Genomic DNA, 71,168 nt, shown 5'->3' with positions numbered 1-71,168 from the left:
CCCTTATGAGATAACCTGGGGCAGCTTTCGGCAAACCCTAGATGATTTGGATTACGGTTCCCATCAACTCCAGCTTGCATTGTTGTCCAAAGCCTACGTAGGACACCAGGCTAACAAAGGCTTAGGGTAAGAAAGGGAACACTTTAAGCAATCTCGTGAGGATTTTATTTGCTCTCCCCACCTAGTAATGAGCTACTCAGTAAGACAGAAGTGTGGTGAGGAATGTCAGCAAGCAACAACATCCAGAAACCCTTGTGGAGAAACCCTGAGTTGAATGTATTGCCTCCCAAAACCATAAAATAGACGATCACTCATACACACCATCCAACTTCTAGGCCAAACCCAAAGGTCCTGTCTGTTTTAGTTTTGATGAAGTGGGTTAGGAGGAGCACAGCAGGAGATTTGCCCCTCTTTTGGCAACTTCCACACCCTTCAAGCTAGCTTTGCTTTAGGCACTTGTAAGAGGGCCAGACACACACTTGCGAGAGGGTCAGAACATGTGCACAGAACAACCTGCATTTGAACACTGCATGGGACAGAGACCAGCCAACTGTTGCAAGGTCAGCCTTCACTAAGCACTCATTCATATAAAGCGCCCGATAGCACAGTCGTAGCTCCACGTCCCCAAACACAGCCCTGAAAGGGCCCCAGAGGTGCCTCCCCTTTCCTCCACCCGCCCCCCACAAAAAGAAAGGGCTCAAGAGAAATTTGTTTCGGTTCCGTAAGATGCTTCTATAGTCAGGCCTTTGTTCCACATGTACACGCCCTGAGTTCTACCAGAGGATGCAGGTGTCTGCGGCCCCCCGGGACCCTTCTGCCCCCTTCGTTTTGCTGGAGGCAAACCTAGCCAGGAGCTGCCCCCACAAGAGATCAACCACAGCTCCTCGGTGCATCAGGTGGGAGGGGTGTGCAAGACTCTGAGCTCGGGGCAGGAGGGGGGGATGTTTGCAATTTCCTGCCCCAGTTCGAGGAGAGAGGCCTCTTGTCGTTTCCTGTGGTTTGGGGCAGGGAGGGGAGAGATAGCGAACAGTCATGTGATTATCTCTCTCCACAAGTGGGAGGAGACGCGAGGCGGGCTCAGTGCGGTTAGGCGTCTATAAATGGGCCAAGCACTGGCACTTCCATCTCTTGACTTCAGCTGGCGACTGGTCTCCCCGTCTGGCCCGGTAGATTGCAAGCGACCCAAGAGGTAGACTGCTGTGGGCTGACAGGATCCCTGGGTGGGGAGTTGGGAAGAGCGGGGCTACTTGACTGAAGAGTCCTGGGTTCTAGCTGGGAATGCAGGAGGGCAGGAAAGGGCTGTGCAATGAGAGATAAGGCGGCTGAGGCTCTTGGAGAGAGCACGCTGCATCCATGCGCAGGGTGGATGTTAAGCTCTAGGACTCCTGGAGTTCTATCATGATGTCTAGGAAGGAACAAGAGGAAGAATGAGGCTGGTGTTTGGGAGATGGAAGGATGGGGATCTGGGCCAAAGCTAATCTTGGTCCGTCTTCTTGTTCGAAGAACAAAACCTGTATTTTTAAAGAGGGGCATGAGGAATTAGAAGCATGCGGGGGTGTTCATCGGCATATAAGCTATTAGTCCTAAGTCTCCACCCCCCTCCTAAACAGGCTTAGACTGGGAAGTAAGAATAGGGAAGTTCCGAAAGAAGATGTCACACGGGTGGCTTATGCAAAGGGGAAATATGGCGGCTGTGCACAGTCAGTGGGTGCACACTCATGTTTATTCAGGCCCTTCACTGAAAGGGCGCTGTGAAATTTCAACATGCCTGCCCTCTACTGATAGGAAAGAAGACGAACACCTCTGTTGAAGAAAGCAACAGTTGGTTGACCTTGCAGCCATTTTCCTAACCTGTCCTCCTCTCTCTGGTTTTTAGGGCAGCTCCTTTCTTGCAGAAATGTGTGGAGTTTGGCAGGAATGCCCGTCCCAGCAGCATTTGACCACAAGAGTCTCTTCGATGAAACATGAGCTGGTCTGGGATCATTGCCTGGGGATCTTGGAGGACAGTTCCACTGCCATCGTAAATCTCGTTCCAAGAGTCTATAGACAAAGACAGTTGGTAAGGTACGGGACATGGAGATCCTTTCCCCACTTTTGGAATCTAACAGGGGTAAGGAGGAGGGATAATAAACACCATTTCAGGTTATTTTCCATTTTAGAGCATGTGGATAGTGAAGATAAGGCCTTCATGCTGTGCCCAAGATGTACTTACAAGCAGTGCTCAGAAGGAAAGCCGGGGGGGGGGTTGCATAAAGGTGTTCAGGGTTGTGGGGCAAGTAAGTAATGTATGAAGGATTCAGTCTTAACCCCCAACAGGAACTTGATGAAAGGGCGGGGAGAGAAAGTAAGAGATAGAAAACAGGAAAGGCAAGAGATACAGCGTACAGATCAGCCTTCGCCAACCTAGTGCCCACCATCTAGGCAAATGAAAGCAAACAGACTTCTAATGTCCCCTGAATACCAGTCACTATATTAAAAAACAAAACCTCATTAAGTTTTCTGTTAAACCAAATGGGCTGCATCCAACTAAGCTCTAATCAGAGTAGACCCACTGAAATTAATGAACCTAAATTAGTCATGCTAATTAAATTCAATGTGTCTGCCATGTGTAGGACTAACATTGGATACGACAACCCCAGCTATTGTAGGAGGAAAGTTCCAACTATTTCTCTGTTGCTCTCTTGAAATCAAACGTATAGCCACATGTTATTGCATCAAACTGAACAAACCATTTTGCATCTATAATGGGGAAAGTCTGACAGTGCAGTCCTATGTGTGTCTACTTAGAAGAAAGTCTCATTAAGTTTAATGGGCCTTACTGCCAGATACATGGGAGCAGGATTGCATCCTAAAGATTATGAGCAGTCCAATTCTCTGCCTGTTCAACTCAGAGTAAGTCCCAACTGCATTCAGTGGGGCTTACACCAAAATTACATACACACAGGATTGCCATCAAATAGAACAGAAAGCTAAACATAGACACAACCATTTTATGCTGCTTATTACTGAACTGGCGCTACAATACTATGGAATTTTGCTCAGGAGTAAGTCCCACTGAAATCAGCGAGGCTTACTTCCAAGTAAACCTGCATAGAACTGGGCTCCGAGTAAGTGGTTCTTAAAGCCTGTTTACGCATTAATAGTTTTATATGTTTAATCTTAGTTGATAATCTATTTACCCTGCCAATTTATAGCAGTATTTCCTTAAATTTCCTTAACTTATAAGACAATTCTATGCAGATTTATTAAAATAAACCATTACACTGTATATAAATAGGTAAACTGGTTGGGTTAAAAAAACACACCAATACTCCTGAGTTGCCAAGTTTGCTGCAGTTAAGTTGCCTGGTTCTTTTAGAACCAAAGCATTACAAGACTAAGCCATTTCCACAAAACCTGTAATTTATTCAAGATAAAACCTAGAATAAATTTTCCCACCCCAGCATATTCTCAAGATAGTTTTGCAGAACATGAGCCCTTCTCAGAGTGCCATACATGACTGGGCCGTGTGTTCAATATGGTGCATTACAACCAGACTTCCCCACCTTGTAGCCTACCTGAATCTGCAAATCCTGTATGGGAAAGGAGATCCCAAGAATTTCGCTCAGTGTCAGAGGCCCTTTTTCCCCAACCTTCACCTCTTTGCTATACTAAGATCTACCAGGGTGAAAAGTAGGGTCGTCCTCATTGCACCCCAATTCTGCAGAATTCTCTCAATTAAGAGACCTGCCAAAACTTCACATTGTAACATTTTTTAAAAGGACAGTACTTAAAACATTTTTAAAAAAATAATAATGCTTTGATTAGAAACACAATGGTTGTTTTAACGGGCTTGGGATTGCAGCTTTGTCCCTTTGGAGTTGGGAAGGAGGCAAAATACTTTTTAAAAATACACTTTCATTTTCCTTATGGTAGCCTATATGGGCAGGGATCTAAGGAGTTACTTTGCCTCGTGCAATGCATCTGTACTGACCTAGTTTTACATTTTAACACTTGCCGCTCACACGTGAGCACACACACAAGATCCACCGGCATTACATTTGTCTCGCCCATTAAACTGGCACACAGCCCGCTAATCACTTGCATGTTTCTAGCAAGGAGGCAATTATTAGATGTATTCAAATTATTCAACCATGCAACTAGCTGGCACCAACTAGTTTCATGGGCTATTGGATCCTAGCCTTGAAAACCTTTAAATGTTTATAATTCTGAAACTCAGTGATGTGTGCACTACAAAAAAACAGAACTATAGCTAACCCACATGTAAAATTGAAATTAAATAATCATAATATTTGGTGGACCGGCTTGAAGAAGTAGAAGAGGAAGAAGAATTTGATATATAGTTATAGAAAGCCTCTACCCAGACAATTTTCTCGGTCTTCAAGGCCAATTGCTCATCTCTCTTAAATTTCATTAGAAATAGCAGAGACTTACTCCAGACTTGATCAGCCACACACTCCAGTCTCCACAACATTTCTTTCTTTAACTCTCTCAGGAAAACATAAGATTTTTGGTTAAGGGGTTAAATACTAAAAAAAGCAATGCCAAAAAAATCCCCCCTCAGCTAGTTTCATTAAAATGCTCTACTTAGTTCCCTATTCAGTTTGTCACCACTAGTGGAAAATGGTTGAGCTTTTCTCATAAAGCCACAGGAACAGGCAGTAAGTAACCACTAATACAATGTACTCCAGTAAACTACCCTCTAGATTTAAACATGTGAGACATAAATTCTTAGTAGTTATAGCACAGCAGAACATAGAACCTGGAGTAGTGAGGGAAACCATCTGGAAATCTTTTAGTTGAGTTATGGAGTTTCAAGTAGGATATCTGGGTTATGCCCTCCGCTCATATGTTGGGTGAACCAGAACACGTATATTTTTATTATCAATTCTCGGAGCCAGCGAAATCAGAGGTGGCTGGGAGTCAGATCCTCTGTTCCAAACTTCCCCAGACTTATTTGCCATTCTGATTATGAATAGGTCAGTCACTCTCAATGTGCCCAGCACTTTAAAGAGAAGCAACAAAAACGCCAGTCCCTGCCCCAAGGAGGTTACAATCTGACAAAGGGAAGGGTTGAGAGCGAACAAATGAAAAATATGTATCCGGCTTATTTGTACACACTTAGCTCTAAAATATGGGGATTAAGGGACCGTGCCAAATGCTTCACAAACAATGTGGGTTTTGAGGAGTGATTTGATAGAAGGGGTGGTGGGGACTTCTCATAGTTGTGCTGGGAAGGGAGTTCCAAGCACAAGAGACAGCAAAGGGGAAGGGTAGAAATTGGATTATGGTAGGAAGAGTCCTCTGGGTGGTGGGATAAAAGGGGATGAACACAGAGGCATTTGCTCTGCCAATGCTGTGTTCGCCTTTTACTTTGGGCTCAGAACATCCCCATAGGAGAAAGAGGGCAGGCTGAGGGCATCAGCATGCCATCAATTGCCACATGAAGTGGGTTCTCATTTGCCCTTTCTTCAAAGGCAGCCAGCTCCAATGACCATCTGAAAATCCGAACCACGTGCACTCGTTTTTGCTTCTTTCAGTTTTTATCTGTGCATATGCCTTAAATGAATTTTTACCTTTCTGCAGAGAAAGAGAGGTAGGCCCCTTTTCCAAAGACATTGAAAGGAGCCAGGCATGTAAGGAAGAGAAGGATAAAAGCAAGTAAGTATTTGCAGGTGTAAAGGAGCTTTAAAATATTTACTGCAAGATTTTGCTGAACATGCAAGATTTGAGTCTCCTTCAGTTTTGTTCGCCGCTTCCTAATGCAGAATAAAGCCTTATGTAGTCTGTGAGCCCTATGGGGAAGGAAGGACGTTTTTTAATTCTGTAAAAACTGCTGTCTCACGCAAAACCCACAAGGCAGGGTAAGTCAAACCTCCCCTCCTGCTAGTATCTCTCTGTTATTTCACAACCAGGGAGCTGCCAGCGGGTGGGCGCAGGGGAGATTAAAGGGGGTGGGCAGGGGTGGGGACCAGCTCACAAACAGCCAGCGACAGATGAAGACGCCGCCGAGAGCCAACCCATGACCAGCAGCTGCACTTTATGGACAGTGGACTCATCCATAAAGTAGAAAGCACTACTAAACGCTCGTGTCCAAGTGTAGTGTTTCCTACTTTATGGATGAGTGTACTGTGAGCAACGGAGGCAACAAGGAGAAGCGGAGACTGGCACAAGACCAGGGAAAGGGGGAGGGGAGGGGAAGGCGGAAATGCCACGTGGCCGTAGACAGGAGGGTATCATGGCTGAACACACACACACACACACACACACACACACACACACAGCCAGACTGTCACTCAAATACAGATGCATCGCTTTCCCCAAAATATAGCACATGACACTCCCAACAATAATGCTTGTAACATGTGACTCATAACTGAATCTAAGTAGGAGGTGGGGTGGAGAACAAGACCTGGGGAGAAAGGCCCATTTATTGGCACCAACTTAGAATGCTCAGAAGTTATTCTGCCAATACCCTCTTTCCAACTTTGCTACAATCTGTGCATGATACCTTCTACCCTGCTTGCCACACACCCCTACCTGAATATGCTTTTAGAAAGTGGAAGGGTTTGGGAATTTGCTGGGGGCAGAGTAGGGGGCAAGTAAAATATCACATCATGCTTGGTACATGTGTATGGAAGCTGGCCATACATGTGCAAACACCCCATGACCAACATACCCTTAAAGACCTTCATTGTTTGGGTAACTGTCTGAAGGTCACTAGCTGTGATTATGTGCTTGAAAGGAGAGGGGACAGGTATTACAGGATGTACTGTATGACCGACCACTTGCTTAACGAAAATAAACTTTCAACACAGTTGCATCTTTGTACTTATTCACAAGGGTGGGGGAAGCTGGTCTTGGCTGGCGGGTGTGGGGGGGGTGGAGAGAGAGAAGAAACAGGAGCAGAATTTCACAAGTGTATCTCATTTTTGAATTTTCACTTAAGAATCAGCACTACAAACTTTGCCAACCTATGCCGTAAAATTTTTGGCCTGGCTCCAGAGCAAGTCACTCCAATTCTGATGAAACCAGTGTGGAAAGTCCTACTGGTTTCATTGGGAATGAAGTTCAATCAACTTACTCTGGATTCAAACCGCTACATGCAACCAATCCACTAATCCACGTACAGCTGAAAGCATCCTACTACTAAAGCAAATTCACAGCATCACTGCATGATACAGGCAAACGGGCACAAAAAATGAATCAGGCAACACAGAACCAAACTCTGGGGGTATTCTGCTCATCACTCCAATCTCATGCACTGAGATTCTTACTTTCCATTTAAAACCAGTAGTCTAAGGCAGGGGTTTCCAAACTGGTCAACAAGCTTCATTCCACATTGTGACACTGGATTTGTGGTTTAGGATGGGAGACAACACATTCATCACATTAAATATTAGCAAAGGTTCTTAACTGTATTTTATTATTTCTCGTACTTCTTATTTTACAACCTGAATTTTATGGAATTCAGATTGTAATTCAATATATAAAAAATTAAAGCAACTGTAAATACATTTAAAATACATTTTAATACATTTTAATGTATTTAAAATGTTAAATGTATAAATGTACAGTTAAATGTATTAACTGTAAATACATTTAAAAATAAGCATCTGACACAGTGTATTACAGCTGCTACGGCAGGCAGAAAAATAATTCAGTAGTATGCCACGATCCTAAGCAACTATCAAGTGGTCCACGGGGAAAAACACTTGGGAACCACTGGTCAAAGGCAAAATAATGGAACAGAGTAAAAACAAGGTGGCAGTTGCAAGTAAAGCATAGACAGGGATTCTGCAGCATTTCAGATGTTTCTGGACTAAATTCCCATCAGCCCAGAGCACTACCCATGGTAGCTAAGGTTGATGGGAGTTGGGAGTCTAATGATAACATCTGGTGGGTCACAGGTTTCCGAATTCTGTAACAAAAGGATCAGAAAACAGGAAGGGGTAGTATTTTACCAGAAGGGCTGAGAGGAATATTCTGTTCCACCATTTTGAATCCGTCTTAATATTGCACTCAGCACTCACACACACACACTTTGTAGCTACTTAAAGTCTTGTATGCCCTGAAACCCAGGCCAGGAATTTCCTGCCATCTGCTCCTGAAGGGACCCTCAATTGGCCAGAGCTGGGTTGGGACAGCCACCCCCACCCATCCTTCTGGGGTTAATGAAGACCTGTCTGTCCCATGAGAAGGCAAAAGTGAAGACTAGGCCAGGAAACTTCTGCTGTCAAGCTTTGGAAGGGACCGTCATTTGGCTTCAGAAAACACTTGTAATTTCAGCGTTACAAACCATGACGGGTGTCTTGATTTGTTACCATGCCACTTATTATACACACACTTATTTGGTTTATAGTATAGAATTCCATATGTGCATTCACTTCAGTAAGGAAACTGGTACAGGTTTATCTTCAGTCTCTTGCTATGCCCTTGAACTTCAACCATGTTCCAAGTCCTGCAATTCCAAGTTAAGACGACTTCTCTGAACCCAGAAACAACTCCTTCACAGTGGCAAATATCCCCTTTATAGAGGCAGTGGCCTTGGGTCCATTCCAGTCTGGCTTCAGACCTGATCACTGCCTTGGTTGCCCTGGTTGATTGCATCTGTCACAAGAGAGATATGGAGAGCATTGTGACCTTGCTCATTCTCCTCAATCACCCAGCAGGTTTTGCTACTGTTGACCACAGTATCCTTCTAGAGATGGGGGACACCATGCTTCAGGGGTTCCACTCCTAGTTCCAGGGCCACTTCCAGAAAGTGCTTACGAGAGGCCACTGTTCCAACACCATGCAAGTTGTATTGAGGTATCCTACAGCGTTCCATATAGTCCCCTCCATGCTACTTCACATCTGCATGAAAGCTTTGGGAGCTGTCGTCAGGTAATTTGGAGTGAAGTGCCATAAATATGCAGATGATACCCAGCACTCACTCTCTCTCCCTGTGCGTGTTCCATCTGAATCAGGAGCAGTGCTTGAGGTAGTGGACCTGCGCTTGGAGGCAGTGATGGGCTGGATGTGGACCGATAAACTAAAGCTGAATCCTGGAAAGACCAAGATGCTATGTGTCTCAAGTTCTCATGTTTGGGAGGTAGAGATGGCCTGGCCTAGATAGGGTTGCCCTCCCTTAGGAGCACGTCCACAGATTGGCAGTGTTCCTGAATTCAACCCTATCACTGGAGGCTCAACTGAGTTGGGGGGGCCTAGGAATGCCTTTTTCCAGCTAAAGCTGGTTCACCAGTTATGACCCCTTTCGACTAAAACTTGGGACACTGCACTCCATGCTCTGTTAACTGGCTGCCCTTGGAGACTACCCAAAAACTTGAAGTGGTACCAAATGCAGCAGCCAGATTACTGGCTGAGGTTCTATTTAGATCTCACATAACCCCATTTCAAAACAGCTACACTGGTTGCCAGTTCATTTCCAGGCCCAATTCAAGGTGTTCACAGTAGTGTTTTAAGTGCTAAATATAGGCCCTTAATACCTGAATGGCTTGCTCCTTCCCTACAGGCGCTGTCAGGGGTTAGGATCAGCAAAGTGGGGACATACTGTTTGTTCTACCACCATCAGTAGCTCAGGGTGGTGATTGCCCTGGAAACGGCATTCTCTGTGGCAGCCCCTGAATTGTGGAACTCCCTCCCCAGAGATGAGTCTGGTTACTTCATCATATAGCTTTTAGTGAATGCTGAAAGGACACCTCTTCACCCTGGCACTACAAACACACACACACACACACACACACACACACAAATATATATGCATGTGCGCCATCTTATTTCTGCAATTGTAAGTTATTTTAAAGTATTCCTGCATTCATGCATTATAATAAAATAATAATAATATAATTTATTATTTATACCCCGCCCATCTGGCTGCACTTCCTCAGCCACTCTGGGCGGCTTCCAAAAAAATATTAAAATACTGTAATACATCAAACATTAAAAGCGTCTCTAAACAGGGCTGCCTTCAGATGTCTTCTAAAAGTTTGGTAGTTATTTTTCTCTTTGACATCTGGTGGGAGGGTGTTCCACAGGGCAGGTGCCACTACCGAGAAGGCCCTCTGCCTGGTTCCCTGTAACTTGGCTTCTCGCAGCGAGGGAACCGCCAGAAGGCCCTCAGCGCTGGACCTCAGTGTCCAGGCAGAACGATGGAGGTGGAGACGCTCCTTCAGGTATACTGGACCAAGGCCATTTAGGGCTTTAAAGGTCAGCACCAACACACTGCATTGTGCTTGGAAACGTACTGGGAGCCAATGAAGATCTTTCAGGACCGGTGTTATATGGTCTTGGCGGCCACGCCCAGTCACCAATCTAGCTGCCACATTCTGAATTAATTGCAGTTTCTGAGTCACCTTCAAAGGTAGCCGCACGTAGAGTGCATTGCAGTAGTCCTAGCGGGAGATAACTAGAGCATGCACCACTCTGGTGAGACAGTCTGCGGGCAGGTAGGGTCTCAGCCTGCGTACCAGATGGAGCCGGTAGACAGTTGCCCTGGACACAGAATCGACCTGTACCTCCATGGTCAGCTGTGAGTCCAAAATGACTCCCAGGCTGCACACCTGGTCCTTCAGGGGCACAGTTAACCCATTCAGGACCCAGGGAATCCTCCACACCTGCCCGCCTCCTGTCCCCCAAAAACAGTACTTCTGTCTTGTCAGGATTCAACCTCAATCTGTTAGCCGCCATCCATCCTCCAACCGCCTCCAGATGGTTGGATTGCAGCGGACTTGACGAGATGACCTTTGGGGTCACTTCCAACCCTAGAATTATATGATTCTGTGTTTTTAACATTGTGCTTAATTGAGGTAACCTGCCCTGGGACCTGAGTGTGAAAGGAGGAGGAGGAAGAAGTTGGCAAGACACACTGCTTTCTGTTTCATTCTAAAAAGCACAGCTTGTTTTAAACTTCCCTGGCATGGCGGAGGAGAATGAAAGAGAAACTGAAGTGCACACAGCAGATGAGAAGGGGGGAGGCAACAGGAAGGAAACTAAACATTTTAGATTTGGGTTGGCAGAAGGATCTTCCCTCCCACCCCCACAAGTCATGAGCTGAGGCCACAGCTAGCCTGTGAGGTCAAGGGGGCTTAGGCCTTGTGTCTCCAAGGCAGATAATTTCAAAAGTTTCTTCTGGCATGGAAGATATTTCAAGTGTTACATATTCGTTTGTGATGCGGCATCACAAAGGCTCCCCTTTGTGGAGCAGAAGTGAAGAGCCCTTTGGAGATGACTTGGTTGAGAGCCACAAAAGATGATAAAGGAGGTTAGAAGGCACAAGGACAAAATAAACTGTGCTTGCTTAGTCTAAGAGGGGGAAATCAATGGGAAATAAAATGCTTTTCTTTATCTAGGAAGGAGAGGAGAGGCATTGATTGGCTAGCTGCAAGTTGGCAATTTGAGGCTTGTCACAAGTTGCCCCAGAAGCAGGATTACCATGAAAGAGCAAAACAAACAACCATGTTCAAAGTACAGGGAAGCAAATTTAGGAGAAGTGTTTAGCAACAGCTCTCCCAAGACCAGTGAAGCTCAACAAAGCACAAGATCTCGAGAGGCAGGGGAGAAAGGGAGCATCGTTTGGGGTATGTACCTTTAAAAAAAAAAATTAAAAGCACTTTGAAAAGAAGAATAAAGGGGAAGAGGGTGGTGGTTTTAAGCTTTTTTTTTAGCAAAGTGGCCAGGACAAGAGGGTACACAATCTGAACAGCTGCACTGGCAAGAAATGCATTTTCCTTTGAAAAGCAAGAACAACACACTAGCCTGTGCAACAGCAGACTCTAGCGACTATTATTAGGCATGACAGCAGTGCTATTTCCTCCACCACCACCACCCCATCTCACCCTTCCAACACATTTACACAAAAAATCTTAACACGCTCTCTCTTTTCAGTCAAGGAATGGGTTTAAGGGAATTTAATTTGTGATGTAAGTGACTGAGAGACCTGAACCATGTTGTGGCTGCAAGGAATGAAAACTCACTAGGCAAAAACAGTTCTGGCAACCATCTGGATCCAATACAACCAGTCAGGATACAAATATATGTGGATTCCTATTTCACTGTAATCAACATTATACGCCTATATCAAATTTTGCAACTGAGTCCACAGGAAAGAAAGCAAATCCTAATGTTTCCCATGTCTGCAACACTGGGGTACCTCTTGTTTCTTACACTCATACTAAATTTTCAAGAGTGCCCTATTTTTGTCAGGCACGCTTGAGAACTTGCTCTGAAATGAATTTGTCTTCCATAATGAGATGCAATGCCTTTACTACTTTCCCTTTAGAAATTTTGGGCTCTCACTCTTTCCTCCCCATTAGCAATCATACTTTCCTACCAAAGGGTCCGTCGAACAGAGCCTCATCAGAGTCCCCTTTGCAACCAACATGGCAGAGAACTGAGGTGGTCCTTTCCTGATGTGGTCCTGACATGTATTTTGCCCAGCAAAGGTAACTAAGAGTACATATTTACAGGCTATTACAAAGGAGTATCTTCACTTGATTCTTGTATTTTCTATCTGGTTGCCCAGCTTGGCCTGATTGAGCCAGAGTATTTCTTTTTTTAAAAGAGGATATGCAGAATTACTTATTGTTACTCAATGTTACTCTTGCTATTTATAGCCACTTTGACTGTAAGAAAAGGGCTAAGAACATCGTTTCTAACTAAATTTTAAAATACACTTTAGAAATATGCTGTGGGCTGTCACCATGTTGTAACTGAAGGCTTCAACTCTCAGAACCTGGAGGATAGCTTTATAAAGTGGGAGGGCCAATGTACTAATTAAGCAATCAAATCTCTACATCTGAAAAACTAACGCAGTTAAGACCCAGAACTGCAATGTCAAGACAAAGCAGAATAAAAAAACTTCCACATGTAATAGAGGTCTTGTTTGACAAGACAACACCACAGAAGAGGCAGAGAAAATCCCAGGGATTCAACAACAATTTCTGCATTTCGTAAGTTTTTTATTTGACAGAAAAAATCTCCTTGCTGTACATATCAAAAAAAATTAAATGCTTTTAAGAAATATGAAGAAACTTCTGTTCCCATCCCTCCCTGATTTAGGGTTTCTCGGCTTCTTTCCAGCAGAATTTCTCTCACCTTCCCTTGTAAAATGCCTGTCTGCCCCCTTTCCAGTCCCTATCTTGACCCCTCCTGACCTGGCTCAGCTGATCAATATGAAAGAGTCTGCTTTGAGGGAAGGATAAAAAGGAAAAAGAGCACCGCATATTAAAATCTGTTTGTTTTGGGGGGCAGAAATTATCTAATGCTCAAATTGTGCCACCATCAGAAGTCAACCCCACTGTTGCAGGCTACAAGCAACACCTAATTTCTCCCAAAAAGTTTGCTTGCACTTCTCCTGAAGCAGTGGGTCACAGAAGGAAAGCTTCTGAATATTCAGCAGGAGCCCCCCACCCCGGCCCTGAAAACTAGGGGATCCCCAAAGCCAACCTGCCCTCCTTCCCCTTTTTTTCCTACAACCCTCCACCATTACAGAGAGGGGTGCCTGAGAAACGCTAAATCAACAGATTAGCTCACATATATCTCCCTACTCCCCACCCGCCCACCCTTTTTGTGTTTTCTTTTATTTAAACCTTTTATGTCTAAATCAACAAAAAGGAGACCCCTCTCTCAAAACACAGAAGTAAAGATTTTAGCTGTAAAACGCACAGAAAAAACGCTCACAAGAGAGAGAGAGAAAAAAAATCAAATGAACATCACCAACTGTTGGGAAGAGGAAGAAGAGGAGCGCAGAGACGGCGGATCCTGGTGGGTGCTGAGCAGAGATGTCCAGGGAGGGGAATGTAGCTGCCGACAAATGATGGGCAATAAAGACAGGGACAGTGAAGGAAAAACTAATGAGAATAAAAAGCCAATGGCAAATGAAGAGGGCCCCCCCACACAAACACACTGGCTTCCAGTGGGCTTCAGGAGGCAGGGGGCTCCCACCTGGGACAGCACTGTGGGAGGCTGGGGTGGTGCAGTCTGTGGTTGCAAGGGCAAGGGCTTTCCAGATTCTCCAAGAGGCTTAGGGGGACCTGGAAGGGGGCAAAGAGAGGAGAAATTAGCAAGCTTCGCTCCCAGGATGGGCTACCACCCGAATTTCCCAGCCTAGGGGCAGACCACCTGCCCCAGGCTCTTGAGGTCACTCCAGAGTGAACTGTAACCTTTTCACAATTTTCTACATCACCTTAAGGAATCATGGCCACTTGGACACCAGTAGTACAGAGTGGAAAATGTTGTGAGGGAGAAGGGAAAGCTTCACAATGCCCACTGGAGAAGGTTGGACAGCCTTATGTATCTGCAGGCCATTAGGGAATGAGGCAGGAAAGAGTCCACAACCCCCAAATAGAAAAACCCACAGAAGGCCTGCTTCTGAAGACAAGCGTCTATACAATGAGCCAGCCCGAGCCAACCTTCAGCACGCTTCTTACCCCTCTCCCCCAGGAGAGAAGAACTTGGGACTATGACATCACACACCAGGAAGCAAAAGAGGCTGCAGTAACAACCTCCACATATTTGTAACACTTTCTACCTGTGTGATGGTTTTAACGGATGATTTTAACAGTCAGCTGCTCTGGGGGTCAATCTTGGTTTGAACGTGAGGTGAAGCAAATATTTCCCATAGAGTGATGTCACAAAGGTCTACTCAATGTTCTATCAATTAATTTACAAACATTACTAGAGGGAAACCTCCCATCCAGGAAGTTACAGAGTCTGACCTACTCAACTTCCACAGAATTACAGTGCAGCTGCACCATGTGCTTTCCCAGCCATCCTATGACACGATTCTGTAACTCAACCGCAAAGATCAGCAGGAACATGGAACAGCGTTTTCTGGGACACTACACCCAAGGCCATTCACTTAGAGCAGAGGGGAGGAGCTGCAGCCCCAGGGACCAAGGTGGCCCTCTAGGGCATCTTTATCTGACGCTTGGACCTCCTCCCAGGCCACACCCAGAGCCAAGCTCTGTGATTTTACCTGACTGGAATGTGTGTCCTTAAACTATTACAGTTCATCTCGTTTGCCTGAATGGAGGATAGAGAAACAGGGGAAAGGGGCTCTATGTAGAAACCTGTTCTTACAGGCTGCTTTTTGTCAATAATTCAAATCTGGAGTTGCTGGGGGTTTTGCTGAATTACTGCTCTTTATGAGCTGTCATATTTTATAAGCCACCTTAAATACTGTCAGAAACCAAGCAAATACTACCTTGAAGTTCTGCGGCGGGGGACTCGGGGGCTGGGGGAATTGCGTCGACGTTTCCGGCCTGGAGACCTGCTGATGCTTCGTCTGTTTCTCTGCGAGGACCTGTCCCTGGACCTGTCCCTGGAGAAGCAAAGGAAGGCATGAAGCTGGTCCAAGTTATCTTAACTCCCATTCTCACATATCCTCCCTCCCTATTCCAAACAGATCCCTAGCCGCCGCCTCCCTCCCTCACAATCCCAACATGGTGAGAAGGGAGGCTCAGGTTCCTACCTGCGTCGGTCCCTTGGAGCTGAAGGCAGCTGGACCGGAGGGGATACCCGGCGGCGTTCTGCTGGGGAGTAGCTGAGGGAGCGTGAATCACGCAGGGAGTCAATAGGCTTCCGGGGACTGCGTGACCTGAAGGAAAAGAGAGAAGATGGGCTGCTTAAGAGTGCATTCACCACACTTGGCCCTTCAGCTGTGGGAGAAGAAAAAGAACTCGTGTGATCATTTTCCAGCAAAATGCTGGACAAGAGTAAAGCATGGACACACCCCTAGGCTGTACCCCTTACCTTTCCCGCCCTGACTTGGCCACAGTGATCCATGCGACGGTCATCTCCAGGCTTGACTACTGTAATTCGCTCTATGCGGGGCTGCCCTTGAAGCTGTCCCAGAAACTCCAGCGGGTACAGAATGCTGCAGCGAGGCTCCTCACGGGGTCTCTGCCATGGGAGCATATTCACCCAGTGCTTTTCAAGCTGCACTGGCTCCCGGTGGAGTACAGGGTCAGATTTAAGGTGCTGCTTTTGACCTTTAAAGCCCTTCACAGCCTGGGACCCTCGTACCTACGGGACCGCCTCTCCCGGTATGCCCCACGGAGAGCCTCAAGGTCCATAAATAGCAACCCTAGTGGTCCCAGGCCCTAAGGAAGTTAGATTGGCTTCAACCAGAGCCAGGGCCTTTTCAACTCTGGCTCCGGCCTGGTAGAACGCTCTGCCTCATGAGACCAGGGCCCTGCAGGATCTGATTTCTTTCCGCAGGGCCTGTAAGACAGAGTTGTTCCGCCTGGCCTTTGGCTTGGAGCCAGTTTGATTCCCTCCCTCCCTCCCTCCATCTCTCTTTTTTTTTTTTTTCTTTTCCTTCTCCTCCTGTGACGAGGCTACATTTTAATATTTTAATGTTCCATTATTTTAATGTTGTATTTTATTTTTGTTTTTAAGTTGTAATCTTTCTTCTTGTTTTTATTATTGTTTGTAAGCCGCTCTGAGCCCGGCTTTGGGGAGAGCGGGGTATAAATAAAAAATTATTATTATTATTATTATTATTATTATTATTATTATTATTATTATTACCCAGAGCTGAATACCCGTGCACTCGTACTACATGCAGAGTTCAGAATCCTTTCATTTTTAAGATGTTTCCAATTCAGTAGTAGTTCCATATTTTAGGAGCCCACGCGTAAAATTCTCTCTGTGGCCTCATTCTTTTCACTGACATCACTTGCACGTCAGGGAGAGAACTAGCAAGTAATGCAGCAGTAGCAGCTGCCACACCATTTTCCTTGCTGTTGCCATAACTCATGCAATCACTCTGGACCAAAGGGTGGCTGAGCAAACGGTTAAAGGTAAACAGACTCTCTGCAAAGGGCCCCCTGATTGCCCCATCAGGCCAAGCCCCAATGCTGGAGTTGTTTGAATCCTTAAAGCTGCAGAGGCAGACTACAGTATGTGCAGGAAATGCCTGGCAAGATCTCAGTTGGGCGGAGGCTAAGCAAGCTTTCTACCGGAAAGGACTTTGGAGCCCAGCAGAAATCCGGGCATCTAACAGTGGTTTTCAAGAAGAGGTTGATGCAGAGCAAGCCAACAGATACCAGCTTCCTTAACAGAAACATGAAAGCTGCCTTATACAGAGCCAGATCACTGTTCCATCTAGCTCAGTCTTGTCTACACCAGGGATGAGGAACCTGTGACGCTCCAGATGTTGTTGGAGTAGAACTCCCATCAGCCTCAGGGAACACAGCCAATCATCAGGGAGAGCCACAGGTTCCCTATTCCTAGGCATCAATGAATTGGCAGCAGCTCTCCAGGACTTCAAACAGGGGTCTCCTACCTGGAGATGCCAGTGGCACAAGAGCAAGCCTCCTCACTCCCCCCCCCCTACACACAATCAGGCCCAAAGTCTTCTGCACCTTTGTTACCCACCTGCAACACTTGGGACTGCTGGCATTCTGCTACACATGCTCTTTTTACACCATTTTCACTAACACTGTGGTGCCAACAGCCACGCTAATTAAAGAGTTGGAAGAACGGAGAACAGTCATGTAGGAGGAAGGGGCTGGTCCACGCCATACTAAAATAAAGTCACTGCCAATAAGTCATGGCATCATTCCCTTGCAGCAGATTCTCAGCTCTTTCACCAATAACCAATAAGAATACTTACTTCCTCTTCTCTGGAGACGGCTTCTTTTTGGGGACCACTTTGGCTGGTACCTGGGATCCAGTCTTAGGTGACGAGGGTGAAGCAGAGGAGGAAGACGATGAAGATGAGGAGGAGGCAGAGGACGAGGAGGAGGATGTGGAGGAGGAGGAAGAGGAAGAGGAGGAAGAGCTGCTGCTGGAACTGCTGGAGCTCTGAGAACGGCGCTTACGTTTGCCCACTTCCAAAGGCTGCTCATCACGGTTAGCCTCCTTCAGCACTGGACTTGGTGGCCTGGGGCAGGAGAAGATAAAATGAAGGATAGTATCAAGTTCAAACACACAGGGCAATTGTGTTAAAAGGATTAAGACAGGTATTAGTGGGTTACTTCTAGAATCACCAGTTTTGTTTCTTTGCCAGGGGAAACTGATACACTAACCTTTGGATCATGGTGTTTATGGGAAAGGTCCTGGAGACTAGCTGCCTTAGCTCCCCTTTACATTTCTGTTATCAGAATGGTTGCCGCTGTTCCCACCACACCAGAAAACATTGAAGGCTTCTAATGCACATTGGCCTACTGCTACATCACAATGGCTACATCTCTGAAAGGGCCAGTGTCACCTCTACGGTTGCCAACTGGGACAAAGCAGAAACCTCGTGAGTGAAACACTTTTTGATAACGGGTGGGGAGCCTGTGCCCCGCAAGCTGTCATTGAACAGATTTCAACTCCATCATCTCAGAACCATTGGCCACAATGGACATGGCTGGTGGAAGTTGGGAGTCCAACCACATCAGAAAGGACACGAGTTCACCCCCTATTTCAGGTGTTCTTAGATCAATGTAGAATCATCACCTGCAGTAGGAACAGCAACCTCACTAGTAAGATAATGTCAAAGGAGGTTCTCATTCCTGAAGTTCAAAAATCAGAACAGTATTTCGATTAGTGATTCTAATGATCAGCCTCTTCCATCTCCCAACTCTTGCTTCCTCTTCCCATTCTCCAGTCCCCTAATGCCTTGTTTTCTAGTTCTATCACCCCAAACCACGTCAAAAGTAAATATGAAAAGTACACAGAACTAGAATCTTGGGGAAAGATTCAAAGGATGTTCACAAACCTAGCCACATGCATTTCATGTGTACAAACACATGCTCTGCAAAGGAGCCCTGCATTTGGTCTCACCAGGTATGCTTTAAAGGAGCAAAAGGCTTGCATGGGGCCTGCAGTGCAAATTCAGAGCCCAAATTCCATGTGCCTTCCTGCTACAAAGACACAGTGAAGTGAAACAAGGTTAGCCTCTGGTGGACAAAGGCCACCATTACGGCATTTAAAAACCATTTCAGCTAACATGAAGAACTTTATGAGATATTTTAAAACTAAGAGGTAAAGCTCTCACCCTCATTTGGTAGATTTAAGTGTCCGAATAGAGAGTGGAGAGAGAAGCCATGAAAAGCAAGAGGTAAAGTCTATGACATTTCTATGCCAAGCTTAAGAAACATACAAGATATGGACACTGGCCATCCACAAGCAGAATCTGGGATAGCTAAGCTATACAGGTCATGTTATGCCCCTTTTTGCTTAAGGAAGCCTCTCATACGGACACCTATTGGCAACTAGAAGAGAGAGGACCAGCTGAAAAGGGGATAGCATACATGCATCCTTGTACCCTTCTCAAGCCTACTTAGTTTCTGTACTAAGGAATGGATATGCCTTTATGCCCCTCCAATGGCCAGCATACAAACACAGGTTACCAGCTTCTTAATAACTTCTGACAGCTTATTTTCAAGGCTGATATTAGTGCCAAGACACACTACACTGGTTAATTTCGCACACCAAAGCAAGGAGGATTCAATTATTAGCTTGCGCTTGTTATATTGGGGCAGCCAACCCCTGACCTGAAGAGCTGATGCAATCACCCAAGGAAGTTTTTCTGGCCCTCCAAGACCCACCCTCCCAATTCTGGAGGTGGCAAAAAGATAAAATAAATTTTAAGTACATGCAGTCCTGAAGAGGGTGAAGATCCCTGTGCCCTGCTTGAGATGTAAATCTTCCTCTCCTCAGCCATCAGGCTGGAGTGGAGAGAGGAAAATTACCAGCTGAGGTGGTGTGCGTGGGGGACAAGACCTATTACTGACAATCCGTGCCCAAACAGTTGACCAAGAGTGAAAGCACCCCTCAGGCCACAAAAGGTTAGCAACCAGTCGAGCTTTGCATAAAAATCTTACAGAGAATATCTCTTGGTTTTCAAGGTCTTAGCTATTTCGCACTCTCAGCCTGCATAGAAAAACACACACTTCAAGTATCAGATGAAATTGATTTTGTCCCCAAATTTTTCATGCTATAATGTGAGTCTTTCAAGGTGCTACAAAACTCCCTTTTCTGGAGTGGTTGGCACAATGTGGAGTTGTACAGTGGAGGAGATGGTTGGAAAACAAGGCACAAAGGGTCAGAGGTAGGGATAACCTGAGTAAATACAGCAGAACAGGTGATCTAGAAGTGAAGACAAGATGCAAGAAAACAGCAGCTTCATCTAAGACAGGTATGAACAGTGATTACTAGCAACTTAAGGGAGCGGGAACGGGGGGGGGCGGAGAGAGAGATAAATATAGGCTCTTACTGTTTTGGTACAATCTCCGCCTCAAGGTCTTTTGCCGGCTGATCCGGGGGGATGGACTCAGATGAGCTGGATTCAGAATCGGAATCAGAGGACGATGAGGAAGAGGAGGAGGAGGAGGAGGAGGAAGTGGTGGAGGAAGCAGATGAACTTCTCTTCACCTTTGAAGGAGCAGAGGGTGGCGGAGAGGGGAGAGCCAGTTGTGGGGCAGTAGAACAGCTGCTCCTGGTGTTCTCCTCCATGGCAACAGAAGCCAGCTGTGGCTCAGCCTCCAGGGTGGGGAGGCGCCCGGCAGGCCTCTCTGCTATTTTTCCTTCAGATACAAACTCCTTTTCTTTGGGGGCTGGGGCTAGCACAGAAACCAGGGCTGGAAAGGGGCTGGAGGACTCAGAGGAGGAGGAGGAGGACCGAGCTTTAACAGGAGAAGGGGAGTCTGCATGGGAACTGCTTCTCCCTGACAAAGGAGCACCAGCAGCTGTCTCATCCCTAACTGTGGAAGGATGAAAGACCTGACTCCTATCTCCAGGGCTGTCTCGGACAGTCGTGGAACCGCCATTCTTTGACACGGCAGATGGAGCAGGAGACAGGGCCTTCCGAGCTATGGGAGAGTCCTCACATGGTGGGGTTGGAGTGCGAGGGATGGCAGTGTTGCTTTTGCTGTGCCACAGCGAGGGTGCTGATGACTTCTCCTGGATGTCAGACTTGGGGTATTTCTCCAGCACAGGAGGAGAGCGGGATTTCCTTCCTGGAGAGGTGCAGATTTCTCGGGAGCCTGATCTGGAATGCTTCCTCACAGGAGACGACCGAAAATCAGGAGACACTCTGGTCCCAGTGCTTTTGTAGGTTGCTGTTATTCGCGGGGCATCTAATCTGGGAGGTGAACGGGATGCATTCCGGCTGGTAGCACTCCGTTGTGGCGACAGCCTAGACATCTCTCTCCGTGCTGGTGATCGGGAATGGCCTCTGCGCGGTGAGGCGACTGAGCGCTCACCCTTCCATGTGAAGCGAGATTTGTCTTGACGGGAAGGGGATCTTGAGCAGCTTCGGCCTGGGGACGAGATGGACCTTTCCCGCCGTAATGAGCCCCGAGACTTGTCTCGCCGCCTGGAGAGTGAACGGGAGCGACTCCTCCATGACAGAGAGCCAGATCTCCCCCGTCGCAAGGAGGTTCGAGGTCGGCTGTCACAGTGAGATGACGATTCAGACCTATGTGGATGCATGCTGGTGTTCGACCTCTGCCTGGAGCGTGATCTGGACCTCTGTCTCAGAGGTGTTCTAGATTTCCGTCTTCTTGTAATTGGTGTTCTAGACTTCTCTCTGGCTCGTGGAGATGAACCAGACCTTCGACGTCGTGGTGGGGTTCTAGATTTTATTCTGGGTCTTGGAGAGGATCCAGATCTGCGACGGCGGCGTGGTGGGGTTCTGGACTTCATTCGTGGTCTTGGGGATGAACCAGACCTGCGTCGCCTTGGTGGGGTTCTGGACTTCATTCGTGGTCTTGGAGATGATCCAGACCTACGTCGTCTGGGGGGTGTCCTGGACTTCACTCTGGGCCTTGGTGGTGACCCAGACCTACCACGCTTTGGTGGAGTTCTGGATTTTACTCTAGGTCTGGGTGGAGACCTCGATGTCCTGCGTCTTACAGGTGTCCTTGATTTTACTGACGGTCTGGGAGGTGAAGGAGATCTGCTTACAGATTTTTCTTTTCGATCTGGTGAAGACTCTGAACTGCTCTCACTGTTGTGTATTCTTGGCTTCTCTTTAACCTCTGAATACGACCCTGACCTGCTCCTCCGAGGTGCATCTCTGAGTACCTCTTTCTTCTCTACAGGAGAAACCTTTGAAGTCTCACTTGCTTCTGGAGAAGCTCCAGGTCTGTTGTGCTTTGCAACAGCTGGAAGTGTGCTGTTCTCTGGTTCTGGAGATGAATCTGACCTGCTGTGTGCTGGCGATGATACAGATTTGCTTTTGTTGACTGAAAGTGTTGCAGAGCGACTCAGTCGTGGAGGTGATCGAGATTTATTGTCTTCTGGAGAAGACGTTGATGAAGAGGAGGAGGAAGAGGAGGAGGAGGAGGTGGAGGAGGAAGAGGAGGAGGAGGAAGAAGAAGATCCAGATCTACTTCGCCTTGATGGAATCTCTGACTCTGTGAGTACTGATGACCCAGGCTGGCCTTGACTTGGTGGAGACTTCAATTTCTCTTTCCCAGGGGGAGATGAACCTAATTTACTTTTCCGGAATGGTGATGCAGCTCTCTCCATTACTGCCAATGATTTGTTGTGCCTTGAGGGTGACCCAGATTTTGACTTTATTTCTTGGGATTTGTTTTGTTTTGGGGGAGATTTAGATTTACCATTTAGTTCAGGAGATGATCTGGACCCACTTCTCCGCATAGGTGATCTAGACTTCTCTCTCACTGCTGGAGAGGAGAGCCCAGGCCTGACCTGAATCAACGGTGATGTGACTTTCTTTGTCTCAGGAGAGTACTTGGACTTGCTCCTGGAAGGAGATTTAGATTGCTCCTTGACCAATGGAGAGGAACCAGACCTGCTTCGCCTTGCTGGTGATCTGGATTTCTTCAACTCCAAAGAGCCGGTTGTACATTTTCCCAGTGGTGAAGTGGATTCCTTCTTCAATTCCAAAGATGATCCAGATGTAGTTCGTCTTGGTGGAGACAGAGATTTCTCCCTCAAAGCTGGAGGTGATCCAGACAAGCTCTGCCTTCGGACTGGTGATCTAGGCTTTTCTTTTGCTGCTAGAGACCTTCCAGATCTGCTTCGCTGCAACGGGGGTGTAGACTTTGGTTCTGGAGAGGCTGTTCGTCTTGGAGGGGATAATGAGTTTTCTTTTGTTGATGACTGAGAGGAACCAGACCGGTCTCGTCTTGGAGATGATCTTAATTCCTTCTGCAGCCCTGGAGAGGACCTTGACTTCGTTTTCACTTCTGGGGAAGACTCAGACCTGTTTCGCCTTCTGGAGGATCCAGACCTGCTACGTCTTGCAGGTGAGTTAGATTGGCTTCTTCTAGAAGACATTTTAGATTTCTCTTCAACTGCTGAAGAATCCTCAAACTTCTTTGTATGTCTTGGAGATGAGCCAGATCTGCTCCTTGAGGAAATGCTAGATTTATTTTTGACTGCTGGAGGTGTCCTGGATTGACTTCGCCTTGCTGGTGATCTGGATTTCTTTTTTGGTGTTGAAGAACCAGACCTGCTTTGCCGTGGAGATAACCTGGACTTCGTTTTCAGCCTGGGTGAAGAACTAGAGCGACTGCGCCGTGGTGGTGTTCTTGATTTTTTCTTCCTTGACCTTGGAGATGAACCTGAACGACTTCTTCTAGGAGACAACTGTGATTTCTTCTTTGCCTTTGGAAGTGATCCAGATCGACTGCGCCGGGGAGAAACACGTAATCTGCTTCTTGATTCAGGAGATGAGCCAGACTGGCTACGCCGCAAAGGTTTTCTGGACCTCTCTCTCATTTGGGGGGAGGAACCCGATCGGCTTCTTCTTGAAGAAATTCTAGAGGCCTTCCGATCCGGAGATGACACAGACCTACTTCGCCTTGCTGAAATCAACGACTTCTCTCTCCTTGGTGAAGAGCTTGACCTCCCTCTCCTGGGAGGGGTTCTGGTTCTAGATCGCCCTCTTCTGGGTTGAGTTCTGGATCGAGACCTTGCTCGTCTGGGTGGAGTTCTGGATCGAGACCTGCCCCTTCTTGGTGGGGTTCTTGAACGTGACCTCCCTCTTCTTGGTGGGGTTCTTGACCTTCCCCATCTCCCACTATTTCTGCTTCTAGACCAGCCATGTCTTTGGGGAGTTCTAGAACGAGACCAGCCACGCCTCTGAGGTGTCCGTGATCGGCCCCATCTAGGAGGACTTCGTGAGCGTGACCTGCCCCACCGCTGGGGTGTTCTTGACCGGCCCCGCCACTGAGGGCTGCGAGAACGGATCCTTCTTGGAGGAGTACGTGAACGGGATCGAGCACGTCTCTGAGCCGAGCGAGACCTTCCCCTTCTTGGAGGTGTGCGTGATCTGCCTCTCTTAGCTGGGGTGCGTGACCGAGATCTACCTCTTCGAGCAATGGGTGTTTGGGAGAGAGATCTATCCCTCCGACTGGTCCTTGACTTGTTGCCCCTGGCTGGAGGGGTGCCCGATAATTCACGACGAGATGTGACCTTGGCAGCCTGCTTTTGCCCAGAGCGGGAGACTTCGGGGGATGAACTAGACCTCTCTCTGTGTGCAGAGGTCTTTTCTTTGCCTTGCCTTTTAGGAGGCTCCTCTGGAGAAGAGCTACGGGAAACTGGGGCTGGCTTGGTTGCTGGGGAAGGAGAAGAGGAGGAAGAAGAGGAGCAGCTACCACTCTCTGAAGGAGAACAAGAGCGCTGAGGTGGAGACCCATCGGGTGAGCCCTTCCTCAACTTTGTCTCACTCGCTTTAGAAGTAGGAGATGAGGCAGCTGCCACCTTCTCCTTCTGGTCAGTTGATGATTTAGCCTTGGATGGTAGAGTCCCATTACGATCCTCTGTCTGCTTCTTAGGGGGTGGGGAGACACTCTCCTTCGAGGAATGCTTGTGCCCCAAGACTCTTTCCCGAGAAGGATCACTTGGCATTGGGGAGCGATGCTTGAACCTTGAATCCCGCTCAAATGATGGAGAGGATTTCCGATCCCCATGCCGAGAAGACTTCCTCTCCTTTTCTCTTTCCTTCTCTCTGGCAGGAGATAAAGGGCTGCCAGAGCGCTGGCTGGTCTCACGTACTGGAGAATGCTTAGACATAGTTTTCTGGACAACAGGAGATTTAAAAAAAACACAACTTAGTGTTACAACCCCGACTCTATGATTTTTCTCCTCCAAATATAATCAAGTCCTGCTGAAATCCCTAAGGAATCTCTGTTGCAAGTCACTAAAGTATAATCCCATACCTCCCGCTTTTCTCTGCTTTCTCGAGGGCTTGGGCTCCTGCCCCGCCGGACAGGCTCGGGAGAAGATGAGCGTGTTCTCTCTGGCAGATTCTTGGAAACTGCCTCAGTTTCCGCTTGCTTCCGTGAAGGTGCAGAGGGAGACTTGCTCTGTCGCCTTAAGGGGGCCCGTTTCTGGGCTATGGGGCTACCAGACCTGCAGATGATAAATAACTATCAGAGGCTTGAAATGTGAGTTATTTTCAATAGTCTGCCCAAGTCTGAAATCTGGTTTCAAGAACATTGGACTGGTGTGAGGAAGGAATAAGGGAACTTTGGATCTCCATCCCAAAGCCATACCTGCTACGGGAAGCATCTGAAGAGGAAGAATCATCTGGGGAGGAGGAACGATCCCGTCGGCCTTTCTGAGATGCACTCTCGCTAGTAGACCTAAGAGGGTTAGAAACGTGAGCAGAAAGGATGCAAAAAAAAAGACCACCTTTAGCAAGGAGGGATCTTGGTAGTGGCAAGAAAAACATGGTTTTTACCTCCTGCGTTTCTTTTCCTTAGATTTGTGTTTGCTCTTGGGACTTGGGGACCTGGAAAAATACATTTGTTTTGAAACATTCTGGAAACATTGCACAGCCATTATTTCAATCTCAGTTCCTACAGTGCCCACTGCAGAACATCCCCATCCCTAGGAATAACTAAGAAGCTATTACTAAACAGATGTCTCTAAAACACTGCCACACAATTCATAACAAGATCAATGCAACATGTAGCTAGTAACGTTGGATGTACATGTGGGACAATCAGATTCAAGTCACCACTCAACTATGAAAATCACAGGGTATCCTCTGAGAACTCACAATTTCTCAGTTCTGATTGGTTGAGAATACAAGCAAAGTAAAATCAGAATTGCAAAGAACTCTCTATACCCAAATGCTTTTAAAAAGTTAAGACTCACCTGTGCTTTCTTTTCTTTGACTCTGACCTACAAAACAAAACAGGGTCTTATATACTTCAGCTTATTGCCAGTTACCTAACAACATAATAGCATGCCCAGAAATCGTGATACTGGATGAAAAGTGATGACTTCCCTCCAACCCAGTCCTACACAGGATGCTTCCAGACAAAGAATCTCTGACAAGAGATAGCTACATATAGGGTGAGAAAGGCCCCAAACTCTACATCATGTAACCTCTTTTGTAGCGGAAGACAAGACAACCATACCCCACAGAAAGCAAGGTCTGTTCTCTCATGCACACTTGAAGACAGAACCATAAGCTATTTAGGGAACACTGAAAATAACCATCAGCTGAAGAGATGAAGATCCTAAAGCCCAGTCTATCACACTAAGCCAGCCTGTCTCTCCTAAGATAGCCCCTTACCTGTGTTTCTTTTTCTTTGAACTTTTCTTCCTCTCCCTCCGAGAAGGTGATCTGCTCTCAGATCTGAAGAGACAAACAAAAGGGACATGTTACATGTGGCAAGGGGTAATGGAGACCCACACATCCCAGATCCCTTACTCTCTCCCCTCACTAATGCACCCCACCTAGCCAAACTCAAACTCACACCCTCTTCTCGCCACATCTCACCACTGCCTTTGTTCATGCACCCACCTGCCTCTGTCTTTCTTCTTTTTCTTCTTCTTCTGTTTTGGGGACGGTGAGCGGGAGCTGCTAGACTCTTTAACAAGACTGGGAAAACACAGAGAAATGGTGAAAAACCAACTCCCAAACAGGCTCCAAAATAACGGCTCTCCCTTCCTTCTTTCCTCTCCCCATTCCTCCCAACAAATCCCCAAGCAGGCAACTAGGCTGCCAAATATAAATTCTCAAGTTTAGGGGTATTAGCATGCACACCACAAAAGGTATATTAGGGAGTCCCAGTATCGTTAACAACCCTTACAAAAATTACGTCAAATTACATAATTTTTTTACAGCCAGTTAATCAAGCAAAGAGATCAATAACTCATGTCAAAATGCAAATCAGATTTTTTAAATACATATATATTTAATAAAAGTATCATCTGATGTAATCTTACCCCAAGGCAAGGCTTGTATTATATAGTACAGTGAACGCCAAACAACTTTTATCAAATAATACCTATTTCTTAAACAAAAAAATACAATAAATTGTTTCCCAATCCATGCAAAGCGACAAGAGCTCAACTGAGGTAGGCACAACCATGTCTACCTCCCCAACTTCTACTTTTCCTTTCCTCAGCAAGGATGCCCACATACCTGTACTGCTTTTGCTGTTCCTGCTGCTGCTTAGCTGCTGCTGCTGCTGCTGCTGCAGCAGCTGTTGCTGCCTCCTTAGCCCTGCGGTTGGGGTCAAAGGAGCTGCCATCCACATAGTTGTCACTAATTCCAAAGGCAGCTCTAAGCCTCTCATTCTTCTTTTCATTGGCCTCAGCCAGCTGATGGGTCTCTGTGACACTGGAGAAGAACAGAAATAGTTACTACAGGGGGGAAACTAGAGGTTATGAGGCAAGCCCAAGGTAAGTATGGGAGGAGCAAGAAGCCCCACAAGGAATGGAAAGGAGGTGGGGCGCTAATGAATCAGTCAGCTCATCAGAATCAGAATCCACCAAGGTGCCTTACTTACGTCGGCTTCTGCTGCTGTTCCCCCTCCTTGACCACTGCTACATCCTTCTCCAAAAGCATCATCCGAAAAGTGGCTACCTTTTCCTGGATCTCCCCTTCTCCATACCTGGGTTGAGAAAGCCAGAAAATATTTTACAAGGCTTACCAGATGGGTCCCATAAACAAGGTAACCAGTCTCTAATGAGGTAGTAGGCAGTGCTGCTAAGGGACATGAATCGTAACAGATTCAAAACACTGACTACTTCTAACACAGCATAGTACTTATGACTTAAATGTAAACCAGACTTAAGCACATCCCCCCCGCCACACACATCATGACCTAGCTAAGTGTCTTTCTACGAACCACTATTCTCTCAGCCTCAGCTTCCCTGAGATCTGCAATCTAGAGATAATATTACAACATCTCTGCATCAGAGAATCATCATTATCAATAAAGCATTTGACTAGAACTTCAAAGTATTTTATAAAAAGCTAAGCAAAGTTGTTACTCCCCCGAAAGGAATAATTTTCTACTACAAATGAAAATGTCATCTTCACTCTTGGAATCCAGCAAAACAAAATCAACAAATTTAACTCTTCTTGCAATACACATAAAATTGACTGAACACCTACTAAATGTAAAGTAACTTCACTCTGCTTGTTTTTCCTATAAATAAGCTAACACTACATATATTATATCTGAAGCTTCTTGAAAGCACTTCTGAACAAGTCCATTGAAACCACGTCAGCAAGTGGCCAGTGCTACAACGCTTATGTACACCTAGCATGTATGACATGATTTCTCATACTTTCAACTCCTTGAGGCAGCTAAAAATTACTGAGGTCCTCCCATCACAAAAATGTTATATATATAGGCAGTTTGGTACTATCAGCAGGCAATTACAGACATCGAATCCATATTTAGAAATTACTAAATTCTTTGCCAAAGCATTTTCCTGGTAACAATGAGGTCCATGGTTTAACTTTCTTCAAGCATAGTAGACATTTACTCAGGAGGTACTAAAACCCAGCCCCCCTATTGACTAATCCAGAGAATTGACAGATCCAGAGGCTCACTTTAAGTAGAGAAGGCTTTTTCCCCACTCCCACTCCCACTCACCTCTCCTAAGTATTTTTACCCATTTCATGTAAATTCTTCTCCCATTCACCTTTCATGATCAACTTGTACTTCATTCCCCCACCCTACCCTACCATCAGGCCCGGTCCTTGAACACGTTCACTTATTCTTTCCATTTCAGTTTTCCTCTTCTCTACTCCTAGTCTATTTATACCTGTATTATTAATCATAAATATGTAACTTTCCAATTTCCTTCAATACCTACTCTCACCCTTTGCCCTTAGAGGAAGGACAGCTTTTCCTTCCTCATCCCTGCATCCTAACTTTGTCTACCTTCCATCACTGCTGTGCTAACAGATCAGAGTAATTGGTCAGCTACCAAGACCAAGGTTGCCAACAAATGAAGGCAGAAATCCCAGCTGCAATGTCCACATACCCCACCTTCTTCCACAATTGCTATCAGCCTTATTCATTCAACAGCTTCCACTATCTCCATGCTTATTTTTCAGCCCCCATTGTTATATTCCAAATATCTCTGCTTCCCTATTGCCTGCTACAACCTACCCCTGCTCTTCCATGAGTTCAGCCAACTCTAAGCATTTCAGCTCAACCTTCCGCTTGCGCTCGTGGTCCAGGATGTCCTGGTTGGGTTTTTTAACCAGGGATGACTCCAGCTTCCTCAACTCCTCTTCTGACTTGTAGTCAGTGCGATCTTTCTTGTGGCGCACGGCCGAGAGGTTGCGCTGCACGTAACCGTTGGTGCCGCTGCCCCGGGGAGTGGGGAGTCCTATCCCATTGTACATGGCGCTCACAGGCTAGCACCAACGGTGCCTCTTAATGCCTACAGAAAAAAAACAGAGGATGTATGGCTAGAAGCAGAGGCAAAAGAGCAACTGGCAGCTTCTGCCAACATTTTCCAAATACCAGGATGGACCCATGCTTCTTCACAATCAAGACTGAAAATATAAATGCACAGAAGAAATCCATAGAACTCATGCAGTGCAACATGCTTCCCACAAATCCCAACCTGAATCTAGTGCCAAACACCCCCTCACACACACTTTCCTTTCTTCTTACTTTGCCCCATTAATGTTCTCTATGCATCTTCAAATTTACTCCTTATCAAAGTCTTCCTTATTGCATTTCAGGCTTCTCTTCCCCTCATCTTCAAATTCTATCTGATCCCCCAGAGAACTGTTTCACCTACAGCCTCTTACCTACATTTTTCCTGTTCAACACTTTTCCCTTTATGCACCTCTCAGAAACCTGAATTTTTTTCCTCCACCTGCTGTCAGAATTTGCTTAAATTTACTCATCCCATCCCCTAGAGAGCAGAAATGATCACAAAACCCTAGAGTCTTAACTTTCACTCTACTGAGCCCCTCTTCCTATTTTTACATTTTACACAAATACAACCCTATCCTTTGTCCCCAACCCCACCAGTTTCAAGCCCCCAGCTATGGCTACAATCCTGTTCATTATTATCTGGGAGCTCAGTCGGACTTACCTCTGAGCAAAAAAAACCAAACAAACCGCACACGATTGCCCTGCACGCACTCCCCTCCTCCCTCACTATCCCATTTGATCCTCTTTCATAAACGGCTGAAATGCCAGCCCGATATTTTCCCAATCTGGCTCCAACCACCCCATTCACCTCCTTCTTTGAAGGACTGAACCACCCCCTCCCAATCTTGTTATAACCTCCCTACTCCCTATGAGGTTTCTAGCCGGCTTAAAGGCCTGCGCCCCCCACCACATGCACCCACAACCTGGCTACGAGGAATCCATTCTTACATTCCCCACCCCCAAATAGGCCTGGACAGCCATCTCTGTAGCAGTTTCAAGCCCCACCCCTGCCTCTACCCCTTACTAGGCCTTTCCTCCCTCCCCAGGAATATCCACACACACACACAGCCCTACCTATTAGGCCGATTCACCTCAAGGCCTGATGGAGCCGTTCGAGACCCTCCCTCTGCCCGCACCCCAGCACTCAACCCAACACCCGCCCACGCATGCACCGCGTCCGTAACTTGCGCCCGCGCGCCCCCTGCCCAAACCCTCCCCTCGCTCCCCCTGCGCGACTCCCGAGACCCGGCCGCCCCGGAGTAGGCCTCTCACCCGCCTCCCTCGCGCTGCCCAGGGAGGCCGCACTCTCTGCCTGCGCCACTCGCTCGCTCGCGCTCCCTCACCCGACGCAGCAGCAGCAGCCGCGGCGCAGGCGAAGGGTGAAGGGGAGGAGGGGGAAAGGAGGAGGAGAGGCGGAACCGCCCCCCTTCCCGTCCAATTCGCTCCCGTCTGTCCCTCTCCTCGCCCGCGGGGTTATGGGAAACGTAGTCCTTTCCTTCGCGATCAAGACCCCGACGCCAAGGGCCCGAGGCATGGAAAAGACTACAACTCCCGGCATGTAACGCAAGCAGCGCGAAGGTCGGACGCCATTTTCTAAAGCGCTCTGGGGAGAGGGATAGAGATTGGGGGGGAGGGTGTTTCAGGAAGACTTTGCCCCTGCGGGTGGTTTTTCCTTTCGCTCTCTCACCCTCACTTTTTCCCCCTCTCTCTCTCGTACAGCAGTCACATCGATGCGCGACGCACTTCGGAAGGCACCGCTAGTGGTGCGTGAGGGAGCGGGGACAGGACGAGACGAGACGGAACCGTCCCTCCCGTCAGCCACCGCGCGTTCCCAAATTAGAGAGGAGAGGGGAGGAATCCAGAGTAGAAAGCCAAATCTCGCGAGATTTCATTTGGGAAAACCGCGTTGCGTATATCGCGACGCAAAATGTTGCGTGCTTTCGAAGCATGCCGGGAACTGTAGTTCAGCTGTTCCCATTGCACCATAGCACTCGCACACACTTCTCCTACAAGCGAGACAACAACTTCCAGAATGAATTGCGAGCTGATGTTGCTGCATTTTCTTTCCCGTTTCCCCTCACAGAGGAAAGAACGGGGAATTTTATTCCTAGAGGGACTTTCCATAAAGGCCAAAGGGAAAGTTTGGCTGGGAGTGGAGTGTATCTTCCGTTGCGCTGCAGACGGTGGATTTTGGGGAAAGTTAAGATAGCAATATCTCATCATCAATGCAGCCTTCTGCCATTTTGTCAGCCCTGATATGTTCTCAGCTTCGCAGCGTGGCGAGCAGGGTTTAATTCTCAAGAGTCGCATTTACATTTTATTTTTATTTTTTAAGAAACTGCATTACCCAGAATGCACTGAATACGGACCCTAAACCTTCTGGGAAATGTAGTTTTTAACCAATTAAATCACTGCCAGATTTGCATATAAGCTAAACAAGCTATGGGGGACGCGGGTGGCGCTGTGGGTAAAACCACAGTGCCTAGGACTTGACGATCGGGCAGTTCAAATCTCCGCAGCGGGGTGAGCTCCCGTCTTTCGGTCCCAGCTCCTGCCCACCTAGCAGTTTGAAAGCACCCTTAAAGTGCAAGTAGATAAATAGGTACCGCTTTATAGCGGGAAGGTAAACGGCGTTCCGTGTGCTGCGCTGGTGCAGGCTCGCCAGAGCAGCTTCATCACGCTGGCCACGTGACCCGGAAGTGTCTGCGGAAGGCGCTGGCTCCCGGCCTCTAGAGTGAGATGAGCGCACAACCCTAGAGTCTGTCAAGACTGGCCCGTAAGGGCAGGGGTACCTTTACCTTTACCTTTAAACAAGCTATAGTTTAGGGCACCACTCTTTTGGGGGCCCCCAAAAAAATTAAAGGGAGAAAAAAAGGATGTACATTTCCAAAATAGAAGATAAAAAACAAATAAAAGAAAACCTACATACCTATTAGGTCCATAAATTACCATATAGTATATATTCAACACAAAAAACAGCAACAATTTGTTGTTGACAAAGGACAGCTGGACATATAAAGGACCCCATTACCTTCAGTAGCTTAGGGCCTCATCAAACCTAAATCCGGCCCTGAACTGAATATTCGTATTGGTTGCCTAGGGGTTAACCACCCAGCCCTCCACCTTTCATAGCTCTCAGAATAGCCCTAAGCCAGTGGTGGCCAAACTTGTTCCTCCAGCTGTTTTGGGACTACAATTCCCATCATCCCTGACCACTGGTCCTGTCAGCTAGGGATGATGGGAGTTGTAGTCCAAAAACAGCTGGAGGGCCAAGTTTGGCCACCACTGCTCTAAACCAGGCTTTCTCAACCTCGGGCCTCCAGATGTTTTGGGCCTACAACTCCCATGATCCCTAGCTAGCAGGACCAGTGGTGAGGGATGATGGGAATTGTAGTCTCAAAACATCTGGAGGGCCAAGGTTGAGGAAGCCTACCCTAAGCCATACATGGGAACTTCCAGCCCAGGAGCTTGCAAGGGTCACCAGAAACGGCCCAGCCAAATGAGACCGCAGCTGAGTTACAACCTCCCACCGACCCACCCAAACTTTATTAACTTATTTTTGTTTCTACTGTTCATCTTGACGCAGTTGTTCCTGAGGCGGTTTCCACGTGGTTTGATCTAGAAAGCTTTAAACAGCTCAGGACTGCAAGACCTCAAAGACCACCCTTCCCCATATTAACTGACCCAGACCCTGAGATCATCCTCTGAGGTCCTTCTTCACATGCCTCCTCCATGAGGGTGACAACACAAGAACAAGCCTTTTCTGCCATGGCTCCTGATGAGTGGAATGCTCTCCTCAGGGAGGTTCACCTGCTGCCTTCATTATACACCTTTAAGCGCTTTAGACATTCCTCTGACATCCAACGACCTTTTAAAATATGTTAGGGTGGGAAATATTGGGTTGTTTCTATTTTTATTATGTCTTTTGTGATTTTATATTGTGATTTTATGTATATCTGCCAGTATATTATTCATGTCTATCCTGCACTGCTGATCTTCAAACATTTAATTTTTTTTGAAATTGGCCAGAGCTGGCAATTGTGGCACTGTTGCCAGGAAATGCAGGGCAAGCAATGCAGAAAGGTGGGCTTCACCAGCCACATCACCAACTGCCCCACAGGCCAGTCCTCCAACAAGTAAGTTGATAGCCGTGTTGCCAATCCCCACATGAATAGGTGACACTGCAGTTGCATTCCAAGTTAGAAGACCCTCCAAGAAAATAAGCCTTGAAAAGAAGGGCAAATGGGAATATTAGAATGTAAGAATATTGACGTAACGTTATCTAGAGTCTCTGTAATAACCTAATGAACTCAATTCTGGAGCATAGGGCTACAAATACGAAAGCAAAGACTACACCACACCAGCCTTCCTCATTGCAAAATTTCTAGTAAACCTTTCACATCCATTCTTGCCATATACCTGAGCGAGGAAGCAGATAAAGAGTTTGGAATGCATGGTGCATGAGGAAAAGCTGGAGCCACTGGCCATATTTGGCCAAGGAAGAGATGATTAAGATGATGACAGAAGCTTTCAAATATCTAAGAAGCTCAGCAAAAGAAGGAATAACGTCAGTTTTCCAAGCCTAGCAACTAATTTTTGTGGGAAATTGTCATAATGGAATCTCAGCTGGTATCACAAGCAAAAGTTTCATTTGCACTGCTATGGAATTTGTTGTTTTTAATATTCATAAAGACTCAGCCTTGTCCATTCATATTTTACTCTGTTAGTCTGATTCTGTGCAGGTTCACTCAAACATCAAACATTCTCGCTGCTGTTGCAGTTTATAAGAATATTCTTCCTTTTTGCTTTGAAAACTCTGATCCCAATATCCCCGAGAGGAAGGCTTCTGGTTCTTTTGTAAAAGTTTGTTTGAAGAAAAATTAATTTCTTTGTATATCATATCCCAGAATTTTTTAATTTTATTGCAGCCCCACCACATATGAATCATTGTCCCTTCAGCCTGTTTACACCTTCAGCATGTATTTCAGCATGGTCTGTACATCTTTGCTAACTTGCTGGGAGTTATATACCACCTGTAAAACATTTTCATATGATTTTCCCTTAGTGTATAACAGGCTGTGAATTTCCAATCTGTATTCCATAGTCTTTCCTATGCTGACATTGGTATATTTTCCCCAAAAACAATTGCCCATTTAGTCCTGAATACTTTGACTTCCTCATCTTTAACCTCCCATTCAAGTAGGAGTTTGTACATTTTGGAGATTACTTTTGTCTTACTATATATTAATTCTTTTGCCAATTCTCACACCTGTATTTTCTTTAGCTTGTGCCTAATACTGTGGGGTTTGTTGAGTTGGAGCAGAGATGCTGTTGCACAGAAAAACTGGAATACCTCAATTGTGCAGTTCTTTTTGTTGTTGTTAAGGTGTTTTCTTGCAAGGAAGTCACACAACTGGTGTCTGTTGGTTTTGCTTTATTGGGAAAGAGCTTGCAAGAGAATCTGGGGAACGGTGGGTAGCCCTGTACCATTTCACTAAACACGCCCTGCCCTACAATGAGGAATGTGGGGAATGTGATGCTTTTCATTAAAATGTGGGTGAAGAGTACAGAAGTGAAGCTCTCAAATCAAGTAGCTCTTGAAGTTTGAACAGCCCTTGTAAAAATGCCTTGCCATTGTTTGTGTGGACACAGCCACCAATCCTACAAAAAAGAAGCCGAAACCTTTGGCATCGCCTCTTCAAGATAAGTATGCCCTATTGATACTGTTGACGTAAATATGTTTTGTGTGGCTTCTCATGCCCTGCTTAACTCTCTCCCGACTCTTTTCCTGTCATGACCACAGGAAGGAGCTATAGCTTCGCAACCCACAATAACAAATCCTGCCTCCTGCCTGAAACACTGCTAAGAATCAGAAGGTATTCCTGTTACTCCTGTTTGCACAGAAATGGAATTACGGTTGGAAGACTGTCGCCACTTCACTGTCCACAACATGGAGACTGGGCACTGTTGGTCTTAAACCTCCAGAGGCATAAAATGAAAGACTCGCTATGTTTTCTCAAGCAGAAACCAGCCAGACTTTAAGTATTTATAGTCAAAGGCTATTACACAATGTAATGACAGTAAACAACAAAAGATGAATTCTTTTTTACTTCACACTCAGACTCAAAATTATAAAGCAACACAGGCTGCATACACGCTATACATTTAAAGCACATCACCTCCCCTCAAAGAATCCTGGGACCTGTAGTTCACTCCCTCAGAACTGCAATTCCCAGCACCTTTAAACTACATTTCCTGGTATTCTGGGGGAAGTCATGTTTGTTAAGTGCATTGTGCATATGCAGCAACAGAAGGGAATATCAACTCTATCACTACCAATATTACGTGGGCCTGAAATCCTTTACACTGTGTGGCCATCTCAGATAAAAAGCACACACGTTAATAGCACACAATAGGGTAGAAACCTGTGGCACTTGCTGAACTATAACTCTCATAATCCCTGACCATTGGGATTGGGACGATTGGTGGGATTTGGAGTCCAGAAATATCTCACATGACAGACATATTGTTTATATTCATCACTAAGCATTAGGTTGCTCCAGGGCAAGATCGTGTAGCTATACAACTATGCTACAAGTTCAGAAGTGATGCCACAGTGGGTTTGCCAGCCTTCATGTCACGTTTGCAGACATCTTTGGAACTCAGAGTTGGTCTGCCAACAGACCAGGTGCCAGAAGCCAGCTCCCCATAGAGCACGTCCTTGGGGATCTCCCACCTTCCAGTTGTGAACGACTCTGGGGTTGCGGCACTCATCTCGCTTTACAGGCTGAGGGAGCTGGTGTTTGTCCACAGACAGTTTTCCCGGGTCATGTGGCCAGCATGACTAAGCTGCTTCTGGTGAAACACCGTTTACCTTCCTGCTGGAGCGGTACCTATTTATCTACTTGCACTTTTTGGCGTGCTTTCGAACTGCTAGGTTGGCAGGAGCTGGGACCAAGCAACGGGAACTCACCCCGTCACAGGGATTCAAACCGCGACCTTCAGATCGGCAAGCCCAGCGGCTCAGTGGTTTAGACCACAGTGCCACACCTGTCCCAATGTGCGCTTAGGAGAGCACATATTTGTCTGGAATTCTGTCCTGCCATTTGATAACCAAAATTAAATTTCTATTTACTGTAAATCATAATCATTCTTTCCAAACGTCCATCTAAATGTATGAATTAGCATGTGCAAATTTTACGGCAGTCTCTTTTTGTGTTTAAGCCAACGAAGTGCACCATAATCCTCATGCCACAATAAAATGGGTTGTCTTGAAGGTGTCACAAGGCGCTTCACTGTGGCAGGCTAATGTAGATAAGCAACCCTTCTAGCTGTTGCTGCTATTCCCATTAACTAGTGAACCCATGTATTAGTGTCAAGAGAGAGGAGGGAAAGAGAAAAATATCTCCATCCACTTTCTCCACCCAAAAGCAGAACCAATAAAAAGAGGTCGCCATCCCATTGTTCTCTGGAACATTCACTGAGACCAGCGGCACCTGCTTACGCAGAACTCCAAGTTTCGATGTGCAGGAAGAAGACAGAAGGGCAGAGGAGGGGAGGCAGCAAGAACTCCTTCCCACTGGGCAGGTTGTAACAAGGACACCTTGGACATAATTAAGGAGCTCACACGGGCAAGCAAATCCCCAGGGAAGATCCCTCCACGAATTCAGGAGGGGAATGGGAAACAGAGGCAATTGTAGCCATGGGCTCCGAAAGCACTCCGCCCATCAGCACTGCCAGGCAAACACAAAGCTATGCTCCTGTGTTATTTGTGGGATCAAAGCCAAGGAACAAGCAGTTCCTGGAGGCAGATTCCAAGATAATGACTCCAGCAGAAAAGTGAGCAGAGGCCTAAGCCACACACACACAACCATCTTCCCGACAGGTGGATCCTCAAATAACTGAGGAAGCAGACTGGGTGAATATATACGTCAGCACTCAGCAAATTCAGGCCTACTGGGGCTGGGCCCTTGCCATAGCTTGGACAAGTCTAGCCTGAATAAAAATAAAAATAATTATTATTTCTACCCTACCTATCCAGCTGGGTTTCCCTAGCCACTCTGGGTGGCTTACAGCATATACATAATACAAACATCAAGTGTTAAAAAAACCTTCCTTATACAGGGCTGCCTTCAGATGTCTTCTAAAAGTTGTGTAATTCTTTATCTCCTTGACATCTGAAGGGGTTGCATTGATCAGTGTAGGGCTTCCACCGTGTTTTATCTCCTGCAATACATTGCTCAGCATCTAATGTTGCAGCCCAGGCATTGCATGGTGGGAGATTAAGTATGGCAGTTTCCCAGAGCCAATCAGCTGCTCAGTTTCCATCCCATTGCAACCTTGCCATGTAACCCCACCCAAAGGGAAGAGGGTGGCAGGCAGCTGTTGTACCAAGTGGCTACAAAAACCACTGGCAATGCCAGGGGTATGGTGGTAGGAACCCAGTGCCCCCCAGGGCACCCCTCAGTGCCACAGGCGGTCCATTCAAGCTTGGCACCAGCCCTGTGAGCCAGTGAGTGTATTGATAAGAACAGGCTTCCTCAAACTCGGCCCTCCAGATGTTTTTTGAGACTACAATTCTCATCATCCCTGACCACTGGTCCTGCTAGCTAGGGATCATGGGAGTTGTAGGCCAAAAACATCTGGAGGGCTGAGTTTGAGATAGCCTGGATAAGAGTGTTGTACTGGGACATTCCCCACTTAGCCATGTAATTCGCTGGGTGATCTCAGGGGTTATCTTCTTTTTTAAAACCAAGCCTACCTGGCAGGTTTGTTATAAGGCTAGAATGGAAAAATGTTCATGAATGCCACTGCATGTTCCTCTACAAAAGGCAAGGATATCACATTTGATAGACGTGTCCCCGGCATGATTTTTTTAAAAAAACAACACTATTATTTATTCTGGTTCTGCGCTTCCTCCAAAATGCTACGGTGGCATACTTGGTCCACATGCATTATCTTCCAAAGAAGCCTATGGGGTGGGTTAATATGAGAGATAGTGAACGACCCAAGGCCATCCAGTAAGCTTTGCACCATTTCAACATGTGCACAACATTTACAAGGTTCCAGATGCATTTTTATGAGAGTTTAGCATCTGGCACCCAGAGGCAGGAGGAGGGAACCAACTTGGGAGCCATATTGATGAACAGAAAAAATAGCATGAAAGAGCAATCCCTCCCAGGTAGGCAATTGAAGGATAACGTGAGACATATTGTCAATACACTGGAATACCTAGAAGTAAGAAATGATAAGCCAGCCGTACTGATGTTCATTGATGCTGAAAAAGCATTTGATAATGTATCCTGGTCATTTATGAAGAAGAGTATAGAAAGGATGGGGATTTGTGGCATCTTTTTTAAGGGAATTGAGGCAATTTACTCAGAGCAGAAAGCGAAATTAATTGTGAACAACATCTTAACAGACTCATTTGATATCACAAAGGGCACCAGACAAGGGTGCCCATTATCTCCATTGCTGTTTATTATAGTATTAGAAGTATTATTAAATTGCCTGAGAGGAAAAACAGAGATAAAAGGGGTCAAAATAGGTGTCAAGGAGTTCAAACTTAAGGCCTACGCGGATGATTTGGTATTAACCCTTGAAGAACCTCAAGAAAGTGTTAAAATAGCACTGGAAGAAATGGGAAAATTTGGGCAATTGGCTGGGTTTAAACTGAACAAGATAAAGACGAAAATGCTGGGTAAAAATTTAGGAAAAAGTGAGATAGAAAGGTTGGAACAAGAAAGTGAAATCAAGGTAGTCAAAAAAAGTCAAGTATCTGGGAATTTGGATGACGGCAAAGAATATAAATCTTTTTAATGACAATTATCAACCAGTCTGGAAGGAGATTAAAAGAGAACTAGAAATATGGGACAGATTAAAGCTATCAATGACGGGAAGAATGTCTGCAATTAAAATGAATCTACTACCGAAAATGTTGTTTCTGTTCCAGACAATTCCGATAATAAGAGGTTTAAGGCGATTCAAAGTGGCAAAAAACCCTCTCGCGTTTTATATGGCAAGGGAAAAGACCAAGAATTAAATTTAAAATATTGACAGATAAGAAGGAAAGAGGAGGGTTTGCAGTACCTGATCTAAAACTCTATTATGAAGCGGCATGTTTATGTTGGACAAAGGATTGGATAATTCAGGAGAACCTAGACTTGTTAGATTTGGAGGGGTTCAACAATAGATTTGGATGGCACTCTTATCTTTGGTGTGGTAAGGCAAAAGTGCATAAGGGGTTTACAAATCATGTGATAAGAGGTGCCTTATTTGAAGTCTGGGAAAGAAACAAGAATTTGTTGGAAAGGTAAACACCGTGGTGGCTGTCACCAATTGATATATTAACAGTTAAAAAACTGAACATACTAGGGAGAGGGACCACATATGAGGAAATTTTGATGAAAGCTGAAAAAGGTTGGAAATTAAAGCCCTATGAGTGTATTGCTGGAAAATTCACAGGATGGTTGCAATACCATCAAGTCAATGATGTCTTTAAAGAGGATAAAAAAATAGGATTTGAGGACACACAAAAAAATCAAAATTTCAAATAGATATTTTAGAGAGTAAATCCAAGCTATTATCAAAAATGTACAATCTCTTACTAGAATGGAACACAAAAGATGAATTTATAAAAGAGGCTATGATAAAATGGGCTATTGATTTAGGACAGGGGTCTGCAACCTTTAAGACAAAAAGAGCCACTTGGACCCGTTTCCGAAGGAAAAAAAATCTGGGAGCCGCAAAACCATTGCAACATTTAAAACAAATATATCTCTGGAGCCGCAATCTGACAGCGGGCGGGAAGGTGACGTCGGGACGGTGCGTGACTAACGCACGCACCACCCCCATGCAACGTCACAGCCAGTACAGCGCCTGCCACAGTGGGGAGTGTCGGGGCGCACAATGCGCCTCCTCCCCTCACTAGTATCCACCCCGGAGCCGCGGCAAAGGTGTAAAAGAGCCACATGCGGCTCCGGAACCGCGGGTTGCTGACCCCTGATTTAGGACATAACATAGAATATGATGTATGGGCCAAACTCTGGAATGAGAGCATAAAATTCACTGCTTGTTCGGCCTTAAAAGAAAATGTTATGAAGATGGTTTATCGTTGGTATCTCACTCCCACCAAATTGGCAAAAATGTATAGAACAAGTAGTAAAACCTGCTGGAAGTGCAAGGAAAAAGACAGCGATTTCTATCACATGTGGTGGTCTTGCAATAAAATAAAAGAGTTTTGGGATGCGGTTTACAACGAGTTAAAAAAGATGTTTAAGTACAGTTTTCCCAAAAAGCCGGAAGAATTTTTGCTAGGTTTGGTGGGAGAAGGGATTAAAAAGATAGATCAAAGATTATATTTATATGCAACAACTGCAGCCAGAGTTGTGATAGCTCTAAAGTGGAAGCAACAGGAGATGCCGATGATAAGAGAATGGCAGATAAAGTTGGTTGAGTATGCTGAGATGGCTAAATTGACACACAGAATTCGCAATCAGGAGGAGACAAAGTACCAAAAAGAATGGAGTAAATTTATGGTTTATATAAGTGAGAATTGTACAAATATGAAAATGTTGGCAGGATTGAAATAATTCTCATATCATGGTATAATTTATAATTAAAGAATCTGTAAACTATAGAATGGAATAGGAAAACTGGTGGAAGGGAAGGTCGGAAGCTAATGGATCTATGAAACACAAAGTAGGATACATGTAACAAGATGTGATGTTTTGGTGGTGGGTGGTGGGGATTGGTTGGTGATTGTAAATTTCAATAAAAATCATATTTTAAAAAAAGAAAGAGCAATCCCTTCCTAACAACGGTTCCTCTGTTCAAAATGACAGGCTTCCCTGGCTGCTTTATGTGGATCAAGAACAATCTGTCTCCCATTCTGCCACTCTTAATGGCTCCCAGAATCTTGCATCTGAGGCAACCACCTCGCTTTTCCTCATTGAAAGGTTCCCTCTGGTTCCCTCATACTCAGCTTCTCTCGCACACAGAGCACGATGGCACACAGCCCACTTGGACTTCCACAGTGACCTGGGTTTGTGTGTGCTGGTTGTGTAAAGGAACATGTCATCCTTTATAAACTAGTTCCTTGATACTCAGGTTTGACTTAGCTCCAAATAACTGACTCATGGTCAGCTCTGAGTTGCTGACAATTCAGCCCAGCTGGGGGTTTGGCTCTAGGTTTTTCAAAACAACATCCTGGAACAACTGTCTCTCACCCCTAGAGGCAAGGACTGTGACGCAACAGGACTCACTCACAAAATGAAGCATGTGCTCTGCTCCTATTTATCGAAAGCAGTCTTGGTTTCTGGAAAATTTGTGTCTGCTATGCGTGTGTCCCTACATTTGCCTTCCGGTGGTTCGTTGCTAACATGTTGAGCAGAGGTGCTGAAGGTGTGACCTTCCAGGTATTTGTTGGCCCTGCAGATGTTGCCGGACCACAATTCCCATCAACCCTGACCCTTGGTGGACTGTCTGGAGCTGATGGAAGTTGGAGTCTGTTGCAAACAAAATCTGCCCTTTTCCCCTTATGGGGTATCCAAGAGCCCGTATAGAGTTCTTACATGGGTTCCCTATTGGTAGGAGAAAATAACAGAGGCCAACAAGAGAATATTGAGAAGCAAAGCAGCTAGTAAGCCTGATCTTTATTGATCTCTTGCAACAGGGTGCTCCCCTCACACGCAGGAAAGGAGAAGGACCTCGAACAATGGCGCACAAGGCCTTATATAGACATTTTAAATTCCCTGCCCTGGAGCTCAAGACCACCCCTTCATACATCATACATACATCACAGAAGGGGTGTAACCCAAGACCACCCCCCACAAACATCATACCTACATCACAGAAAAGGTGGTCTACAACAGAAATTTGAATGTTGTGTTTTTTCCTGTCTGCCAGGTTATCTGGTAATGCCTTATCTGATTGCCTTCCCTGGTAGTTTGTCACCCTTTGAGATGGTGATTTCCCAATTCCTGAAACTACAGGAAGGCTCCCTGACCCCCTCCCTGCTTGCAGAGAAAACATTTGATCAGTTTGGGAGTCAAAATGGTTTCAGGTCGGTCTTCCTGTGCTGATCTATGTACGTGCTTGGTTGGTACATTTATGAACATTTATTATATATATATATAAGACCTTAAATTTTATTATTACAAGTCCAACAATATTGGGGGGGGGGCAGCGCACAGCCTCCTCACTCTTGGTCTATAGCAATTAGCAAAAGGTTGAAGAAGCTGTGACTCTCCAGACTCTGTTGGACTCCAATTGCCATCAGCTCCAGTTAGCCCCCCAAAAAAGAGTTTATTTTAGTTTTGCAAACCTTGGGATTTCCCTGAACATGCTGCTACCTCCCACTTGTGCATGGGTGGTACGAGTTTGGCCTGATAAACATCACCACTCAGACCTGAGCATCAGACATGGAAGGAATAAGTGGGAGCTACAACAAAGCGTTGCAGTGTTAGAGTGCTCCTGTTCAGGACTGCGGTTACACACACCCCACTGGTTCTCTGATATTTTCCTCCAGCAGTCAGTCAACATTCTGTGGTCACCAAGCATATTCAGTCCTGATTGGACCATTACGGTATTCCTTCCCCACTGCAGTAAGTAACTTCCCCCCCCCAAAAAAAGTGTTTTGGGTTTGTTTTTTGTATGTTTACAAACTTCAGGATTCTTCCTAACCTGTGGGTGCCTCCCTCTTGTACTAAAGGCCCAGGAACAGACCCAACTGGTTTCTATTCTGGCCTGTTGTCAGAACTAAAAGCCCAGTGCAGTCAAGTGGCAGAGGCAATAAAAGTAGATTTCCTGCACAATCTAAGCCAGGCATCAATTCTTGTCACACAGGCAACAGCTCTCAGGAGGCTACTGTACTTTCTTTTTCCGTAACTGGCCTTGGCTTTCTACCAAAGCACCAGTTTATGGTTTAAAATAATAATGGTTTGCAGCCTTTAGATATATTATGCAAAAGGGGGGAAAGGAGGAGAGAGAAGTGGATCTGGGAATATAGAAAGTTGCCTTATACCAAATCAGACCATTGGTCCATCTAACTCAGTGACTGGTAGCAGCTCTCCAGGATTAGAGCGGGGGAGATATTCCCAGTCCTACCTGGAGAAGGTGGGAATTGAGCCAGAGAGCACTAGCATGCAAGGCGGATGCTTTGCCACTGAGCTATATCCCAGCAGGGGCTGGCAGCAGCAGACAGCCAACACTCTGAAGAGAACTGCCAAGCAATGTAGTCATAGCAGCTACTATCAGTTTAATTTTCCCAGAATGCCTCTAAGCATGGAACCCAGAGGCATTCGGGGGGGGGGGGGGAGAGAGATAACAGCAGCAGCAGCTGCAGTCACCTCAGCCAGTGCTTTGCTTCAGAGTTCTGATCCCTAAAATGTTTTTTAAAGGAAACACTTCATTGTATGTTATTTTAAAAAGAAGTTGGCATGGGCTCTCCAGGGTTTATAGAGCATGGCATTTGCCATAGTATGCCAGGTGCTGATGTCAGGATTTTAACCAGATTTGGGAGACATCCACACACAAAGTGAAAACGTGTCAGCTGTTTAATATGATAGTAGATTTTTGGCTAACCATAACAACAGTTTTAAAAACCGGCCCTGTTCAGATGTCATATCAAACAGTGGTTCATCATCATGAGCACAGGCTAGCACAAAGCATGGCTTGCACACGCCAGGATCCTGAATTTGATACTCCAGATTTAATATCCAGTCTTGGTTTGATACCCTTGCTTGCTAAATACAGTTTGCTGAGTTGGAATGTCACAAAGAACTGCAGAAACTTTAACTGTCATATGTGGAGGAGAGTGTGAGAGCCCAAATCAACAAACCATGGTGTGTTTCGTATATCAGATACAAACAGAGGCAGCAGGCTTATGAAATTTTCCATTTAATTCAATCATATCCGCCCTGGTTGAAGGGGCTCCACGCTTTCCCCTGCTCTGCTACTTGAAATCTGGTTGAGCACATTTTGAAGTGAAATATTTACACAACGGTGTGGCCCACATGCAACGCTAGGCAAAAGCACGATTTAGTGTGAATAGGGACAGAGCAAAAAACGCTGCCACTTTGCTCCTCCCCTGCTCCTGTTGCTCCTATACTACCTGGAGCTAAGCTATGGTTTTGGTTTACCATGACAGTGGTACCTTGGTTCTCAAACTTAATCCATTCAGGAAATCCGTTCCGAAACCAAAGTGTTCCAAAACCATGGCATGCTTTCCCATAGAAAGTAATGAAAAATGGATTAATCTGTTCCAAACTTTTAAAAACAACCCCTAAAACAGCAATTTAACATGAATTTTACTGTCTAACGAGACTACTGAGCCATAAAATGAAAGCAATAAACAATGTACTGCAGTCACACAATCAATCAATCAGTAGCTGAACTGGGTTCCACACAGTCACAAAAACAAAACAAAAAGAGCCGCAAAAACAAAAACACAAAATAAATAGGAAAAACAGATTGACCTCAGCGTAACACTCAAAATGGCAGTGTGGCACTCAAAGTGGAAGCGTAACACTCAAAATGGAGCATGTTCAGCTTCCGAAAAATGTTCGCAAACCAGAACACTTACCTCCGGGTTTGCAGTGTTTGGGTTCCAAGTTGTTTGAGCACCAAGGTATTTGAGAACCAAGGTACCACTGTATGTGCAAACCTGGGCTCATGGTTTGTCTCGCTCCAAACAATCCGTGAGCTGTAGCCAAGGTTTTTCTTGCTCGTTCATGCTTGCTCATTTATGTGCAGGCATGGTTTGGCTGAGTGTTATATGCTAATAAGTCTACATTCATACATAAGGTAAACTGTAGTCAATGGCTAACTGTGAACACACTCTCCTTTCGATCTACACCTAGCTCAGGCCGGAGCAATCAATCACTGGCTTAGCTCTGTTTCTGAACTACGGATTGTGGTTTCTTTCTTTCCAAACAAGCCCCAATGTGGCGTATAGGATTGCTCTTGGCTTATCTATCATGGTTTGTCTGAGCAAAACAAACCACTATTCCCAAACCGGATGTAACTCAAAGCCAGTAATCTTGGATCGTTGTCCTTGCTAGCAGTAGGGAAGGAGTGAACCAGGAGCCACCTTTGTATTTAAGGTAAACCATTAACTACAGTTTACTGTGGCATGTGAAATGGGCCATTACCATCAAAGGAGGGAGGCCCCTGTGAGACACACTTGAAGTAACTGAAGTAAAACTACACTACTATCTAAAGAGCCTTTGCTAAGACCATTAAGTCCACCGTATAAAATTAACTAAGTGTACCTCTCTGAGTAGAAATATCAGGTATTTGGACCTGGGGCTTCCCTATATACAAGGCCCATTTTCCTCCATAGCAAATGGTGCCCCCTTCCTCAATTCAAGCTGTATACTATTAACACCCCAGGCTGTGCCATTTTGGCACCTTAGAAAATTCCACAAATACCTCTCCTGGGAAATAAATATACAATAATAATAAATTTAGTGACTGCTCTTTTGTGAACCTCAAAATCAGCTGCCTGAGGCAGCCTCCTCCCTCTGCGTTAATAATAGGGTTGGTATCAGATGGGAGATACACTTTTAAATGCTTCCCACATCTAATAAGAATAATAAAATCCATGCAGGCTTTTTTTTTAAAAAAAGAGCATATTAGGGACAATGGTTGTAGTGTCCATCCCTTTGCCTGGTGCTGAAGTTTCCTGTTTCCAGTTAATTTTGTAACCCAGGAGTTCATTAACAAATGTGATTCACCACAACCACAAACTGTTTGTCTGTCTCTCTCTTTCTCCCCCCCCCCCCCCGATGTAATTTACAGTTCTTCTCAGACACAGTGATGGGAACCTGTTGATGTAAACCATGGGGAATCCTAGAAAGAGGAACTCAGCTCAGAACAAAAACCATATTGAACATCACATGCCAATATTGCATTAATTTCTGCGGACACCTGAGTTCACCTCAGCCCACACTTCTTTGTTTATTTACACATCAGCCTGGGCTTTGGAAGTGATGTTTACACAAAAGGATACGAAAACAATAAAATGAGCAATAAAAACCCTCCATAGGACCAAAGGTTATAAAAACATCTTGTAGAATATCCTTGCAAAAAACAACCATCAATGAATATATATTTAACCAAGACAAATACAGTGGTACCTCGGGTTAAGCACTTAATTTGTTCCGGAGGTCTGTACTTAACCTGAAACTGTTCTTAACCTGAAGCACCACTTTAGCTAATGAGGCCTCCTGCTGCTGCCGTGCCGCCGGAGCACAATTTCTGTTCTCATCCTGAAGCAAAGTTCTTAACCTGAAACAATATTTCTGGGTTAACGGAGTCTGTAACCTGAAGCGTATGTAACCTGAAGCATATGTAACCCGAGGTACCACTGTATAAATAAATGTCTCTAGAAGGTGTTTGCCTTCACATTAAAACTCAAGAATACGTGGAAATAAGTGCTCCGGGACTTAAAGGCACATTTGTGAGCTGGAGAATCAGGGAGAAAAAAAGCAATGTGGTACTGTCTGAAGTGTTACTGCAATCACACCTTGTGTATGTGTGCTAACACACGCTTGTGTGTGTGCTTCTGAAACAAATGCCCAATATAAGATCAGATATTATTATAATGGGAAGTGCCAGAATCCCCAGAGAAAGATGCTGTTATCACCAATCCCTCTAATAGTGAACCCAGATGGTTCAGTGTCTATCCATTTCAAAACAGTCACCCAAAATTAGGGTTACTTCTACACACCTAGGTGGTCCTGTAAGTGCCTCATAACAGAGGCACTTTTTAGAATTTTAAGGTCTTAGATATGTACCATATTTTTCGCCCTATAGGGCGCACCTAGTTTTTTTGGGGGGGGGGATAAAGAAAAAAACTTATTTTCCCCCCAGCCTGAGCTTCCCCCGACCCCAGCCCCCAGAACAGGCTGCTATCCGCAAGCCTAGGGAGCCCGGCAGGAATTCCCGCCGGGCTCCCAAGGCTTGCGGAGAGCTGCCCGAAGCCTGGGGTGCGCTCCGCTATGCTCCCCGGGTTTCGGGATGCAGGCTGCTGTCCACAAGCCTTGGGAGCCCGGTGGGAACTCCCGCGGGCTCCCAAGGCTTGCGGATAGCTTCCTGAAGCCTGGAAAGCGAGAGGGGTCGGTGCGCACTGACCCCTCTCGCTCTCCAGGCTTCAGCGAAAGCCTGCATTTGCCCCATAGGACACACACACATTTCCCCTTCATTTTTGGAGGGGAAAAAGTGTGTCCTATAGGGCGAAAAATATGGTAATAAATGTTCATAAATGTACCAAGCAAGCACATACATAAATATATAAACCACATGTCTGAAACCCCACAGGAAAAAAAAGTCCTGAACAAATTGACCTCAAATATTTCTCTGCAAGGTCAAAGTGGGAAACCTCCCCATTCTATCTTTCCTCACAAATCCTGTCTTAAGGGCACATTTAAGATATGAATAGGGTGTGAGCCTGTGACCTGGCTAAGGAACTAAGTTTTTATCATTACAAAAGACTGGCCAGGCTCCCCAGGCAGTCCAATCAAGTAAGCATTAACAGGTAACCTGCCAGACAGGAGATAAACAATGACAGGAGATAAACACACTCAGATTTCTTTTGATTGAGGTATGATGTGTTTGGGGGGTGGTCTTGAGCTACGCCCCTTCTGTGATGTATGTATGATGTTTCTGGGGGTGGTCTTGAACTCCAGGGCGGGCAATTTAAAATGTCTATATAAGGGCGGATACACCTGGGTTCCGGGGCCTCGGCTTCTCCTGTGTGTGAAGGGGGCATTTTGTTGCAACAGATAATAAAGATCAGGCTTACTAGATGCTTTGCTTCTCAATATTCTCTGGTTGGCCTCTGTTATTTTTCTCTGACCAATGAACTTACAAAGAACTCTACAAGGGCTCTTGTGTACCCCATAAGGGAATAAGGGCAGATTTCCGTTTATTACACCTCCAAGCGTAGAGATAGAAGAAGAAGAAGAAGAAGAAGAAGAAGAAGAAGAAGAAGAGCAGAAAACAACCTTTCTCCCTCCTCTATGTGACATCCTTTTATATATTTGAACATGGCTATCATATCACCCCTTAACCTCCTCTTCTTCAGGCTAAACATGCCCCGCTTAGGCATCGTTTCTAGGCCAGAAGAAGAAGAAGAAGAAGAAGAAGAAGAAGAAGAAGAAGAAGAAGAAGAAAGAAGAAGAAGCCTGACAAGGAACTGTGAACGTCCAGGTATGAGAGCAAAGCCTCTGTTCCAAACTGACAAGGAATCCTGAGCAAGATCAAGTTGCAAGTCCAACTTTTCAAAAAATAATAACACGCTGGCTGGGGCTGATAGGAGTGGCAACCCGAAACATCGGTTGCTGAAGGTTGCCATAAGGTTCGGGGAGAGAGTTCCACAGTGGGCAGCAAAGGAGGATCATGAAAATGTAGCTACAGTAGCCATGAGCAGATTACCTAGGATGGGGAAATCCCTTGATCTCAAACTAGGTGTGCATGTGTCCCTAGGTTCAGTGACCTAACAAGCTGCATGCAAGGCAGAAGATCAACTGGTTGAAAGTTTTCCTTGCACTGCATAGGCAGGGACTGGGGAAAGCTCTACCTGTTGATTTTCTGTCTCGCAGGCAGTTGCTGTTAAAGGCGCAGGAGCTCTTCCCAGTTTAAAAAGTGGTGACTTTCCCTCCCATCCCCCTCCTAACTTTCCCCACCTTGTTTTGCCCTTCCTCCTCGCTCCCCTCCCCCTCCCAAACAACCTCAGGAGATCTGAAAGGGCCGGATCTCTCAGCTTTGTCCATTTCAATGACTCATTGTCATGCCCAGGCAGGTGGATAGTTTGCACTCTCCAGGGGGCTCATACAGGCCCCCCCCTTCCTTGTTCTTCAAACAGCCAAATCCCAGCCCACTCCTCCCAGGAAACTGGTAGAATGTTTCTGATCTAATAAACTGCCAAATTTATCTTCCTCCCTCTCAGAGGTGCTGAATAATGTTCTGCAGTGGCGTAGCGTGGGTTATCAGCACCCGGGGCAAGGCAAGTAATTTGTGCCCCCTAACCCGTGGATTTGCGCCCCCTAACCCATGGATTTCCCTAACCCCCAGATGTTGCGCCCGGTGCGGCCGGCCCCCCCTGCACCCCCCACGCTACGCCACTGATGTTCTGGTCCCATAAACCCTTAACCCCTCATCTCATCGAAAAGAGGCTGACTGTTGTTACTCCCGTGGTGGAAGAAATATACTCAGAAGACTCTTCTTATGTTATCTCTGTGGATGTGTGTGTGTTTTATACTATCTGTACCCACATCCCTCCCACAACCCTTTACACTATACATGCATCTTAAATGAAGACTGCGCTTCATGCATCTGATGAAATGGGCTGTGGTCCACAAAAGATTCTGCTACAACAAATGTGTCGCTCTTTAAACACTTTATTGCTTGTGCCAAAAAGGTGTCTGGAACAAGGCAACCAATCCTGCCACGAGTTCCCGAGTACCCAGGAGTGCTACTTCCCTCCCCATCTTTCTACTCACCTTCCTTGCTGTCCTAAATCGAAACTCAAGTCCTGTGTGGAACTCCTGTGGTCTCTGCACAAATCCTTCATTGCCAGCTGTACTCCTGCGAGTAGACAAAGTGGGATTTAAGGCTGCAGTTCCTAAAGGCATTTACTAGAAAGCAAGTCTCATTATACACAGTGGGACTTACTGCTGAGTATACGTGCTTAGGGTTGCAATCCAATTCGCAGAATTTGCTGTCTCAAAATGTGGCTACTGTAATGATCTTCTGTAATGGTTTGAAAGGGGGGTTGAGTTCAGCAAAGGTACAAGCCGTTAGCCACAATAGCTAAACAGAACCTCCAGGCTCAGAGGCAGTCTACCTCTGAATGCCAGTTGCCAAGGGAGGGAGCGACAACGAGGAGAGCTGTTGCCTTCGAGCCTGTTTGTGAGTCTTCTGGAAGCAACTGTTTGGCCACTGTGGGAAATGGAATGCTGGACTAGATGGGACCTTTGTTCTGATTCAAGCAGGGCTCTTCTCAACTTCTTCTTCTACTGCTCTGAGGTTTTATTACAAACAAGTGATAGATAAATAGTGTGAATAAAATAATTAAAATTGTAGAAGTAGATAATCTGCAGTGGGGGGGGGTTAAGATCTGCTTTAAGTGCCTGAATGTAATGAAAAAAGTTGTGGCAGCATCTGAGCACGTGAAGAGGGCAAGGGCCACAAAGAGCTGCTCAGCTTTGGACCCAATGTTCACAGTCAACTGCAATAACATTTATATAGTACTTTTCCTTACCAAAGGAGCAGAAAAGACTTTTTTTATATGGAACAACAGCCTCCCAGATGTTATTAGCCTAGAGTTGGAAAGAAGATAAAAGTCCCTACCAGAGAAGAATGGCAAACCAAGCTGAAGGCCTATGCTGAGATGGCAAAACTGACTGGAAAACTCAGAAACCAAGAGGGTAAAAACTTTATAAAAGAATAGGAAAAATTAATAAGTTACCTTGGAGTCCACTTGGAGTGTATAAATTACTATGGACAATATGGTTTGGTAAAAAAAAAAAAAAGGAGTATGGATGAATATGCAGTTGTAGAGGTTTAAAATGAGACCCCATGGAGGGGATGGGGGAAGTCCCGAGATTCAGATAATCTCTTTACAGATACAAAGATCATCTCTTTACAGATACAAAGATACAAATAAACATTAGTAGTGTTTATTTGTATCTTTGTATCTGTAAAACCAGTAAAAATTATTTCACTTTCACACGCGCGCACACACACACACACACACACACATATAAAGTACTTTTCCTAAGTGATGGGATGCAACCTTATCAAATGTTTGCCCTACACAACAGCCCTGTAAGGTAGGCCGGTACTATATTTCAGATTGGTAGAGTTGTAGTTTTTGCCCATTGAGTATTCTTGGTTGAATCAGGGCCTTCCAGGCTCACAGCTCATGTTCTTAACCATCGCCTGATGACACTCTTGTCCAAGGGAGGGGAAGAGCGCCTCTAAAGTCCGCACAGGAAATGTTTACCAGGGCCCAGTTCTCAACCATTTGGTATAAAGGCAAGAATCCTTAGCATACACTCCTTTCTCATTACAGAGCAAGAAGTCCGGGCTTTTGGGAAAGTAGGTGTGGTTAGAAGGAAGACTTTATTTAAACAGCTGTTAAAAAAAACAAACACATGAGACATCCTTAAGAATTGATATTGGGTAGGGCCACTTTAAAAAAAGAATGATGACAAGCAGCCTTTGGAATGAACTTGTTCCTTCCTCATCGCATTAGCAATCCACTGAATTTGCAAATGGACACACAAGACAATGACCACATTCCCACCACAGATTCAGAGCACTGTGGTGCTACTTTTAACAGTCATGGCCACCACCACTCCCCAGGAACCTTCTGGGCAGTGTAGTTTGTTAAGAGTGCTCAGACTTGTGAAGAGACTCCTGTTCCCCTCTCAGAGCTACAATTCCCAGAGTTCCTTATGAAGAGTGGATGACTGTTCAACCGCTCTGTAGCTCTGGGAGGAGAACAGGGGTCTCGCATCAACTCCTAACACCCTTAAACTACAGACTGAGAGGCTCCAATCCAAAACCCCAATCTGCGGCGCTGGTGAAGGGGGAAGAGATTGGATGCAGTAGGGCAGGGTTCAGCAAACTTTCTCAGCAGGGAGGCCGGTCCACTGTCCCTCAGACCTTGTGGGGGGATGGACTATATTTTTTGGGGCGAAATGAATAAATTTCCATGCCCCAGAAATAACCAAGAGATGCATTTTAAATAAAAGGACCCATTCTACTCATGTAAAAACACGCTGATTCCCGGACCGTCCACAGCCCGGATTTAGAAGGTGATTGGGCCGGATCCGGTCCCCAGGCCTTAGTTTGCCTACCCATGCAGTAGAGGCCTCAGTTTGCTCAGACCCAAAACAGCCCGCACTAGCCTCTTGCCCCGCAAAGTGGTGCCAGCATCACTCCTCGGACGTGGCACTCCCCCTAGAATTGTCATCTAGCCCACCCCCTGCAATGGAGGAAGTGTAGGTGGGCAGAATTACCACCGCCAAGACATCCTTCGGTGGTAGCCCTCAGAAACCCACCTTGGCAAATTCAGCAGTCTATAAAGGAACCAATAATAATAGGGAGGGCTTGAGCCAGCCCCACTGCTGACCTTTGATGGCATGGGGCCTGGTTGCTACACCTACTCCATTCTGGCGTATCTCTGAGTAGGAGTTCGCCTGCCCCCACAACTGGCAGGAGCAGTAGGGACACATCCTGTGTCTGTCAGGCTGGGGTTAGGGCTGCTTTTTTAAGAGAGTCTACATACAGATGGGAACGCACATATAGGCATCAAACAAATGATCTAAAATTAACAAATGTATTCAGATCAAATCATTAGGGGTAGCTCAGTTAGTGGATCATGAGGCTGAATCTTAGGGTCGTGGGTTCAAAACCCACCTTGAGGAAGAGATTCCTGCATTGCAGGGGGTTGGACTGGATGACCCTTCCCATTCTGAGGAGAAAATCGTCAAAACACAAATAATCCACAATACTCCTCGAAACTCCCCCATCCCACCCTTTCCCTGGTTTTGGCTGTGGCAAAGACAGGAATGATGTCTTGCCTCGCGACACGGTTTTCTATGTACCGGGATTTCCCCTCAAAAGAAACAAAATCCGGGAGGAAGAGAAGGCTAATAGGGAGTGACTGGCCCAAGGTGAACGGGCGAGCTCCATGACTGACCCAGGAAACCGAAAAGCCTAAAAATCTGAAGCGCCTAAGGTTAAACTCTATATGGCCCCTTTATTGGCCTCGTGGTTAATCCACGGGGCTGCACTGTATTCGTGCCACCGGGGGGAATTATTTTGCTTCCTCCCAACTTCTTGCAGCCCGATCCGGGTCACGCTTGCTCGCAAGGAAGGGCCCCACCGAGTTCCGCGGATATTACTGCAATAATAATAATGATGATGATGATGATGATGCTGGCCGAAGTAAAAGTCCGGCCGGGCTGGGTTAAGGAGCGGTTCCAGGACGAGCACCTGGGAACTTTTCGACCAGATCCTCTTCGCCAGCGCGCCCCTTCCTCCGCCCAGGTGCGCTCGCTCGCTTGCGCCAGTTTCGCCCTGGGTGGGGCAAGCCCGTCTCGGTCGCTCTTTCTCCTTGCCCCCACCTTCCTCTTTTGGGGGCTTTTCCTCCCGACGGTTTTCTATCCCAGGCCGCCAGTTTCACCTGCCACTGACGTCATCAGGGATGAGAGGGGTGTGGTCTGGGGGGGGAGGGCTGAGGAGGAGGATGAGAGGGGTATATAGCCGGCCCCTCCAGGAAAGTTGCCTCTAACTTGCCTCCTGAGGATTTGAAGCCTTTTCGCTCCTTGGGTCCCGTCAACAGGTAAGCGAAGAGATTTTAGCTGAAAGGGGGGGGGGCTAGTGAGATTGGTGATCTGCAGGGTGGAAATGGGTTAACTAGCTTTACTTTATTTTAAAGACTTGGTATTGTGTGCGAGGCAAAGTTTTTAAAAATCTGTTGCGTTACGGGGGTCCCGCGGGATGCCTTGAGGAGTGATGCCAGGACGCCTGGGTCCCTTCCCCAAGGATCGATGCGGTGTATTAGACAGTATTAAAGAAGTCCTTTATTTATTAAATTTATTCTATTCCGCGCTCCTTCCCAAAGGACGCTCGATCTCCTGCGGTATTTGGTAAAGATTGGAACAGATTTAGATTTGCTCTCTTTGGATTGGGGGCAAGATTAATGCGGGTGGTGAACCTCGCGCTTGATCGATGAAGACCCGCGGATTCTTAAGCATGTGCAGAAAGCGTTTACGGGCGTCTTCAATAAACGCCCGAGCGCTAAGTTAGGGACTTGTCGTGAAATGAGTTCTCTCGCTCCTTTTGGTCTCCGGAGCTATAAGTCTGCCTTCTCTAGAAGCCCTTGGAAGAGCAAAAAAATTGCCCGCTAAATAAAGGGTTAGAGAGGCATTGTGAGCCCAGAGCCCTACGCGAGAGTAGACCCGTTGAAACGTGCTCCCAGGGGAACTTACGGTAGGTGGAGAGCAAACTTGAGCGGCAGACAGAAATGGCTTTCTTAACTTTGCTGGGAACTTCATGGTGGGAAAGGGCTGGAGTTGTGGGTCCGCGCTTCCCCCTCCCCCCTTGCCCATATCAAAGGCATCCTCCCCCCTGGCCTCCATTGTCCCAGCAAGGGAATGGGTGGCGCCCTGATGTTTCGGTGGCGAGCTGGACTCCCACTGAAACCCCCTTGAGAAGAAAGAGGAGGGGGGACAGTTTCGGTTGAAGAGCATGGACAAAGCGAGGAGGACGGCCCCGCCTCCCCCCCCCAGCTCACGCCCCGGCCCCGCCCGAGGCATACGTGTGGCGGAGGTGGGGAACCTTTGTTCCCTGGAGCACAGGCACCCAGTGACCTCGTGTCTCTTTGTCCCAGAGGCTGGAAAACCTTCCATAAGGGCTGACGATTCTCCCGCCATACCTGCGCCCGTATACCCCACCCACCTAGCAGGCATAAGAGGTCGATTTCTACAGCTCCTAAGACTTGCCTTCTCCTCTCGAGAGTTTTGGGGCTGCAGAAGAAGTAGGGCTAGAGTCGGAGCTTTGCCTTGTCTTCTGGAAATGGGGGGGGGGGAAGGACCCTGTAACTATGGGGTGGTGTTTAGAAAGGAGCCTTGTAACAGGTGGATTTCACACGTCTGTAACATACTGGTTTTTCAAAGTTCTTGTTAGTGTATTGGTTGATTCCCTACGGGGAGGGCAGAGTCCAAAGGCAATACATTTTTTGGTTGATTCTAATAAATGCATTGCCCAACAACTCACAAAACGTGGCATGCTTTTGAGTTCTCCCTAACTCTTCATCAAGCACCCCCACCCTCTTGCCTAAATAACTCAAAAGCTTGCCACATTTTTGTGACATTTGGTTGGTCCTAATACAGGTATTCCCAAACACTGGGATAATGAGAATTAGACACCACTAAAGGCCTGTGTCTAAAGTGTTTAATTCTAAATCAGACTAGACTTGTGTTACTTAGTTTTGGGAGTAGAAAAGGGAGAAGTAGGGTTGATTTTAGAGCCAACTGAAAAGCAAGATGGCATTGTGTTTTGGTTGCGTTTATTACTCCTGTGAAGGAAGGTAAAGTTGGTCCTTTAAACTAGCTGAAAACTATACCGTAAAACATGGTTGGAATTGGCCCTGGATTAACATGGTTTAAAAGGGTGTGATCTTCATGTGATGTAAACCTCCCCTGAGGCTTTAAATAGAAACACACATTGACTGAGACAGTGGGTGGTTGGAAAAAAACTTGTTACTCATTTTATTTGTTAAAAAAGTGGTCTTTACCAGGACTTAATTACAAAATCAGGGCCTAGAGCCTATTGCACAGGTAGTATTCTGCCTTTTCTCATATCAGAAGGCTTAATGTTTTGGATCAGGCTTCTTCAACCCCAGCCCTCCTGATTTTTTTGACCTACAACTCCCATGATCCCTAGCTAGCAGGACCAGTGGTCAGGGATGATGGGAATTGTAGTCTCCAAACATCTGGAGGGCTGAGGTTGAGGAAACTGTTAGACACTATTTACAACAAAGGATCCATTTAGAACTCCTTCCTGTATGTTTCTTTCCTTGTTTGTCTCTTTGTCTTCTCTTCCTCTTTGAGAAAGAAAATGGCGGTGCTAGTGTGATCAGTTTAGCTCAGGACACAACCCTGCGTAGGTTCTTCCTAAATCCTTCCTTGGACTAGCCTTCCCCCAACCTGGATGCCCTTCAATGGTTTTGGGCTCTAAGCCAATCAGCCTCGGACAGCATGGTTGGTGGACGTAGAAAACCAGACTTGCTGCTACTTGCCTATGTTTCTCTATCATTAACCTGACACATCCAGCATCTCCTTTGCTGTAATCAGCATTAAGGGCTTTTGGGGGCCAAGTACACAGCTTCCAGGTGAAATCTGTTCTGTGCTTTACTTAGTCTCATAACCCCAGCCCCATTTTTATTTATGCTGGCTAAAAAAATACTGGGCTCCATGGTAATAAGCTAACAATCAATTGCTGTATGCAGCTGAAATGGAACATAGTGCAAACCTAGGGTTGTTGTTGTTTTTAAGTTTAACATCCCAGATCCTTTGCACGCTTGCCTAGGCTTAGCAGATCAAAAGTGTACACTCAAAAGGCAGGCTATAAGCCATGCAGGAATTCTGTGATCAGATTGCCTGTTTTGTTAATGGAGCAGTTGCAGTTGGCGGGAGGTCTTTCTTTAACCTTTTCTGATGCACAATTTTGCCAGCCTAAAATCCCATTCTGCATTTCTCCCACTGCCCCCCTTGAGCTGCTATTAATCTTGTTGCATTGCGAGATACACAAACTGCCATTACACTTGCCTTAGCGCTGAGGATTCCCCTGGATCTTCTAGCAAGTTTGCAACATCAAGTTTTTTCCTGAGCATGGCTCCCCAACTGAAGCTCCAAATTGACTTGTTCAGTCACTTAGCTCTGCCTTTTAAGTAATAGTGATACTGAACACCTGCTAGAGTGCCTTGGACTTGCTGAGAAAAGGTAATTCGTAAATAGTTTTAAAGATTCACTTCTGTACAGAGTAAACCTACTCCAACCAAGACTGTGTAGGGCTTAACTTTTACTGCTGTTACTGAATTTGGAGCCTCCCCTTTGACATGCCAATATAAAGCAAAATGTTGGGCGAGTTCTGATAATGGACCCCTTGCGTAATGTATAGTTTGTGTCCAGGCATGTGCCGGTTGTTTTAATGGGGGTGGGAAGGAGGTGATGTCCCATCCAAACCACTGTTTCCTCCCAGAGAGAGCCCAGTGGATGTTTGTAGTGCTTTCTTACTGTACATGTCCTTGTCGCCTGACTTGCCTGGAGTCTTGGGGCAGAGGTAGGCTGAAACCTAAATACCCAGCTTTGACTAAAACAATGAGGACATTCCTCCTCCCCCGCCCCATACAGACACTGCAAACAAGTGAGCCACAGCGCTGAGGAGAATGGCATGTATCTGTTGCCTAATAGTTGTGAAATAGGTCGCCAAATTATACTGTTCTTTCCCTTCAGTTAATGTTGCGGAGTGCCTGTGGCAACAAACTACCTTGTTGAGTCCTGAGGGCAGAAGATGATGCAATTCTTGAGGTCGCTCCTAGGGCAGGTGTCCCTCTCTACCTGCTCAAAGCGGATCTTGAGAGAACAACCAGTTGTGCAACCGCTGCTATTCTAGGTGCCTGATGAGTTGGAGGGAGGGAGTGTTGTTTTTCTTCTGCCCTGCTCAGTATGAGGAGGAGAAAAAGAGAACGATCTATATCATCTGGCTTTGTTTAGAGTCTGAAGGCTAATCCTGAATGGTTTTGCCTGACCAGATGAGTCAGGAGCTAGGCCTTGTTTCTGAGTCAAATAGGAGTATCACCTACCTAGGCTATCTCCGGCCTCTATGAGTCAGGTGGGTAAAACACAGGTGTTCTCTTATGAGAAGACAGGATCCTGAGGTCAGCTGCCACACCTCTACCACAGCATAAGCCACCTGATGAACCCCTCCCTGCCAACTCCTTTAGCAGGTTGCCCTGATTTTCAAAGTCGTGAATTGTGGGGACTTCAGCTGCTACAATCAGAGGCAGATTTAGGGGAGCATGACCTGGGTGGAATATACGCACATATAAAAACTGTTTTGAAAATGCTTTTTTAAAAAAATAAAAAAAGTTTTTTAAAAATACTGAATTTTCCATCGCCATCTAGTGTCACATTGTATATTGTACTTAAAACATACTTAAAATTGTTTTATTTGCAGCTGTATAGCTGAGTCCCAGTTCACCTGTGCTGGGCGCCACAGGGGGCGCTGTGACAAAGGTGGAAGACGGGGCACACCAAATTTTGGCATCGCACAGGGCACCCCTGAAAATTTGTACTCCCAAAGTCTCCCTTCAACTACCTACAATCCCACTACTTTGGGGGAAAGGGGCAAAGTACATCTGTAGAATTTTAAGTGGGGTTTATGAACAGCCAACAGTTCTTGCTTGCAAAAAATTAGGTCAGCTAATATTGCTAATAAAGCAGAGGAAATACAGTGGTACCTCGGGTTACATACACTTCAGGTTACATACGCTTCAGGTTACACACTCCACTAACCCAGAAATATTACCTCAGGTTAAGAACTTTGCTTCAGGATGAGAACAGAAATCGTGCTCCGGCGGCACGGCAGCAGGAGGCCCCATTAGCTAAAGTGGTGCTTCAGGTTAAGAACAGTTTCAGGTTAAGAACGGACCTCCGGAACGAATTACTTAACCTGAGGTACCACTGTATCTGTAGATGTTACTTGTATATATCCTCCCTTTCCAAGAATATCACAGTGACTTACATGCCTCCCCCCCACCCTCCTTTTTTATCTTAACTATAACCCTGTGAGGTAGGTTAGGCAGAGAGACAGTGATTGACCCAGCGACCTCAGTGGCAAGGTGGGGATTTGAACTTGGGCCTATCTTGGGGCCCAACCTGACCATTATGCAGTGCCAGCTTGGTTAATTTCTGTTTTTTAGGCAGGGTGTGGCTTGAAAACTGCAGGATTGCGGCTCTGTTCTTATGGGGATGGTGGGGGCTGGCTGGCTATTTTTACAAATACAGCAATGGAATCGAAGAACTCTGTATGGCACACATGAGTCACTCCACTTGCATCTTCGCAAGAGTCTTGGGAGATAAGCAAGTCACTTGTGCGCGCGTGCACACACACACACACACACACACACAGCTTAACCAAACAGTGTTCAATGAGCTTCGTGTCTGGACAGATTTGAATTCAGAGCTGCTTCCCTTCTCACCCACCCCACCAAAGTCCACATTCTGTTGGGCGTTTCATGTTGCTGCCAGAGGCACCCACTGTTGAAGCCAATCCTGGGTGGTGCTAGAGGTAAAAGTGTTCTGGATTAATCTGAAATAAAAACATCAGCTTATTTTTCAGTAAACAAAATGTTGCCCTTTCCAGTCATTCTGAAACTACATAGAAAATGGAGAGAGAGAGCGCTGTTCTAGAATCCAGGAAAAATAAAGAAACAGGAAAGGGCACTTATCTTCTTTAGTGCAAGACGTATTAGTTGTCAGCTAACTCCTGAACTGGCCAGCTCTGGTTTGGTCTGGATCTTTAAGCCAGGACTGCAAACCAACTTTAAATTTTGGCTTTCAGTCCTGGCTGAGAGGAAGCACAAACCAGCATCTGCCAGGTCAGGTGCAGTTGCAAACTCTACGGGCCTTGTGTTTCGTTTTGTTTTGTTTTAAAAAAGAAGAGGCAATCCTCTGAACTGGAGCACATGGCTTGCTTATTTTAAATGCCAAACCATGGTTTTTCATTGTATGTGAATTGACCTCAAATGCTGTCGAAGCCCAGTATTGTCCACTCCTGGCTGCCATTAGCTTTTGGAATCTTGGGCAGCCCAACCTTTACTCCATGTGAGGCAACTGCCTCAAGTAACAGATGTTTGGGGGTACTGTTCCTCCTAAGGCTTGCCTGGCCATTCCCCTCTGCAGGAGGACAGAACATGGGTGTGTCCTTGTCCCCTAAATGACCTTGCTGCCTTGGGTGGAGGACATTATCCCATCAACAGCCTTTAATTAAGCTTCAACTGCCAGCTCAGTTGGCACCTGTATGGGGATTGGGAGAAAGTGTGTAATCTTCTCTGCCTTAGTGAAATGCCTTGGGCTGGCCCTCTTTAGTAGAGCCTTTCCCATCAGCTCTCCTTTTACCTGGAGGTGCCAGGTATTGAACCAGGAATCTTCCACAAGGGCTCAGGCACCAAGCTCTACATGACTTCTGAATGCCAGTTGCTGGCAACTGCAGGGCACGGGAGAGGTGTCTTGCACTCATGTCCTGCTTTTGGGCTTCTCGTGGGCATCTGGTCGGCCATTGTAAGAACAGTATGCTGGACTAGATGGGCCCACTGGCCTGATCCTGCAATAATCTTCTTAGTCTCTCTCCAGAGTGCATATGGTAGGAGTTGGGTTGTCCTGTACCAAGGCTAAAGATTCCTGTAACTTTTTTCAAAGCTGACACAGAAAATGCTACCAGGTGTGTGTGACTTTCTGGTGCTTGGTGAGCTGCTTCTGCCTATGCAAACTGGTGATAACACACTGAGTTTAGAGCGCTTCTCTTGTTTAACCTTCCCCACCATATTGTGGGGGGCAGGGCATGAATTGAAGCTTGGTGAAAGAAACCTCATTCCAACCTATACTTAGCCTGAAGGGATCTCTCCCCCCACTGCCGCCGCAGCCGCCTTAAAATTTAACCCCAATAATGGGCGGGCAACAGAACAAGTAACGACGCCTGGTTTTCTGGAAAAAACAGGTTGTATAACTGCATGCAGCTAATCCATGTTCACCGCCCCTCAGTGACAAGGGAAAACTGGCTTGACAAGGGGAGCCCTTCAACGCTCTATGGGCTATGCAGTCTGCGAAATGGCCTGCTACAGAGCAATGTCACTTATTCAAGACAAATTTTAACTTTTGTCAAATTGTGTTACAGTTGGGTCTCATTTGAAGGTGGCTCCAGTAGGATATTTCTGCAAGCGTCAGGGTTGTGGGTGTACCACACATGAACTTTGCTGGATCAGAACGAGGGTTCCTCCAGAACAGCTTTTCTCAACCTTGTGTCCCAAGATGTGGTTGGATTACAGCTCCCACTGTTCCTAGCCAGCAGGGCCAGAGGTCAGGGATGATGGGAGCTGTAGTCCAACAACATCCAGAGACCCAAGGCTAGGGAATGCTGCTCGTGTAGATCCTTGCAGGAAGGCAGCAAGTGAGGCTCAATAAGGCAACAAATATTTCCAGGTTTGTAGCTTTGCTGCCTCGGAACAAAAGGACTTCCATTTAGCCACCAAGAGTTGAATTGGCCTAAACCTGCCTTCCCCGGGCTGGTGCTCTCCAGATGCTGTGGCCTACAACTCCCATCAGCCCCAGCCAGCATGGCCAATGGTCAGAGAGGGATGGCAACAACACCTGGAGACTTCCAAGTTGGAGATGGGTGACCTAAGACTTATGGTATTTTATACGTACACATTACATTCTAAATAAGTTAAACTGGAGAAAGTTGAATTGCACCAATGACCACCTGCATGGATGACCTCAAATGTAACGTGCGTTAAAACACTAAGGGCAAGGTCTCTTGCCCCGGAACACAAAGGGTAACAATGACTTTCTGGGGATATGCATTAAAAGTGTCCTTGCTTGTATTCTCTACAGGGTTGTCGTCTTCACCTTGAGTCATGGCCTCTGCTGGATTCCAGATCATGGGCATGGCCCTGACAGTGGTGGGCTGGATCGGGACCATCATAACCTGTGCCCTGCCCATGTGGAAAGTCTCCGCTTTCATTGGCAACAACATTGTCGTGGCACAGATCACTTGGGAAGGGCTGTGGATGAACTGCGTGGTGCAGAGCACCGGGCAGATGCAGTGCAAGGTCTACGACTCCATGCTGGCCCTTTCTCAGGATGTGCAGACAGCCCGTGCCCTGATGGTCATCTCTGTGCTCCTGGCTGCTCTGGCTCTGATGGTTGCCATCGTGGGGGCCAAGTGCACCAACTGCGTGGAAGACGAGGACACCAAGGCCCGCATAATGATTGTCTCTGGCGCAGTCTTCATAGTGGCAGGGATCCTTTGCCTCATCCCCGTGTGCTGGTCAGCCAACACCATCGTCCGCGAGTTCTACAACCCAATGGTGATCGATGCCCAGAAGAGGGAGCTGGGAGCTGCCCTTTACATCGGCTGGGCATCTTCTGCCTTGCTGATCCTCGGAGGAGCTCTGCTCTGCTGCAATTGCCCCAAGAAGGAGAGCAACAACTACAGCGCCCGGTACACAGCTGCTGCCTCTCAGCCCCACAGTGATTACCCCAGCAAGAACTACGTCTAGGAAGCCCACCTCAGGAAAACAAAGCTGTCATCATTGCTGACCTGAAACTCACTACTGCTTGGGTCCCCTTTGGAGGAGCAGAGATGCATCCCTACTGGGGCTCTGCACAGAAAATATCCATCCATCCAAAGAACAGAACATCTGATAGTCCCATGACTTTCCAATGTGCTTGTCCCATCAGTATTTTCCCCCACCCGCAAATGTTACCACTACATTATTGTACAGACTTGCCCTACGGAAGTCAGAGCTCTGCTTCTAGAGAACATTCTCTACTCTTAACTGGTTCTCCTCGATGTATGTAGAAGAGATGCTGGACCTTGGGGGAAAAAGAAAAGTCATTTCCAAGTAGTTCTTAATGATCAATGTGGGTTTTGTTCTTAGGTTTCCTGGATGCTCATCAGGGGACTAAAACTACTAATATTGTCCTGGAGGTCACCGTTCAATATGGTCTCCATTTGGGGGCAGAAGTGGGTGGTGGAAACGGGTACTCCAGAAATGAGTTTATAAAGCTGTGATGCGTTGTACAATGTTGTTTGTAAACAAAACTGATGTGGTCTTTTTTCCTTTTTGCTAACTCACTGCAATTCACCATGCATGCATTTCATATTGAATGCCATTTTATTTGTTTTTTATTAGTATGACCTGAATAAAAATACAGGCTTTTATATATAACAGTTGTTATTGGTTATTACTGGTTTGTGTGAGAGAGAGGGAGAGTGAGTTCCAGGTCATTAAATACAAGTTCTTGGAGCCAGGTGTGCCTTATCTAATGAACCTTCCTGGGAGAGTTAGCAGTACATATTCTGACTTGTGGAACAATCTAACTAAGAGGTGGGGTAGGGAGAGAAGGAAGATAAGTGACCTTCGCATTGCCCCCAAGGAAGGGTGAACATACTTGGTCTCTAGATACCAGAGTATGCATCAAAGCCATAGGAATCCATAGCCAAGGGGCAAGACTCCCCGCTTGGAAGAATTCAGTCTCTGCACCAACATATCCCAAAGGTATTCAGACAACGGACCAAGCAAGTGTTCCAAGCACAGAAACAAAGCAGAGAGGAAGTGCAAAGAGAGAGAAGGCTGAGGGAGGATTTTTTTTTTGCATGAGGTCTTGGAAAGATAGGAAGTTCCTGGTGGGCTTGAAAGTGCTAACTAGAAACTGGGAGCAAATTAAAATGGGGGGGGGAGTTAGGTGGTTGGGCAGAAAGGGGAGATTTAGCATTGATACTGCAAGTTTGGGAGGTGGCAGGTAAGCTGCTTGTGAAACATAAACAGTGTGTCCGAAAAAGTTTACACATCACTTGGGAAGACAGGTGAACTAATGCCAGTGTACTAGAAGAAGAAAAGATCACCAGTATCAAAGCAATGATTTGTTGGGCTGGTCATGTTGTTCAGATGCCCGATTATCATCTTCCAAAGCAACTACTCTATTCCAAACTTAAAAATGGAAAGTATAATGCTGGTGGTTAACAAAAGAGATTTAAAGACACTCTTAAGGCAAATCTTTAAAAATGTAGTATAAACACCGACAACTAGGAAACACTGGTCTGTGGGTGCTCCAATTAGGGAACAGCCTTTACCAAAGGTGTCAGACTTTGAAGATGCTCAAACTCAGAAACCTATGTCTCCACTGTGGAAGGTCTAGTGCATCCAGAATTAGCCTCCACACAGTCACTGACAGACTCACTGTTAAGACCATTCCTTCCAGTAGCACCTTAAAGACCAACTAAGTTAGTTCTAGGTATGAGCTTTCGTGTGCATGCACACTTCTTCAGATACCATCGTACCTTCGTATCTGAAGAAGTGTGCATGCACACGAAAGCTCATACCTAGAACTAACTTAGTTGGTCTTTAAGGTGCTACTGGAAGGAATTTTTTTATTTTGTTTTGACTATGGCAGACCAACATGGCTACCTATCTGTAACTGTTAAGACCATGTTCATGGAAGACAATCTTGCTCTGCTAGGAGTGATCCCCAAAGAAGCAGTGTGCCTGAATTCCTTCTAATTCCTGGATCCAACAAGTATCCAATTGCTATAATAGCCAGACAAATTTTCTGGTAATGGCCCTGTAAGTATGGGTCCTTAAGGTAACAAAAGAAGCTGCCCCAGAGGGCAAATGTGTGGGGGGCCCTCCCTCATCTGTCTGTCACTAGAAAAACAAAAGCCAGAGTTGAGGTGTGTGAGAAGTGGGCTGAGCAGCTGAGAGGCAGAGCCAAGCCTGATTTCTGCTGGGATCCAAGGCTGTGGTTACAGGAGAAGCAATCCCTTATTGGGGAGCTAATGCTGTGAGCCCCTCCATTGCAGTCTCAGGTTGAATATATGTTCCCTCAAACCTCTGGAATCTCTCACTGCTTTTTTATTTTTTGTCAGAAATAGTTTGTTTATTTTTCTTCCATAGTGGTAACTTTTCTTCAATGACAATGTTTATTTTTTGGCCATAAAAAATGTTACTTGACAAAACCTTTAAAAAGCAAGCAAACAAAACCGGACAACTAAATTTCTTAGCACAGTTAAACAACAACAACATTCCCCCCAAAATAGTTATTCTCTCATTTCTCCATCTTCTTCTTCCACACCCCTTATATAATATAAAAGGACATTATTGCACCTTATCAGAACTTCACCAAGGTGTCCAGATAATGCACCATCAATATATTCTTCTTTACAGTGGTACCTCGGGTTAAGTACTTAATTCGTTCTGGAGGTCCACTCTTAACCTGAAACTGTTCTTAACCTGAAGCACCACTTTAGCTAATGGGGCCTCCTGCTGCTGCCGTGCCGCCGGAGCACGATTTCTGTTCTCATCCTGAAGTAAAGTTCTTAACCTGAGGTAATATTTCTGGGTTAGTGGAGTGTGTAACCTGAAGCGTATGTAACCTGAAGTGTATGTAACCCGAGGTACCACTGTATTTGCAAGCTGCATGTTCATGTAGCCATCGATGGAGACAAGGTAGCCTTTGTATTCCACCCCCCATTTCAGCTTCACCATCACTGGCTTCAGTCAGCCCATTTAGGAAGAACTCTGGATTGAGAGGCAGACTCATAGCAACCAGACCAACCTAAGGGTGGCTGCGGCAACAAAAAAATTATGGGCAGCACATGTGCCCGCCAAATCTCTAAAAAGAAAAAGCACGGAAGTGACGAACACTTCTGCTTCTGCTAGTCTGCTAGTCTCTTATCTCACACTGCTCAGATTGGGGTGATGTACAACAATTTCTATAATTTTGTGTGTGTGTGCGTGCACGCACACACACACACACACACACACACACAAACACCAAACCTGCAAGAAAGTATGCCAGGATGTACTGCTTTTGAAGGTGCCAGCTATGCTCTCTCCCACGATACTCCATTCCATTTCCTTTCCAAAGTATTCTTGTCATGCCGCCTCATAAGAGCCAGTCAGCATTACACGCCCTCTGAGTCCTCCGGCCTCATTGGACTATTTGGATGGGTTGTTCCCTTAAGGTTAAATTTCTTAAGGGTTTTGGTTTTGTACTTAATAATAATAATTTATTATTTATACCCCGCCCATCTTGCTGGGTTTCCCCAGCCACTCTGGGCGGCTCCCAACCAAATATTAAAATCATGATACAGCATTAAACATTAACAACTTACCGTACCTAAACTTCCCTATGGCTCCCTAGCTGTCTGGCACTCATCACCTGAGCTTTAAAGAGAGTCATAAAGGTAACCCCAAATTGGCCTTTGAAGATTGCTACACTGCCATTCAGTTCATTCTATTTTTAGTTTTTTTCTAACCTATGTTATTCACCCATCAAGTTAGTTGCACTTTTTCAGTCTTTGGGGTGGACACTCCATTGTCTCTGTGGGTGATGTGCCAATTACTAAGATAAATGTTTGGTGGGTGGAGGGTGCTTATTGTTCTCTTCGGTGCTGCTGGAGTACATGGTGCACACGGGGTTAACACAGGCAAGTAAGAATCCCTGAGGAGGAGAATCTAAAATGGAGAATTGAGGAAAACAGTGGAGTAGGAGGTAAGGAACTTCAGGCCTGAGTGTCAAATGCAGGGCTCCAGCCTCCAGGCTGTACCCCTTACCCCTTCAAGTGCTTTTGCGTGGCTGGAATGTGCTCTTGAACTGTGGTCATGCCTCTCGCACGCCTGACTGGAAGATGGGGAGCTAGCAGGTAGATGTACAAACACTGCATTTTTTGGCATTGAGCCTCCTGTACAGGAGGTACGCTTGCTTCTGGTTCCTCCAACTACTGGCATGGATCACTGTGGAGCTGAAATGAGGTTGCCCACCTCTGAGGTAGGAGGAGGAAGGAAAGAGGCAGTGGGTCTGGCTGTGGGTGCTGCATGAAGCTTAGTTACAATTGGGAATAAGCCTATTAAGGGGCTAAGCCAGAGGCAAAATGGAGGTGGGGGGGGAGTGGGGTTTGAAGGGAAGAGGAGACAGAACCTAAGAGCTGTGATTGAGAGGGCATTCTACACACAAGGCAGACCCGATTGAAGTATTTTAGGAGTGAAGGAGACCTACATAAATTGGATAAGAGGAGCTGAAGTGTTACATTTGGACAATAACAGCGAATTCTGGACTTCAGGATTGGGAACAGAGGAAGACAGGGCCGGCGCTGTCATTAGGCAGTGAAGCACCAGCCTCATACACCAACGCTGTAGATTTAAAGCACTCTTATACCACCTTGACAATCATCATGGCTTCCCTCAAACCATCCTGGGAACTGTAGTTTAAGGGTGTTGGGGATGGTAGCTCTGTGACGGGTCTCCTAACAACTCGCAGCGCCGTTAACAAACTACAGTTCCCGGGGTTTGTTGGTGGAAGCCCTGGTTGCTAAAGTGGCATAAGAGTGCTGTCAATGTGTGGTGTGAATGTGACAGATTCAGAGGAGGCTGAGGGAGCAATGGTGGTGTGGTATTAAGAGGACAGAGAGTGTGATCTACATGGCCTGTCCTGGGCTACAAAACTGGCCTCCTGTCCTGCCCACTGTTATATTCAACTCACAGCCTACTTGCCTTCTGTACATCAATGGAATGAGGTGGGGATCTTTAACCTTTATCCCAGGCAGCAAAACACCACAGGAAAGAAACTGAAGGGAAAAAAATAATCCATATTCATCACATTTTTCCACCCACGCTTCCTCGAAAGCTCAGGTTCCCTCCCATTTTATCCTCAGAGCAAACCTGTGAGGTAAGTTAGGCTGAGAGATAAGAGATTGGCTCAAAGCCATTTAAGGATGCATTCAGACTTCTGGAATATTGTGTTACTTTTCCCAATTATAATGCTAGCGGTTCTAACCTGTTTTCTAAATGTTCCTTTCACACCGCAGTCGCTGTTGTTATGGAACTCTGGCTCCTTGACCGATATACCAGCATGCCACACTAAATTTCATTCACACCAGAGGGTGCAGAGCAAGACAATGACCGTCACTGGACAAAAATACTACTCTCCCCTCTTTCCGCACCTGCATGCTTAGTTTTTCTGTTCCCTCATGATTCCCCCATGAAAAAGGCAGAAAAGAACTGCATGCCCCCAAATTCATGGCTTTAGTCCCACAATTTTCTGAGTTAAGGGGGTTGCAGATTCCCTCTTTTTCTGGGATCAAATAACATGGAAATGAGTGCTAAACACATGCTGTAGTTTTTGTTTTCTAGAAGTGGCTTTTACGTCACATGAAAGCTCAAATATAATGCGGAAATTAACGGAATCATTGGGAAAACAGGATTTTTAAAAGCCTGCGTGAATACAGTTGCAGTGAACTTCATGGCCAGGTGAGGAGACAAATCTGGGACTCCCCAACTCCACAATGACCACTACACTGTGCTGGCTTTCAGGAGCTGGGAAATTAAGGAACTGATGCTGCTCCCTGGATTTCACAACGTGGGTGCTATGTACAAACTCTGGAGTGTAGAGTTGGGATTTTGCATATTGTGTGTGGTTGCATTAGGCAGCAAATGTTCTGGGGACTATAGCAAAACAGAAGAGGGAATTACAACACTAAGACTGCAGTCAGCATATATGGGGGTGAGCAAGCAAGCCGGCATTAGGTTAGGGGGTTGTGGCACAGCCTCCACCCCACCCCACCCCTCGGTCTCTTTCTTCCCAGAGTTCCCCTTGCAGCGGCTTGTCCACCATTGCCCTCTGTTCCAGACCCCCACCCTGTACGTCCCACTTCATGCCAGTTTTGACGGGAGGAGACTCGCATCTCATGCCAGGGAGATCGGCTTCCTTGTCCCTACGTGTCTGGCTGTGGAAGGCTCGGCCTGGCACTGGAATGTACTGGTACCCCTCCAAGAAGTCAGGCAGGGATCTCGCCTTACAGGGGTCGGCTGCTGGGCCCACATCCAAGAAAATGGGAGGTGGGTGGTGGTGTGGGGTAGGGGGAGGGGGAGGGTGGATGTCCTGCACTTCTGCTTGTTTGCTGAAGTAGAGGAAAGCCAGCCAGCCTGCCAGGTTGCTCTCACTGCCTGGATAGCTAAGCACCTGAGTTCATTCAAAGTGGCATGTGAGACAGACAGACAGACTCACTCATAGGGAATTTCAAACTGAAATGGGGGATTTCCAAAAGATGTTGGTGGGCAGATCTGATTCTTTCATGCCTGTCTCTCAAGTTCCCCAGTTCTTTCGCAAAAATGTTGCTCCCCCACTTTCACACTTTCACAATTGCAGTTGGAATGGGGAAGTGAAGTTCTTCATTTTTCCCCCCCTCACGCAACTTATTTTTTTCTTAGAACAGTCACCTTATGTTTGGCTCAAATTAATGTACCTGCCCCCCCATTAGGAAGGAAGGGTGTCTGTAGTCTTCCCTTCCCCCATCCACAACCTCTCCCCGTAGAATTTGTTCTCCCCTCTACCCACCCCATCTTACCACTGGCAGTAGGCCTCAATTTGTTCTAGCTTTCACCCCAGGTAGGGTTGCCATAGGTCTGGATTTTCGTGGAAATTGCACAGCATTTTGGTGTCCCCGGGATTTTTGCAAAATCAGGAAAAATGTCCAGGAAAACCCAGATGTATGGCGGGGGGGGGGGTTAATGTAAAAAAATAAAAATCCAGAAAAGCAGCAAAACTTTTTTGGGGGGGGAATGTTCCCCCCCAAAAAGCTCAATTTTGTCCAGATTTTCAGTTTGGGGAATATGGTAACCCTAATCCCAGGCAACTCTTTTGAAGGAAGGTTTCAGCCCAAAGTGGGAAGCAATGAGAGTTCCTGAACATGTACAAATCCCCCCCCCCCCATACGTATATCTGGGGTTGGGGAAAGATTTTCAGTTTAGCGGTTTTGTTATTCAAGAGGATATGATCTTTTAAACCTCTCCTTGAGAAATTAAGCACCGCTTGTCTACACAGAGCAAACACCATATGCTGCTCCATGGGCTTCTGGTACGTACTGGATTTAACCCCCTCTCCTCATGTGATCTGTGGGTTTCACCTGGACTGGGGAGGGCTGTTGTGTGGAGTGAGGTGACTCACATCCTCTTTCTCCCTTTCTCTTCATTTCAAGGAAATGCTTGCCATTCCCTATGAGCTAAATTCAAAGAACAAGTGTCATTGATCGCCATGCCACGAAACTCATTAGGTTTCTAGCCTCTTTTAGACAGTTAGGAAAGGCAGGTGACAGAAACCCTGCCTGTATTTCCGCTGAGCGGGAGAGATGGCATCAGCACATAATGTATGGATAGAATAACATTAATTTGCTGTTTTTAATTATATTTATGCATTAAATTAATTATTTATTATTACATTTACTTTGCTCACAAGCTCAAGGTGGCATGTGTGCTTCTCCCTCCCTCCGTTTCATCCCACAACAACCCTGTGAGGTAGGTTAGCCTGAGAGTTAAGCAGCTCAAGGTCACCCAGTGGCTGAGTGGGAATTTGAGTCCTGGTCTCCCAGAGTACCAGCCCATTATAACAGTTTACACAGCCCTTCTGGACCAAGCCAGTGACCCCCCCTCTAGTCCAGCATCTTGTTCATACAGATGCCTGTGGGAAGCCCAAATTGTGTCCTAATTGCTGTGCAAAGGATATTTGTTAAGTTGTGGGTGAACATATCAGACGACACAGCGATTCTTCAAACAGCTCTTGTTTATTCACAGGCCAGAACAGAAGTGAACTGAAGGGTTCAGCCTGCCTGCTTATATAGAGCTCCGCTAGAACGTAACAGTAACCATTTTCTGTAACTATCCAATCACTGAACGTCACTTTCAATCCCTTATTTGCATATGTGGACCTCAGTGAAAACTATCTACAATATCCCCCTGCTGGCCCAGGGTGAGAACTTCAGTACATAACAATATTAGTTCCCTGTAGAGCTATATCCAGGTTTAACAAGGCACCAATCAAAATATCCTTGGCTAGGCCCTGACAGGCTAATGTGGCATCTCTGGCAGGCAGCAGCAGTGCTCTGAGCTGCGCCATGTGTCGGGGGGGCTGCCATTTTGATTTCCCACAGTGTCCCAGACTGTGGCACTACAGTGCAGGGGGTTGTTTTGGGAAATAAAAATGGCAGATCCAGATGCCACTCACAGCACCGTGAGCTGAGGGGAAAGAGAGCCCTGGCAGCTGCCCAATGCCCAGCTGGAAAAGTCACACACTTTGCATTGTAGATCGGTGTGTGCATCTGTAGTTTGCATTCAGAACACAGGTGTTCATCTGAGCTGAGGATCAGCCTAGAAAACGTGGTGTGTGCGCGCTCTCTCTCTCTCTCTCTCTC

General features: G+C 46.2%; 2 protein-coding genes, 2 long non-coding RNA genes and 1 pseudogene across 6 annotated transcripts; 2 read left to right on the top strand and 3 right to left on the bottom strand.

The window, feature by feature from the left end:
* Positions 1 to 12,938: 12,938 nt before the first annotated feature.
* Positions 12,939 to 31,026, bottom strand: SRRM2 (serine/arginine repetitive matrix 2; the record flags this gene model as incomplete). Of its 2 annotated transcripts, XM_081836142.1 has the most annotated exons (15): positions 30,894 to 31,026; positions 29,340 to 29,616; positions 27,720 to 27,824; positions 27,353 to 27,550; positions 26,729 to 26,806; positions 26,498 to 26,560; positions 26,074 to 26,100; positions 25,655 to 25,705; positions 25,467 to 25,556; positions 25,131 to 25,323; positions 20,213 to 24,990; positions 17,621 to 17,890; positions 15,473 to 15,598; positions 15,206 to 15,322; positions 12,939 to 14,033 (listed from the first exon to the last, which is right to left on the bottom strand). In XM_081836142.1, exons 2-15 carry the CDS (start codon positions 29,576 to 29,578, stop codon positions 14,024 to 14,026), a joined length of 6,345 nt encoding a protein of 2,114 aa, XP_081692268.1. In that variant the 5' UTR covers positions 29,579 to 29,616; positions 30,894 to 31,026. The 2 variants fall into 2 exon arrangements, with proteins under 2 accessions (XP_081692268.1, XP_081692269.1); XM_081836143.1 differs by lacking the exons at positions 12,939 to 14,033; positions 30,894 to 31,026 and having other exon boundaries at positions 15,202 to 15,322.
* Positions 16,537 to 17,163, top strand: LOC309327081. The gene is made up of 2 exons (XR_014150403.1): positions 16,537 to 16,747; positions 17,025 to 17,163. It is a non-coding gene; the product is annotated as an uncharacterized lncRNA (long non-coding RNA).
* Positions 31,027 to 50,009: 18,983 nt separating the features above from the next.
* Positions 50,010 to 50,499, bottom strand: LOC309328554. Its single transcript, XR_014150823.1, has 2 exons — positions 50,298 to 50,499; positions 50,010 to 50,210 (listed from the first exon to the last, which is right to left on the bottom strand). It is a non-coding gene; the product is annotated as an uncharacterized lncRNA (long non-coding RNA).
* A 3,373-nt stretch (positions 50,500 to 53,872) lies between these two features.
* LOC309327721 (claudin-4-like) lies at positions 53,873 to 63,153 on the top strand. The gene is made up of 2 exons (XM_081837152.1): positions 53,873 to 53,979; positions 61,814 to 63,153. Exon 2 carries the CDS (start codon positions 61,837 to 61,839, stop codon positions 62,479 to 62,481), a length of 645 nt encoding a protein of 214 aa, XP_081693278.1. The 5' UTR covers positions 53,873 to 53,979; positions 61,814 to 61,836; the 3' UTR covers positions 62,482 to 63,153.
* A 1,462-nt stretch (positions 63,154 to 64,615) lies between these two features.
* LOC309326904 (small nuclear ribonucleoprotein F pseudogene) lies at positions 64,616 to 65,622 on the bottom strand (annotated as a pseudogene). The gene is made up of 2 exons: positions 65,271 to 65,622; positions 64,616 to 64,629 (listed from the first exon to the last, which is right to left on the bottom strand). The product of its transcript is annotated as a small nuclear ribonucleoprotein F pseudogene (transcript).
* Positions 65,623 to 71,168: the final 5,546 nt, after the last annotated feature.

Source organism: Podarcis erhardii (assembly GCF_964252035.2).
Source record: "Podarcis erhardii genome assembly, chromosome: 13".
NCBI classification, from domain to species: domain Eukaryota; kingdom Metazoa; phylum Chordata; class Lepidosauria; order Squamata; family Lacertidae; genus Podarcis; species Podarcis erhardii.
The sequence above is the reverse complement of the archived record's forward strand: the minus strand, read 5'-3'. Positions and strand labels throughout refer to the sequence as shown.

What these genes read in the sequence shown, in the direction of transcription:
- LOC309327721 (XM_081837152.1), top strand. Translation starts at nt 61,837, where the DNA reads ATGGCCTCTGCTGGATTCCAGATCATGGGCATGGCCCTGACAGTGGTG.